Source organism: Marmota flaviventris, chromosome 9 (assembly GCF_047511675.1).
Source record: "Marmota flaviventris isolate mMarFla1 chromosome 9, mMarFla1.hap1, whole genome shotgun sequence".
Lineage (NCBI taxonomy): Eukaryota > Metazoa > Chordata > Mammalia > Rodentia > Sciuridae > Marmota > Marmota flaviventris.
Window position 1 is genome coordinate 12,850,136 of NC_092506.1, and position 71,134 is coordinate 12,921,269.

The following is a 71,134-nucleotide window of genomic DNA, read 5'->3' on the forward strand; positions in this document are numbered from 1 at the left end:
CCCCTGGGCCTTCACTCTGGGCCTATCTCCATTCTGTCCTTGGAAAACTCCTCCTCAGCCCCCAGATCACAGTTTAAAGAGACTGTCTTTTTAAAGAGACGGGTTACACATGTTATTCTATTCTTGGTTACCCTCCATTTTATGTATATATACATAAAATATATATGTATATATGTATGTAATTACTGAACATATTTTCTTCAAATACTGTGCATATTCATTCATGCTTCTATTTAATACCTGTCTCTAAAAGCCCTATCTTTTTTAATGGTGCTGGGCATCAAACCCTAGGACTCATGACTGAGCTACAATCCCAGCCCCTGACATTTATATATATATATATATTTTTTTTTTTGAGAGAGAGAATTTTTTAATATTTTTTAGTTTTCAGTGGTCACATCTTTTTATTTTTATGTGGTGCTGCGGATCAAACTCAGCGCCCTGCACATGCCAGGCGAGCACGCTACACTTGAGCCACATCCCCAGCCCTGGCATGTGTATTTGAACTGCATTTCTGGCATGCAAGTATGGTCACTGTTGTCAAGGTCCATTAATGTGTGTGTGGGGGGGAAACAATATTTGTTGATGGATATGTTAATCAGCTTTTCATCAATTTGACCAAAGTATCTGACAAGAACAACTTACAGGAGGAAAGATTTATTTTGGCTCATTTATTTCAGAGGCTTAAGTCCATGTTCAATGAGCTCCATTGCTCTGGGCCTGAGACAAGGCAGAATGTTATGGTGGAAGGGCATGGTGGAGGAAAGCTGCTCAGCTCATGGCAGCCAGGAAGCAGAGCAGAGTAGGGGAAGAGGAGGCCAGGGAGAAGATCCCTAAAATCCTTTTCTTATGAGGAAGCAAAGTCCATTAGTACATCTACTACTATGTTCCCAGCACGTGGCTTAGGCCTAAGAATGGTAATACACATGCAATAAATATTGTTAAATGTGTGAATATACCAGACTGTGTCCTAACTGTGGTGGGTGAACCAAACATGAAATGGATACAGATCACATGTTGGAGGAATTCACCCTCCAATAGAGGAGATCTGACTGAAACATAAACATTTAAGGCAATTAACATCACAGGAAACACTATCAGTCCTGAGGAAGGGACATGTCTTATAGCATGTGAATCACAAGAGACTCTGTTGACAGATAACATTGTACTGGGTGCTGAATGGAGGGAAAGCCTATACAAAGGCACTCTAAGGAAGCATAGGGCAGATGTGGACAAAGTGGGTGGATCGATTGAACTGGAACATGGAGTACATCAAGACTAAAACAAAAAGATTGGAAAGCAGAGGTAGCACTAGATTGCCAAAGAGTTCATTGGCCAGGCTAAGAATTCTGGACCCTGTTCTAGAGGCAGTGTTGGGTAATGACTAGCCTTTTAAAACCTTTTAAAAATATTTTCAAATACACAATAAAAGTTGAAATAATAGTACAATAAACATTCATATATTTGCCACCTAGATTTAACAACATTTTACCATGTTGGCACGTTTGTTATCTAGAGCAGCATATTTGTTAGCATTGATGAATCTACATGTTGCTTGATCCATAGATAGAGGGGTGTGTGTGTGTGTGTGTGTGTGTGTGTACATGTATATGCATTTTAAATATATGTATGTACTCATATACATATATATGTATATATACTTTTAAAATATATACATATTACTAGTTTTGGGTGACTTCCTTTTTCTTTTTTTTTGTTAAATCGTTTCAAAGGAAATTGCAGACAATATAATTCTTCACTCCTAAATATTTAGCAAATTTTTCCAAATTTTTGATGTTTGCTTTCCTATCTACTGTACCATTATGCTGAGCAAATGTAAGAACTGCCTAGCAACATCTATTACAAATATATTTTCAAATTTTCCCATGTCCCATCAGGATCAGAAAGGTAATTTTTTGCAGAACCAGAATCCAATGAAGCATTTGATGGTGTTCTTGTTTTGTAATTCAGAACAATGACCCCTGACTCTTTTGTTTGATATTGATTATCCATAGTCTTTATGTCTTATCTTCTATAAAACAGTTGTCTTATAGAATGCTTTACACTCTTGATTTAACTGATTGTCTCCTTGGGGGTATGTCTAACTGGTTTTTCAATCCCTGTAAATTGGAGGTTAGATCTAAAGGTCTGATTAGATTCAACTTCAACATTTCTGGCAAGGAAACTTCATTAATTTGTGATGTATATTTCATGCTGGAGCATACTAGGGACCTCCTAAAACTGTTGGTGTGTTAGTGATGCTAAATTGGATACCTGGTTTAAGGAGGGGACAGCCCAATCCACCTGATATAAAAGTATGTGTTTCTTCTTTGTGATCACTAAGTGACCTGAGGGATGCTTGGCAACATAACTCATATTTTTGTAGTTGTTTGCAATTTATCAACCCATTCAAGTGCATTTAATCACAATAGCATCCCTCTCAGGTTTCATTTCTTTTAGAAGTAAAAATTTAGCCTTGGAATGCTTAAATGATTCTTCCAAGGTCTTAGAGTTAATAAATAGCAAAGAAAGGACTCAAAAATAAATAAGTTAACTTTAGTTCACTTAAAAACTTAATCTCTGGGACTAGGGGTATAGCTCAATTGGTACAGTGCTTGCCTTGCATGCACCACAAAACCCCAGCACAACAAATCATCATCATCATCATCATCATCATCATCATCATCATCTCCAATAGTCTATGCTGAATATTTTTAGAGCATTATTTCTCCATACTTCAATAAGTATTTCTCTCCTTTTGAAGCCATTTTCTAAAAAAAGGGAGTTTTTCTTTACTTTCTTGAAATTTGTTTTTACAGGCTCTCAAAGCTATTTCTATTGCCCACTCAACTGGCAAAGTGTAACAGGTGCTGGATTCCCCAAAATATCACGCTTTTGACAACATTCGTAACAATAGTTCAGAATATTTAAATGATACACTAGTTGCTTAATTTGTATTTTTGTAACCTGTAAACAAAGTCAATTGATCAAAAGTAACGAATTTCTGTCTAAAGTTAAGCACATACATGCGTATTTGTGATGCTAACACCAAGGATCTTTAGGCCTGAAAGAGACATAAAGTTAGATCCTGCAAATCTATTTGCCCCCAAAGCTAGGTCAGCAACTCGTGGGGGCAGAGTTAATAGAGGCATGTGACAGTCTCGAATCAAATGATAAGGAGTGTGGTGCGATGCTAAGCGAACCAGGGAAGGAAATTAAAGGGATCGTGGATCCAGCAGGGGCCTGTGGAAATTATTTCTGCTCCCCCACCCCCACCCCGAAGCTGGGTTTCCAGCTCTGAGAGCGAAGCGGGCCCTTTAGGAGGACTCAGGAGGGGCCTGATCGCCAAGAGTCGCTATCTGTCGGATCACCTCTTCCTAAAAAGACATTATGGAGGACTTAATTCATAAAGAAGAAATTCGACATCGCGCCCACATCAAACAACAAGAGGAACCAACTAGCTGTCGTCTCCACCAACTTCCCTAAAGCTGGAAGCAGGCAGGCACGCCCCCAAATCACTCTTCACGGATTTTATTGGTTGTCCCAGTCTGCCCCTCTCTCATGAAAATCTCTTTCATTGGTCAGTATTCCCAAGCTCCTGCTGTCACAGACAATTCCCGGAACCAATCATCTCCACGAATCGCCCCGCCTCTCCGTCGACACGTGAGTGACATAGACGCTAACCAATAAGAAATGAAAAAAAAGAATGTGACGAAAGGCTCCTCCTCCCAGGCTCAAGCGATCAGTAAATGGTAGAAAGGGTTGAGCGGCTGATACCAACCACCAATCCGTAAGAGCGGAAGAGGACGATGAGAAGAGTGATGGGAGGTGGTGACGTGGCGGTGACAGAAGCATAAACTGAAATGAGCGGCGGAAACACTAGCCAATCGGCAACTAAACTGGCCGGCACTCTGCATTCCCCCGTCCTCCCAGAGCGCTAGAGACTTCAGAAAAGCGCCAATGAGGTTGTACATGCATCTGATTGGCCTTCATCTGAGCCAATCAAAGGCGGAGCGTGTGGACGCGTCCCACCCTGGGCTCTCACTGGGCGGAGTAGAATGACAGGCCCGAGAGAAATGCCAATGTCCGCGGGGTCTTCCACAAGTGACACTCCGCGGCACCAATCGACGTCCTCCACCCCGGTCACCGAGCCCTCCTTCCTCCGGCGGGCCTGGCGGGGCGGGGACGCTGCGCGGCGGCGGCTGATGCGCTAGCCGTGTGGGGCGCTCGGGGCGGCGGCGGCGGCGGCGGCGGCGGCAGCGGCGGCTCTCGTAGGAGGTTCCGGTCCTGTATCTCGGGGCGGCGGCGGCTCATGGCGGCGACCGAGCTGAGAGGAGTGGTGGGGCCGGGCCCGGCAGCCATTGCAGCTCCTGGCGGCGGCGGCGCAGGTCCCCCAGTGGTGGGAGGAGGCGGCGGCCGCGGAGACGCGGGGCCCGGCTCCGGGGTCGCGTCAGGGACGGTGGCCACGGCAGCTGCGGGCGGCCAGGGCCCGGGGGCCGGGGGAGTGGCGACGGCTGGCCCAACCCCTGCGCCGCCGGCTGGGGGCTCGGGCGGCTCGGGCGCTGGGGGTTCGGGCTCGGCTCGAGAGGGCTGGCTCTTCAAATGGACCAATTATATCAAAGGCTACCAGCGGCGGTGGTTCGTGCTGAGCAACGGGCTTTTGAGCTACTACAGGTAACTGCTTCCGGGGCGCCGACACTCACCTTGCCTCCCCCACCGTAGCCCACAGCCCTGGCGCCCGGCGCCCTCACCAGCAGGCACGGCAGCCAAGGTCGCCCCAGGCCCTTTTCTGTCACTTGCGCAAATTGACAGCCGGTGACAGAAGTCCACTTCCACGAAATTGAAAGCCCCAGGACTTGTACCCGCACCCGTCCCCTGTTACCCCCCGTTGATGCCATATCTCTCCTTCCCTGGCCTTTCCATCATTAATTGTTTGGAGAGCATCTGTTCTTCCATTGTGTTTCCACCACCACATGGGTGGGATTATTAATTGTCCCAGCAAGGCACTGTTGTAGGCGCTAAGGGACACATAGAAGAGCAAAGCCTAAGCACTGCTCTCAAAGAACTTAACAGTGAAAGTCCCAAAGTCTTAGTTATTTATGCTCAGTCTCTAAAATTCAAGGTTATTCGTAGCCCTTGATGTACCCGACCTTAATCTCTCCACAGTCAGGCACCAAGACACCATACACAAGGTGTCCTCAGGATTCTGCCCCTTGCCTTTCTTATCTCTCCAAGACTTATGCATACTTTCACCTTCTGGACAGCCCAGACTGGAGATGTGCCCTCTTGCTTTGCTCTTATTTTTGTTTGCCCCACCCCCTCCCGTGGAAATGTTTGTTGTATCCAACACTTCTGTGATCTTTTTGGTTAGTTAGAATTATGTTTTATTAAAATAAGAATCCATGTCTTTGGTATGATTATTTCTGTTCAACATTGTTTATTTTGGAGTAGTTAATATATACTTATCCTCAGTGACTCAGAACGTGGTCATAACATGCTATTGGGCTTCTCATATTACTATGTATAAAGGTGTTGATTTGGGGACAGGATACAAATATTCCCCAAAGGCTGGACATTGAGGCTGGGTGTTTTAGGTATAGTATTTGATTGACTCCCAGCAAAAACCTGTGGGAGTTATACGATATTCCCATCTTTCTAATGAGAAAACTGAGATTCAGCGTGGGCAACTTTCCCAAGGTCTTGGAGGAGTCAGGATTTGAAACTAATTCTGTTCGCACCAACATAACCTAAAACCCAGGTTAGTGTTACACAAATCAGTCAGATACAGAGGTAAATTACTTATCTAAAGCAAGTAAGTATGGATTATGGTTACTGTATATACTTTATACAAAAAGTGTGTTTTACAGGAGACTTTGCTCAATAAACTGGCATTTCTCAGTGAACATTTTCCTAAAGACCATTCTGTTTGGGACCCAAAACACTGCTGTTGAAGAGTGACTCACTTTGTGTTCCTTTTCCTTGACTGTAATCATTCTGCTACCAGGAGAGTTAGTTGAACAAATCTCTTTTCCATCAACTCCACTACATTGGCTTTTAGAGAATTTCTTTTTTTTTCTTTTCTTTCTTTCTTTCTTTTTTTTTTTTAACCATACAATTTATTTTTGAGAATTTCAAGAAGAGATTAAAGGTGGGAGCTGGAGGTTGTTGGTGAGAACACATCTTTTTTTCGTATCAGGATTGAACCCACAGGTGCTTAACCACTGAGCAACATCCCCAGCCCTTTTTATTTTTTAGTTAGAGACGGGGTCACACTAAGTTGCTTAGGGCCTCGCTAAGTTGCTGAGGCTGGCTTTGAACTCACAGCCCTCCTGCCTTAGTCTCCTGACTTGCTGGGATTATAGGTATGTGCCACCATGCCCAGCCAGAACACATTCTTATCTGTAAGATGCCTCGTATAACTCCTCCTCACTGCTTAAACATTAATTGTGAAGTTGTATATATCATCTACATTATTGTATTTAGAATTGATCTTAATATAACCATTGCTAACTTCTCATCTAGGATAATCAGTTTAGTCTAAAATTTTACTCTGCCCCAGTTTTTTCCCCTACTCAAGTTCATGTTTTCTGGTTACTGTGACTGTTACTCTAATGTTCAATGTTCCTGACTTGATTCATCAAACACTATTAATACTGTTTGCCCATTTAAAAAAATTGTACATCAGGTAAGGGCCTTAACATATGGTCTTTCCTTTCCTTTTCATCCAAGTTATGTTATCTGCTTTCCAGGTCACTGGATCCTTTGTTCAGTACCAGTCTTGATCAGTGTTGATCACTATCTTTTCAAGTATTTGTAACTACTTTTAACATTTCTCCTATGATAGCTAGTGGTACCTGCCTAATTGCAAATAAAACTTCTCTTAAGACATATTCATTCACTTATTGAGAAACATGTGATTGGCCTGTCCTTAACAGCTAGTATGTTCCCCACCCATAAACCAACGAAGCATCAGGATCTAGATTATCAAATCTCTTCAGTACCCTCAAACTTGCTGTGAAGTACTTCTTTCCAACTATTGGCTATTTATTCTTCACAACAGGGTACTTCTGGTCCCCGTCTCCCTTTGGATTATTTAGCCAAATTGTCGTTCCTCCTGTTTTCATGCCTCTTAAACCTGCAATTTCTTGTGTATCCTCTTTGCAAAATATTATTTCCCTTTTAAATGAAATTATGTCCTTCCTAGACCCATCACTTTTTACCTATCCTGTGCTTCCTTCCATACCTGGTTACATAGATGGTCCATTACTTAAAACCTTATATAGAATCCAGGCTCTCCCAGAAGCATCATGACAGGCTATACTGTTAATTTTCATGACTAGCTCTAAGAGATTAAATTACTATTTCAGCTGACCTTTTAAGGCAGAGGTTTCTAGCCAGAAAATACCACCCAGTACTTTAGTGTCTTAAAAACTTTTCTTTTTTTTTTTTAATATTTATTTTTTAGTTTTAGGTGGACACAATATCTTTATTTTTTTATTTTTATGTGGTGTTAAGGATCGAATCCAGCACCCCACACATGCCAGGCAAGCATGCTACCGCTTGAGCTACATCCCCAGCCTTAAAAACTTTTCTTGCAAGAGAAAAGAATCTTTCTAGATTCTCACTAGTCATTTATAACCATAGGTGTATCTACCTAAACTTCAAGAGCTTTGAGGTCAAGCTTGCCTTATTTCCAGGGTTCCTTGCAATCTCTTAAGTTGTTGTATACTTTATGCTGTTTGAGAAACTTCTTTAGTGTGTGAAGATGACCCATGCAGAAAGAGATTCCTAGGAAGTAGTTAGTGAAAAGTGCCAATAAGGAGGAATGTGATAGAAGGTCCAAGTGGCACCCTTGGAAGAGAAAGCAAGGGTGAGCCAGCCTGTCAGCTGTGTGTCTGTAATTCGGTCTGCATTATTCATAATGTAACTGAAGCTTGGGGGTGGGGAGGTAAGAATAGAAAACACAGGGATTCACATTACAGTGTGGCAGGTGCAGAGGATGGAAAATGGCCCAGTCCATTGAGACCCCCCTGGCGATCCCATACAGCTCAGTTGTGCATTGGAGGAGAAAAAAAAAAAAAAAAATGTTTCATGTGACAAACCAAATGACAGCAAATCTGTCTTCCTAAGCATAGTAAACACACTTTTTCCAACATACCAAATCTTAGTTTCTGGAGAATGGGGCGTATGCCACCTCTGGCATGCAGGAATTCTGGATGTGCCAGGTGTGTTTGGCCACTTGGCTTCACTGAAGAGGAAATGATTCTGCTTTGTACTGTGGCATTTGGCAAAGGACTTTGACCTCTTTATGTTCCCGGTTGGACAGGGAAAAAACTGCATGCAGTCTGAACATGCAGGTCCCTAGGCATAACCAGCATGGTGAAGAAATTAGCACAGTTTTCTCTGTATACACAATTGTGCTAGAAGCTTGTTATTTTATGTGAAGTGCCTTGTGGCTTGTTGTCACCAAGTAGTGCTGTAAAGTTCAAAAGTTAGCCTATTAATAGAACTGTCAGTCAGTAGAGACTGGGAAAATTTTTACACCCAGTCCTCAGTGCAGATCTGCTGAATCTTTCCTAGCTATTAATAGGATGGCTTAGGAGTTCCTACCAATAGAAGTCTGTGGACCTTAGAAAAGAACATATTCCAAAAAGATTAAAATGTCTTGTGATTCTTTAATAACTCTTTCTTTGCTCTCTCAGATGGGCAATTATTCTTATTTCATATCATTTGAGCTATAGCCAGCATTTAATCATTGAAACATTTAAAGATGCCTTTTTACACTTCTGCAGTATAATTCTAAGCATGGTGTGACAGTTCTGATTTGGGCTGATTTACAGTGAGGGGGATGGTTCAGTTTATAGAAGACAGAACTATTCTTAGGGAATGAGATTGTCATACAAAATTTTGTTGCAAGGGATATAAACCTTTATAACTTGCTAAGTAGAAAGTAACTCCTGACTGTGGAAGGGCAGGAGGGAATTTTTTGAGGTGAGGGAAGTGTTCTACATTTTGATTGTGATGGTCATACAGTTGTATACACTTGTCAAAACTCACTCAGTTGTACACTTGAGACTACTGAATTACTATTGCAAATAATTATACCTCAATAATATCTATTTTTAAAAGGTTAACAGCAAGAGGAACAGTGGAAGAATAAAATTTGTTTAAGAAACAATTCTTAAAGGCTCTGAAATAAATTCTCAATATATTGTTTCTTGAATTTTAGGGGGGTTGTTTGCAGGAACTATAATTAGATTTCTAAGATTACCATATTTTCAAGGACTCAGAATTATGTAAAGAAATGAAATGTGTTAAAGGATAATCCACCCATTACCTTTTTCTTGAGCTTGTTTTTGTCTCACTTTTGCAGGTCAAAGGCAGAAATGAGACATACCTGCCGTGGTACCATTAACCTCGCCACAGCCAACATCACTGTGGAGGACTCCTGCAACTTTATCATTTCCAATGGGGGCGCTCAGACCTACCATCTGAAGGCTAGCTCAGAAGTGGAGCGACAGCGCTGGGTGACAGCTCTAGAACTGGCCAAAGCCAAGGCTGTGAAGATGCTAGCAGAATCAGGTAGGAAGCAAAGAAGACCTTGCCTGGAAAGCTTTCCATATGTCCCCATTATCTTTTGTTCCTCATTGTGTTTTGTCCTTTGGTTATCACCTCTCTTAAATGTCCCTAGCTACTTTTCATCATACAGTATTTCTCCAGGAGTGGTGGTTCTCAATTGGGGTCAATTCTGTCTCCTCCAGGCAATTTCTGGAGATATTTTTAGTTGTCACAACTGAAGGAGATGCTACTGTCACCTAGAGAGAAGAGGCTAGGGATACTGCTAAACTCCCTACGATGCACATAACCGTCCTTCACAACAAAAAATTAATCTGGCCCAGATTGAAAAACTAGACATCATTCTTGTGTTTTTATTCTGTGTGGGGGAGAGGAGGGCACAGGGGCTGCTGGGAATTGATCCCAGGCCATGAATAATCTAGGCAAGTGCTCTACTACTGAGCTAAATCCCCAGTGCCCCACCCACACATTTAAAACTTTTTTTTCTTTTTGGTCCTAGGGATTAAACCCAGGGGCACTTTACCACTCAACTATACCCCCAGTTCTTTATTTTTATTTTTTATTTTGAGACAGAGTCTTAATTATGTTGCCAAAGCTGGCCTTCAACTTGTGATCCTTGTGCCTCAGCCTCCTAAGAAGAATGCCAGTTGACCACCTTAACTTTTTGAGACATAATAACTTTATTATGAGGTCAGTCTTAGGAGTATTACAATTTGTAATTTGGATTGACCCCTACTTTTTTCTCCTGAAGTCTTACTTGTTAAGTTGAAACAATTTTTATAGATGATGAAAAACCATATATTTTCTATAAAAAAGACTTCATTTTGCAACATTAAACTAAAAGGAATAACCTAGTTGTATTTTTTATTTTTCTTCAAGGAAAGTGGTAGAATTTGCCAATGAGATGTTGATAGCTTTTGGGGGGTGGGGTGGGGGATAGTACTGGAAGTTGAACCTAGGGGTGCTTAACCACTGAACCATATCCCCAGCCACCCTCCCCTCCTTTTTTCTATTTTATTTTGAGACAGAATCTCAAAACTGAGTTGCTTAGGGCCTTGCTAAGTTGCTGAGGCTGGCTTCTAACTCACAATCCTCCTGCCTCAGCCTTTCAAGGCGCTGGGATTACAGGCATGTGCCACTGCATCTGGCTGAAATGTTGATAGTTTAATGAGCTTGTTCACTGAGAGTTTTGTCTGTTATTTATCTTATTGTCTGTCATTTCCCCTACTGTATTTAATATCTATTAAGCAGTGAAAGGAAAATTCACTGTTTTCTAATTTTATTTATTTATTTATTTTGTATTTTTATCTTGGTTTTGCTTCTCTGTCTGACAGGCAAGTCTTATCTTATTTCTTTTAGTTTTAGTGATGATGTTAGTTTCCCCAAAGGAAGTGACACTGCTAGAAAGGCATTTTGCAGTTAAAAAGTGTTAAGTACAAAACTATAGTAAGAGGTACAACAGAGCTTCTTTCCTTGACTTATTATCAGAGAAGACTTTGCATTACTTTTATAGTAGTTTTAGTATCAAATGAGTTCATCATGAGATTCCAGAGCTCTCCTTCAGAAAAGATGAATTAATGAAACTTTTTTTTTTTGGTACCAGGGATTGAACTTAGGGGTACTTGGCCACTGAGCCACATTCCCAGCCCTATTTGTGTTTTATTCAGAGACAGAGTCTCACTGAGTTGCATGTGCTTCATTTTTTTTGCTGAGGGTGGCTTTGAACTTGCCATCCTCCCCCCTCAGCTTCCCAAGCCGCTGGGATTACAGGCATGCCCCACCGTGCCTGTATTTTATTCATTTATTTATATATGGTGCTGAGAATCAAACCCAGTGCCTCACCACATGGTAGGCAAGTGCTCTACCACTGATCCACACCCTTAGCCCCTTAATGAAATTCTTAATGACACTTTTAATGACATAGACTTTATCATAATGAATAACTTTTGTTCTCAACCCATTTCACCTCTCACCCAACAGATAATGGTGAATTTTTAATAATAATTGGTTAGGACTGGATTGGTACTCCAAGCTAAAATTTAAAGACTCAATAATACATTCCTGATTCCAAGAGCTATTCAGCTTCTGTATGGCTTCCTGTGTGTCAGCGGCTCTCCAACTTCAATGTATATCAGAAATACTTGGGTAGCTTATTAGAACTGCAGTTTCCTGGTCCATGTTTCACACCAGCTGAATCAAAGTTTCTGGGCATAAGGCCAGAGAGGTCTGGCACGGTGGTGCACACCTGTAATTCCAGTGGCTTGGGAGGCTGAGGCAGGAGGATCATGAGTTCAAAGCCAGACTCAGCAAAAATAAAGGTGTTAAGCAATTCAGTGAGACCCTGTCTCTAAATAAAATACAAAAAAGGGCTGGGGATGTGGCTCAGTAGTCAAGTGCCCCTGAGTTCAATCCTTGGTACCAAAAAAAAAGAGCCTCATGTGTTTCTGGCGCCGGTTGAGTGTATACTACACTGTAGAGAAATCATCTGCTAATTGGCAAACCTCCAGATAGAAAACGCAGCATGATGAGTGTTGGTTTGGTTGTGGGCAAAGTAGGTAGGGTTTCAACTCTTGGTTTGGTTCTGGAGTCATATAACTTACTTTTGCATCCCTACAGATGAATCAGGAGATGAAGAGTCTGTCTCACAAACTGACAAGACTGAACTGCAAAACACTCTCCGAACCCTCTCCAGCAAAGTGGAGGACCTGAGCACGTGCAATGACTTGATAGCCAAGCATGGCACAGCCCTGCAGCGTTCCCTCAGTGAGCTAGAGTCCCTAAAGTTGCCTGCTGAGAGCAATGAAAAGATCAAACAGGTCAACGAGCGAGCCACACTTTTTAGGATAACATCCAATGCCATGATCAATGTGAGTGCAGATGGTATCTCTGTTGCTTTTTGATTCTTTTCCTCTTTGAAACATTATGCTTCCCCACTGTCAGAAAATTGTAATTGGTAAAGCACAAAGCCTTAGACCCTGCTTCACTGCTCAAGGGCTTTAAGTTACATTGTTTCTTACATGAAATAGAACATGTTGCACCATATGGAGTGACTTTCATGCTCTGCTCAAGCCCTCAGGACATTGCTTCAGCCTGAGAATTAGTTAGGAGTCCAGAGTTGCAGTCTTGCTTTTGCAACTAGCAGGACATCTGATGGTGATTTTAGTTGAGTTCCTTAATCTCTCTGGATTGTAGTTTTATTTATATGTTTATTTTTATCTAATTTCATCTGTTGGATCTAAAAGATCTCCATGGGTTCTTTCCACAACATTTTCTTTAGCTTTAGGCTGGAGTCCTAGCCCTACTTGGCTAATGCATTCTGGCATACAGGATAGTAACAGGGGCTGGATCAAATACTAGTGAGGACCTTATAATACTGGTTAGTCCTTGATTTCAGGAGTAATTCTGTTGATGGGACAAAATCTGCAACCTTTCTTTTATAATGAAGGGGTAGCCCTTTTGCTTCCTTAGGACTCCTATTTTGGGTAGCTGTTAGTTTACGGGATATTTTAGCTGCTTGGGTTCAAGGCTGCAGGTGAACAGAACACCAGTGGCCTTACTGATGAATTGATAGTTATGAAATGAATACATGGCTTACAACAATGCTGTTTTTCCTCTACTGGTCCTGATTCTCACCTGGCAGGTTATTTTAGTTCCCTTCCACATAAAAACACGGGGAGACATTTTATACGTGAGAAGACTATTCTGTGAGAAAGGGTTTTTTGCTGGCTTTTTTTTTTTTTCACCCTAATTAAATGGGATGAAATTACCTCACTAGTGCCAGATTTTCTCTTATTTAGGTGAGGATAGTAAGACATTTGCTTAAAGCTAGTTTAGTTCACTGAAGACTCTTAAAAGATCAAAGTCCTTTTCCTATGACCAAGGGAAAATTTAGTTGGTGGAAAGTAACCACCAAGTTACTTTAGCATCATGCTCTGAATTGTTGAATGCTCTGAAGTGTTGAACACTCTTCAGTGTTTTGATTCACATAAGGTACAGAGAACCCAAATTCTTTTTTTTTTTTTTTCAGTTAGGGGTTGCAGGAAGATTACCCATCTCCTAGGACCACTCAGCAAGCTAGAACTGTTGCTTGTGCTTCTGATGTCTAGTTTGCTCTTTTTCCAAACTGTTGACTTCCTAGTTACTGTGTGTTTAGTCTTCTGGTCATGACACTGCAGAGAGTGAAAGCTACTTTTTATCAATGTCAGGTGACCACACTATTTTTTTGTATTAGGGTTTTTTCTTTTTCTTTTCTTTTTTTTTTTTTTTTTTCTATTTTGATATGTTGTTTTCTTTGTACCTTTCTGGTGCTAATATAATAGCAAGGTCTTAGGTGTAATAGGCACATTAAAAATTAACATGCTAATGCATGACAGCTCTAAATGAACAGTTATATTGAAGGAAGAGTACATTTTACTCAATTTCTTGACAGCTTAGGATATTGCCTTTCTTACCACCAAAGTGAATCTAACAGAAGACACTGTTAATATATCCATTTGCTAAATGAGTACCTGCTATGGTCCATACACTGTGCTAGGGGATATCCCTGGGACACATGTGGTCTCTACCCTCAAAGAGATTACTTTCTAGTGAGAGGACAGAGATTTGAGTGGATCATGATATGATAGAATGAGCATGTCTAGACTGCTATGGCGTTTAGCTCAGACCAGAGGATTAGAGAAGATAGCATCTCAGCTAAATTCTGAAGGAGCAATGACTGTCTTTCTGGGAAGAAGGGCAACATAGAGCTTGGCCTGGGTTTCAACCACCTCCTCTACCTTCTGTATAACCCTGGGCAACCTTATTCTCTGAGACTTCAATTCTTTATCCTTAAATGGCTTTGATGCTAGTAGACTCTTCACAGGGTTGTTGAAAGGCTTTTATTATGTAATTAATGTGAAATGCTCAGCAGAGTACTGAAATATGTCTCTGGTAAATTTTAATCATGATCAGTATTACTAAAAGGGAACAAAGAAGAGTTGATTGGGGTAGAGGTATGGCATGTGTGGAGCCCTCCTTCTCCACGGTCTGGGAACTGCTGGCAAGGAAGTAGCTGGAGGTGAGAGGGGAGAGGAGGTAAGAGGAGGTGCAGATCCTGCTAAGTGGGCTTGGTAGATTGGGTAAGAAGAGAATGAGAGGAGTTTTGATGTAGCCATAATTAATAGCTGGCACCTTTTTTGAGTGTTTACTGTGAGCCCCGTGTAGTTCTAAATGTTTTACATGTAAAGCACCAACTCTTTGAGGTAGTTAATATTTTAATATTTTTAATTCTTTAAGATAAGATAAGGGGCAGAGAAGTGTGCCTCAAATTACACAGCCAAATAGTAGGATGGAGCTGTGATTTGAGCCCCAACAGCCCAACTCCAAAAGTATACTCTTTACTGCTTCTGATATAGACAATAGAAAGAAGTATGGATTCAAAATATTGAAGAATAATCAATAATACTTGATAATTAGATATGAGGAAGGAAGCAAAACTAAAAGAGGTTCCCCTTAGGTTCCTGGCTTGGACAGCTGAGAGGGCCCTGGAATTGTTCTTGGGATGGAGAACACCAAAGGGAGAAACAGAGTCAGCAGAGGAGTGCAGTGAGTTCAGTTTGGGATCCACTGATTCTGAGGTTACTTTGAGGCATTGAATAGACACCTAGATTCTTCTCTAAAACTCAGTGAGTGTGGGATTTGGCTTCACTGACTTAGTAACCATTGACCTGCAGGCAATAGTTGAAACCATGGGAGTAGACATTCTATTTAAGTTTCTCTGACTCTTAAGCTTACTTTGCTTCCTCCTTCCTTTACTTATCTGTATTCTTTCATTGACTTATTAAGCAGACTTTATCAGGCTCTCACTGTGTACAAAACAACTAAGTTATGAACTTAAGATCTGTATATGAATAAGCTATAAAATGTGTCTTTAAGTTGCTCCTGATCCATCTGGAGAGGGAAAATCAGTCACGATTCTGCCATGAATGTGTAAAATAGAAGTATGTGCAAAGCACCAAGCAAATGTAAAAAAGAGACTGACTACCTTTGAGACTAGGGGGGAAGCTGTCACAGAATTAACATTTGTACCAGGTTTTGAGAAATCAGGATTTCTCCTATCTTAGAGAGGGGCTAGGAAAGAGCATTTTAGGCAGGGTGGATAGCATATGCTGAGGCAGGTAGGCCTGAAAGAACTCTGTCCAAGAAATGATAAGCAGCTCAGCATGGCTGTATTGTGGAGTGTAGCATATCTACCTGAGAGAAGGCGACAAGGCAGGTGGGGGCCGTCCTGTGAAGGATGCCTAGTATTTATAACCACTAATTGGTATCTGGTTTCACTCATAGTGGTCAGCCAGTGGAGGGACTGATATGAGCATATTTCTATTTTTTCTTTAGAATCCTTCTTTGATTCCTCAAGTAGGTCTATAATTTTTAATGTCAGTTGTTTCTCTCAGTGACCAAAATAAAAGCAAATTATGTTGCCTGGTATTTAGTCTAATTCAGTACAGATTTTCGGTTCTCAGTGTCTAACTTCCTCTGCTTTAGGTTACTTGAGTTTAGTCAATAATTTATTGAACTGGGCTGGGAATTGTGGTACATGCCTGTAATTCCAGCAACTCAGGAGGCCGAGGCAAGAGGATTGCAAGTTTGAGGCCAGCCTTAGCAACTTAGCAAGACCCTCTCTCAAAATAAAAAGTGCTAGGGATGTGGCTCACTAGTTAAGCACTACTGGGTTCAATCCAAGAACTGCCCCCCCCCCAAAAAAAAATTACTGAAAGTAGTTATTCTGTGTATTTTCTCTTCTTGCTCAGTCTATAATTCTCTTTTGGTGTAGTTCACATACCTGCCCTTTGTGATATTGCCACAAATACTTTGTCTAGGTTTACTGCTCACTTGGCATTTGTTTAGTCCTAATGACCAGGAAAATGTAAGAGAACCATGACAACCATTTTCACTCTTTTTTGACCTTGATTGTAGCATGAGCTAGCTGTCCCTGATACTGTGGAATACAGGGAAAGTCTTTCTCATTTTTCTGCTGAAGTTCCCAGAATGAGGTTTCTTAATGGGCCTACAGAGGCCAGAGGGGAACCTGACTAGTTGAGGTGACACAATCTAGTGCTTTCTCCGCACAGGCCTGCAGAGATTTCCTCATGTTAGCCCAGACCCACAGTAAAAAGTGGCAGAAGTCACTGCAGTATGAAAGAGACCAGCGTATCCGACTGGAAGAAACCCTTGAGCAGCTGGCAAAGCAGCACAACCACCTGGAGAGGGCCTTCCGGGGAGCCACAGTGCTGCCTGCAAACACTCCTGGCAGCGCAGGATCTGGTAAAGGTAAGACGCTTTGTTCTTGCATAGCCTGTTCAGATTTGAGCCAGGTGATTTTCTGCAATTGATAGAAGAGCTCCAAATTCTCCACAATTAATGACTTATCTGAAGTGGCTTTGGAGCTGTTCATTTCTTCTGGCTTTTCCACTACTTTACCATTTGTTGCTATGTTTGTGGTTGGTACTGAGAAGAACTGCGGTACCAGGCATTTGATAAATATAACCAGAGAAAACAAAGAAGGCCTTCTCCTCGTAGATCAGTGCTGCTCTGGGAAAGGAGACATGAGTGATGAAGATGATGAGAATGAATTTTTTGATGCACCAGAGATCATCACCATGCCTGAGAATTTGGGCCACAAGTAAGTTATCCTTTACTGTCATACCTGATCATCAAGAGGTTAGAAACATTGTTCAATGTGGGAATGTTATAGTTGTCGACATTTAGTAAAATCTGGGCTCTTTTCTTTAAGTAAGTGGAAAACTGTCAGCTTTTTACATGATGAGTTCTCCAGAGGCATTTACAGTCATATCTATTTACACCTTTTGATTAGCCATCAATAAGTTTGTGCAGCATACTTGACATTCTGCTTTGTAAAAAAAAAAAATTGAGGCCCAAACTCTAGTTGTGCTCTTTGTTCTAAATCTCCTGTGTTCCCCTCTATGCAGACGCACTGGCAGCAATATCAGTGGGGCCAGCAGTGACATTAGCCTTGATGAACAGGTAACTCCTATGTGGAGGGCATCAAAGGTGAAGGATTTGGGCTATGAGTCCCATGGATTTGTTTGTAAAGTGCTAAGAAAGAAAGAAAAATCCTGATTTTTTTTTTATTTTAAGTATGGGGGAAGGGAAGATTAGCAATAGCAGATTTTCTGTTCTTTGTGGATGATTGAATGGCTTTGTTCTTGCTCTCAGTACAAGCATCAGCTGGAAGAGACGAAGAAGGAAAAGAGAACTAGAATACCATACAAGCCAAACTATAGCCTCAACTTATGGAGCATCATGAAGAACTGCATTGGAAAAGAACTCTCCAAGATCCCCATGCCGGTGAGGTCCTTGCACATCCTAACTGCTGCCAGTAGGTCCTCTCAGCCTCAGGCAAAAGAATGCTGATGTGACAGCCCTCCCCTCCCAAACGTGTGGCAGTTTTGAGCATAGCCTTTGTTACCCTTATAGTCATAAACTGTTCCTTTAAATTAGCTGGCTGAGTTTTGGCTCTGAATCTGGTATGTTCCCAGATCACCTAGAACCAGATGCACACATTCAGTAACTTTTATGAGCAAATTCCTATGCTCTGTGCTTGGGGGCATGCAAAAATAAATACAGCCTTATTTCTGTTTTTAAGAACCACATAATTTAAAAGAGACATGAAAACAGGTTAAAAATGATATTATTTTATTTTTTATCATAGTGTAATGGGAAATACTATATATACAAAGGTTTAGGGAGCATAGAAGCAAAAACCATTCCAACCAGGAAGGTGAAAATTATTGGTGAAGATGGGGTTTTTAATGACCTCCCTGTCAGTGATCATTCATTTTTCCAGTCTGTCCACTATTGCCAAAGTGATTTTTTTTTAAACTGCAAGCATGGTTGTGTTAGTCTTCAATTTAAAATCCTGGATCTTTATTGCTCTGGACATAGTTCAGATTCTTTATTGGACTCACCACTTCTTCCCCAGGGGCAAGGTCATCATATATGTGTGATGGTATAGTCATCAGATTAGCCTCAGATACTCAGAGTTATCTTGTTTATTCCTCAGAGCATTTATACACACTGATCTTTCTGCCTGAACTTTGAATTTTCCACCAACCCTTGGTAGTTTTCTTTTGCTGTGGCTAAAACTCTTTCCTTTGGATTTCAGTATAATGACATCTCTTTCAGTAAACCTCCAGTGCATCCAGTCAGGAGAGATCTGTCTTCTCTCCTGTGTCCCAACAGGTTCCACCGATTGTGTCTGGGCCATGTGTTTCTCTTACTTATTCATTCAACAATCATTTACTAAGTGTCTTCTATTTGCCTGGTATTGTACTAGTATAACAGCTGGGAATAATCAATTTAAAGCAGTAAATCCAAATGTATTGGTTTAAATTAGGGGGTCAACAAGCTAGGGTCTGTGGGCCAAATCTGGCTGCTATCTATGTTGTCCACAAGCCAAACATAGCTTTTATATTTTTAAATGGTTGGAAAAAAATAAATAAAAAGGAGACTAATTGTCCATAGTGTTTGTGTCCATAAAGTTTTACTGGAACACAAAGATATTCATTTATGTCTTATCTGTGGCTGCTTTCATGCTGCAAAGCAGCATTGAGTAGTTGTGACAGAGACCACGTATCCCGGAAAGCCTAACTATTTACTATCTAGCTCTTTACAGAAAAAGCTGGCAACTCCTGTCTTAAACAAATATTGGCCTCACTCATTTGTGTTAAAGTCCAGAAGCAAATGGTCCAGTTCTAGTATCATACTCCATGGTGTCAGGACCAGACTGCTTTCTCTCCTGTTTCTCTGTGTCTGTGGTCTTAGTTCTTAGGTTCATAGTGGCCTCTCCAGTTTGAACCATCGGGATCACATTCCAGTCAACCCTTTTAAGGGTTGTTTCCTGGAAATTGCATAATCCATTAATCTCTTAAATCTCTGTGGCCAGGACTTAGCTATATGACCATAGTTAGCTATAGAAAAGGCTAGAAATGAAGACTTGGGGGTACAGAGGGCCAAAAACTTGGCAGACAGAATTACAGAAAGTATTCTCTCTACCTCTCTGGGTGCAGAGAACAGTGTATGATTTCTGTCTCTTCATATACTATGTTCCTATGGAGAGAAACTATGTCTAATTGGACTCTATATCTTTAATGCTTAGTCCAGAGCCTGGCATATACAGATCATTCAACAAATTGTTGAACTAATTAATCAACAAATCTTGAAAAGCAAATAGTTTATTTGTAAGTCTGTATGATTTAAAAATGTATTTATCAACTACAGTCGAGGATATATAACTCAGAGGTAGAGTGAAGCCCTGGTTTGATTCCCAGCATTGGGAAAAAAAGAAAAGGCTTAGAAAAGAAAAGAAAAGGCCCTGAGTAAGCAGGCACATTGGAGAAACTGAGATAATGGGTGTTTTGGGGACCTGAAGAGAAACCCCACTTGCCTGGAACATTAGGTGTCTAGAAGTAGTGGGCAGGTGGGCTGGAAAGACAGTTTGTCATGGTCTGAGAAGTGCACTTCTGCTTAAAAACAATTCTAGGTCTAGGTGACCTCTCTATTCACCTTTACCCTTAGTTCCTTATTGACTTTGCCACTAGGAATGTGCAGTTCTGTACCTGTTGGCCTGCAAATCAAGTGCTCACCCTTCCCCTGCCCTATACTGGGTCACAGGAAAGCTGATCATCTGAGGCTGTTTTTCAAGCTTCTGTGTCTTGTGTCTGCTGGAGTCTGGCTGGACTCTACTAGGGCAAAATACCAGGAGATGAGAGCTTGGAAGAGGGTATTTCTCTCCTTTTAGGCAGTTTTCTGGCAGCATCTGGACAGGTCTCCTCAGCCCCCCTCAAGGTTTTAGCCACTGCCAGTTCCCCTTGGCCTCTGGCTTTAGTAATAACACTGCTTTTTTCTGTTCCTTCATTATGGCTTCCTGGTGTTGCTCATCTCAGGATTGTCTTCTCTAGCTGCCTGCTGGCTATATAATCAACTCCCTTCTTTCTTTCATTTCAAACTCTCAGATTCATTAGTTTTCCTATTTGACCTCAGAGTGATAAAATGATCATTATAAACAATTTAGCACTTTTAGAGCAACTGTGGTTCCTGGAACAGTTGTTGGAAAGCAGGGTCATGTGTGCATGGAAAGCAGTGATAGACTTAGGATGAACTGATTCTAGTCCCGGGCACAGTGGATGTGTCTAGTAGCCACCAGAGGAGTACACTCTTTTCCCCCAAAATATGGAAATGTTGCTTCATGTTGCCTGAAATTTTGCCACTGAGAGATTTTGTTGGCATGGTTATTAATCTATGGAATTTTTCTGAAAGATTGCTGAGGATTAGGTCTTTATCAGTCATCTTTATCAGGCACCATCATAAGCACTTTACATCTAAAAATACAGCTGTCTGGCCTCAGAAGTAGTCTGTCCTGGCCTGATGTAGAATTGAACTGAGACTTAGCAATTGTCTAGTCCAGGGTAGAAGCTAACTTTTGTAATGCGATCTTTTCAATAGTCTGGAAGTGCCTGTATTTGAATACCTTTTCTTTTCTCCCTCAAGAACTTTAAATATCTGACTTCCTCTTTGGTTATATTTGTGCTACAACTTAGTATATTTTAAAATTCATTCATTCAGGGGCTAGGCTGTGGCTCAGTGGTAGCACACTTGCCTGGCATGTGTGAGGCACTGGGTTTGATTCTCAGTACCACGTATAAATAAAGGTCTATCAACAACTAAAAAAAAAATATTAAAAAAAATTCATTCATTCAAAACTTAAATTTGTTATTGGTCTCCTATGTCCATGTACTGATGGCTTTTGGTTAGGTAGTAATGGACAGAAGAGGCAAGGTTTCCATCTCCAAAAGCTTACTGTTAGTGAAATGGATGAAAATGATGATTTCTGCTGCTCTCTGACATGAGCAGATACCAAGGAAAATGGGTTGCCTTTGGGTTAAGTCTTTTTTCTTTTCATTATTTGTCTTATCACCTCAACATCTCAGGATCAGTTTATCCCCTGCAAAAAAATGTAACTCTCTTAAAAATGTCTGGACAAGGTTTTTATATGTGTTCTTTTCCTTACAGGTGAACTTTAATGAGCCCTTGTCCATGCTTCAGCGCCTTACTGAAGATCTGGAATACCATGAGCTGTTAGACCGAGCTGCAAAATGTGAGAACTCTCTAGAACAGCTCTGTTATGTTGCAGCTTTTACCGTGTCCTCCTACTCCACTACTGTCTTCCGTACCAGCAAGCCATTCAACCCACTCCTTGGGGAGACCTTTGAGCTGGACCGACTAGAGGAAAATGGGTACCGATCCCTCTGTGAACAGGTCAGGAGCCTCAGCACCTTGACACATTTCCTTCTGAAGAAAAGGATGATTCTTTGAACCCCTGCGTGCTGTTTGTAGAAATGTCAGTCCCTGTCATCTTACCCTTCTTTTCCTTCAAAATTAAACACTGAAGCCCTGGTATTCACTTACTATTGTGGGTATAAAAATATCAAGGATGAATTTTGTGTGTTTATCACCAATTACTAAGCCATATCTTTTCCTTCTTTCTGCCTTGCTAATTTGAACCTCATTTCTTTAAGGTGAGTCATCATCCCCCAGCTGCTGCACACCATGCGGAGTCCAAAAATGGCTGGACACTGCGTCAGGAAATCAAAATCACCAGCAAGTTTCGAGGCAAATACCTCTCCATTATGCCCCTCGGTAAGGCCGCATCTTTATAAGAATTAATGCTTTAGGAATAAAAGTTTTTCTGGCATGATGAAGGAGGTCATCAGCAGACAGAAGAATCTCTGATTCAGACACCAAATTTCACTAACTAGCTTTAGTCAGGTTATTTACCTTCTTTGCTCTTTGCTATCAAATAAGTGAGAAGGCCAGAATCTCTTTAAGGACCCAGCTCTACATAAATTCTTTGTCTTCTTAACCATATTGAACGCATCTTTAGCACAATTTTAGAACATAAATTCTAACATGACTTTAAAAAAAAAAATTCTATCGCTTAACTGTGTTGTTTCCCTGATTACTCTAGCAATCCAGTTCTCTCTAAAAATCAGGACCCTTATGATCACAAGGTTAGGTTTCTTGGCTAGCCTCTCCCCTTTCTTCTCTCCTTCCACCCCCTCTCTTTCTCTACCTGATGAATTAGGTATCAGTTATGTAATCACTAAATTCCAAGTAAGGTGAAACTTTATTTTTAAAAAAAATCTTACTGAATGACAAGTTAATTTTGTGTCAAGATCCGAAAGTTCAGGTCAGGCCTGGTGGCACACAGTTGTAATCCCAGCTACTCAGGAGGCTGAGAAAGGAGGATCACAAGTTCTGGGCCAAACTTACTGAGACTTTGTCTTAAAATAAAATTTTTAAAGTGTTAGAGATGTACCTCAGTAGTAGAGTGCCCTGAGTTCAATCCCTAGTACCCCCATCCCTCATCCCTCCCCCAATCAAAAAAAAGAAAAGAAAAAGTCCTAGGAATAGGAATCCTAGTATATATACACTGTTAGAATGATATGCAAAATCTTTTCACCTATAGAGATCCATTACCTTTCCTTAACTTTGTGCTCTTATTTTCATACAGATAATAATTTTTATACATTTTAATCTTATCAGTGTAGTTTTATAATAGTTTTATGTTTCTTTATGCCTTTAAATCTCATAGGAGAAAGAAAAAAGCAGTTGCAAGTAAAAACTACCCTTATACTATCTTTTATATAGTTTAACTGTAGTTACCTTTACTGGTCTTTTATTTCTTTTTCTCAGTTGTAGATGGATACAATATCTTTATTTTATTTATTTATTTTTATGTGGTGCTGAGGATCAATCCAGTGTCTCACCCATGCAAAGAAAATGCTGTACCACTGAGCTACAACCCCAGCCCTGGTCTTTCATTTCTTAATGTAGATTTAAGTTAGTATCCTTTCATTTTAGTGTAAAGGACTTCTTGTAGTATTTCTTGTAAGACAGATCTGCTAGTTATGAACTCCTGCAGGTTTTGTTGATCTGGGAACTTCTTAAGTTCTCTTCTGTCTATGTAGGATAGTTTTACTAGACATAGAATTAATTCCTTTTCAGCTTTCAATATTTCATTCCACTGCCTTGTGGTCTCTGTAGTTTCTCCTCCCACCCCTACCACTCCTCAGTTTTTTTTCTTGCAGGGTAATACACATTAAATAAAATTTGGTATCTTAACCATTTTAACTGTACAGTTCGGTGTCATTAAATATATTCTTAATGTTGTCTATCCATCACTACCATCCAACTCCAGGACTCTTTATTTTGTAAAACTAAGACTGTATACCCATTAAATAGTAAGACTGTATACCCATTAGACAGTAACTACCCATTCTTCCTCCCCCTAGACCCTGGAAAACACTATTATATTTTCCATTTCTATGATTTTGACCATTCTCATATAAATGGAATTATATAGTATTTGTCTTTTTGTGACTTATTTATTCGCATAATATCTTCAGGGTACAACTGTAATATAGCAAATGGCAGAATTTCTTTCCTTTTTAAAGCTTAATATTCAATTGTACATATAGATCACATTTTTTTAATACTTGAATCTGTTGGGGAACACTTACTTGGGTTTTGGCTATTATAAATAATGCTGCTGGGCTGGGGATGTGGCTCAAGTGGTAGCGCGCTCGCCTAGCATGTGTGCGGCACTGGGTTCGATTCTCAGAACCACGTAAAAATAAAATAAGATATTGTGTCCACCTAAAACTAAAAAATAAAAAATATTTTTAAAAAAAGAATTATAAATAAATAATGCTGCTATGAACATAGGTACATAAATATCACTTTGAGATCCTGCTTTCAATCTTTGGATTACATTCTTAAAAGTAGAATTGCTGGATCAAATGTCAATTCTATTTTTATAGTTACAATACCATTTTAAATTCCCATCAATAGTGTACACTCATGCCAATTACTCCATAACCTTGCCACCAGTTATTTATTTCATATTAGTCATCCTAATGGGTGTAAGGTGGTATCTCACTGTGGTTTAGTTTTTTCTTTTTCTTCACTCTATAGATTTCAGGTTGTTTTTATTCTTGTTAGCCTGGCAAATATGTAAATGCTTTTGATACAAATTTAAAAGAGAAACACTAAGTAATAAAACAGTATCTCCAGCATGCCTATATATTGCATATGTTCATAGTAAAAGATATATAGAAATATTAAACTTTATGTAAACTGCAGTTCATTTTTTTTTTAATTTTAATTGGTATATATGACATCATAATGTATTTTGATTCATTGTACACAATTGCAGCACAACTTTTCATTTCTCTGGTTGTATTGTGGTTTGGTTTAATAGAGATGTTGAGTACCTTTTCATGTGCTGACTAACCATTTGTGTGTTTTGGAGAAATGTCTATTTAAGTCTTTTGCCCATTTTTAAAAAAAATTGTTTTCTTTGCCCATTTTTTAATTGAGTTGTTAATTTTTTTGGGGGGGGTTTAGAAGTTCTCTCTATTCTGAATACAAATTCTGTATCAGAAGTATGATTTGTAAATATTTTTTTGCATACTGTGGCTTCTCTTTAGTTGATATCCTCTGATGCACAACATTTTTTATTTATATTTTTTAGTTGTAGTTGTACAAAATACCTTTATTTCACTTATTTATTTTTATGTGGTGCTGAGGATTGAACCCAGGGTCTTGCACGTGCGAGGCGAGTGCTCTACCGCTGAGCCACAACCCCAGCCCCGGCACACATTGTTTGAAAAAATTTAGCAAGTTCATTTTTGTCTGTGTGTTTTATTGTTGCTTGTGTCTTTAGTGTCATTCAAGAAATTATTGCCTATCCAATGCCATGAAGCTTTTGCCCTCTGTTTTATTCTGAGTTTTATAGTTTGAGGTCTTACATGTAGGCTTTTGATCCATTTCAAGTATGTGTGTGTGTGCATGTGTGTATAAAATATATATTTATCTATATATTTAAAGTATTTATTTATTATTAAGAAAAAGTTCAACTTCATTCTTTAGCACATTGGATATCTAGATTTTTCCCAGGACTATTTGTTAAAAAGATTATTCTTTCCCCCTTTCAATGATATTGATATCCTAGTCAAAAATTATTTGAGTGAATACACAAAGGTTTATTTCTGGGCTTTCTTTAATTCTGTTCCACAGGTTTATTTGTCTCTCTTTATGCCAGTACTACACAGTTTTGATTATGGTAGCTTTGCAATAAGTTCAAAGACAGGAAATATGAGTTTTCCAGCTTTTTTCTTTTTTTTTTTTTTCCTCTTTGTTAAGATTAGTTTAGCTATTCAGGATCCCTTGAGATTCCATTTGAAGTTTAGGATATGTTTTTAGAGCCAGGCATGGTGGTGCATTCCTGTCCCAGTGACTCAGGATACTGTTCTAGACCAGCCATGGCAATTTAGAAAGATCCTGTCTCAAAATAAAAAATAAAAATGTTTGGGGTTGTAACCAGTAGTAAAGTGCCACTGAATTCAATCCCCAGGATGGGGACACACACACACACACACACACACACACATATATATTATATATTATATATATAAATGTATATATATTATATATTTTTATAGGGATTGTATTGAATCTGTAGATTACATTGAATAGTGTTGACATCTTAACAATATTAAGTCTTCCAAGCTATGATTATGGAATGTGCTTCCATTTGTTTGTCGTCTTTAATTTTTTTGAGCAATGTTTTGTAGTTTTTACTTCATTGATTAATTCCTAAGTATTTTATTTTTTGATGCTATTATAATTGAGTCCATAAGAGTCTTTGATATTATTCATTGTTAGTATATAGAAATGCAATTGATGGGCCAGGGTTGTGGCTCTGTGGTAAGAGTGCTCACCTAGCATGTGTGAGGCCCTGGGTTTGTTCCTCAGCACCACATAAATATAAATAAATAAAGTTATTGTGTCCATCTATAACATATATATATATATATATATATATATATATATATATATATATAAACAAAAAATAAATACAATTGATTTGCATGTGTTTACTGTGTAACCTTTTTCTTTGCTAAATTATTTACTATTTCAAACAGTTATTTTGTGTGCGTTTGTGGAATCTTAGTAACTATTTCTATATATGAGATCATATCATTTGTTAAAGGAGATAATTTACCTCTTCCTCTCCACTTTGCCTTTTATTTCTTTTTCCTATGTAAGTGCTTTGGCTAGAACAACTGGTATGTTGAGTAGAAGTGGTGAAAGCAGATGTCTTTGCTTTGTTCCTAATCAAAGGAAAATCTTTCAGTGTTTTTCCATTGGATATGCTATTTTTCCTGGGGGTTTCGTATTTGGCTTTTGTTATATTGAGGTACTTTTGTTTCATTCCTAGTTTTTTGAATGTTTTTAATCATAGAAAGTGTTGGAAGTTTGTCAAATGCTTTTTCTGCATCAATTGAGATTACCATCTAGATTCTTTTCCTTTCATTCTGTTAATGTGATGCTATTATATTGACTGATTTTCATGTGTTGAGCCATCCTTGCGTTCCAGGAATAAATTCCCCTTGGTCATGGCATGTAATCATTTTAATATGCTGCTAAATTTGGTTTCCTAGTATTTTGTTGAGGATTTTGCATCATTTTTCATAAGGGACATTGTTTTTCTTTTCTTGTGATATCTTTGTCTGACTTTGGTATCAGGATAATAGGGGCATCATAGAGTGAGGGAATGATCTAGAGATTTTGGATATATATAAGTAGAGCCAATATGGTGGAGGCTAAATGAGATAATGTATGAGGAGAGTATAGCACAGAGTGGCTATGCTGTCAGCAGGGTTGCTGCTGTTTCATTCTCATGATGCTGTTGTCATCCTCACTGGCCAACTACCAAGGCTACTTGAATCTTTTGTACAAAAAAAGGGCTTGCCTAAACCACAATTAACATGTTGTTTTCATTAGTGGTTACAGGGGGAGGTCAGGAAGTTGGGTTGATAACAGATGACTTAAGACCCCAACTCCCTAATCACTTGGTTGATCTTCCTGGCCTGGCTTGCCCTCATCAGAGTTATCTCATTAGCATTAGCTGTGTGGGGGCCAGCATGAATCACCTCATTAGCATAAACTATCATGTTTACATAAACTATCATGTTCACTCCCATCCTTTAAGAAGTTACAGGGGTTGAAAGATTCCTTCCCAGGAATAATGAGTAGTAGAGCCAGGACTGAATTCAGTTCTAATTCCAAAGTCCTGCTGTATCTACTCCTCCACTTTTAATATTCAGGCCCTTAGATAAATGGTTCATTTAAGGTCCACAGCCAGACTTGAATCAGAGCCTGGCCCCCAATACTGACAACCAATGCAATTTTCCCATAGTAAAATCCTCTTTTTTTTTTTTTTTCTTTCTTTTTTTTTTTTTTTGGTCACATTATGGCGTATTTGACTTGTTCCTGTAAATTTTGCAGTTGGTACTGCAAAATGTAGCTCCCTAGCTAAGATGTATTTGTTGTCAGTGTTTGTCATCACTTACATTTTATCATATATTTAAAAATCAAGTGAAAAAGTTCATTTCAATCAATGCTTCCAACATTTAAGAAGGTTACAAGTCCTTTTTTGATTAATTGTTCTCTTTTTAAAGTAAACCATATCAATAGAAAGACGTCCATCTATTATTATTTCTAGTCTACATGGTGTTGTTTTTCTAATATTTGGCTTAATTTATGTACTTCTTTCCTGTAGGTACCATCCACTGTATTTTCCATGCAACTGGGCATCACTACACTTGGAAAAAAGTTACTACAACAGTGCACAACATTATTGTGGGCAAGCTGTGGATAGATCAGGTGAGCAAAGGTACCCAGAATACTTCTGAAGTATAGAACAACACTTATTTAGGTTTATCTCTGCAGTGTTTAGTTATTGTTGTTTCTTTTTCTCTCCTGGTACTGGGGATTGAATCAAGGGGTGCTTAACCTCTGCACCACATCCCCAGCCCTTTTTGTTTTTTATTTTGAGATAGGGATTCGGTAAGTTGTTTAGGGCCTTGCTAAGTTGCTGAGACTAGCCTCAAACATTGAATCCTCCTGCCTTAGCCTTCAAGCGACTGAGATTACATGTGTTTTAATACTCATTAATGATGACTAGAACTATGTTGGGGACTATGAAGGATACAAGAAAATAATAAACATAATAAACACTTTTAGTCCTTCCTTTATTTATGAAATATTTATTGCCAAGCAGTATGCTAGGTACTGGGGTTACAAAGTCAGATGAGATGATCCTCTAGGAGTTACTGCATCACTGAAGATATGTGACAAAGTATAGATTGAAAAATATGCAACAGAATAACACAAGTACAAGTCGGATTCTGGGGTACATGCCTGCAATCCCAGCTACTCAGGAGGCTAAGGCGGGAGGATTGTAAGTTTGAGGCTGACCTTGGCAAATTAGTGAGGAGCAGTCTCAAAATAAGATATAAAAGGGTGAAGGGGATGTACTCGGGTAGAATGCTTCTCGGCACTGTAAAAACAAAACAAAACAAAACACTAGTACAAGAGGCGTACTAAGATAATATTTAATTAATTGTTAGTTTGTTCTTAGAACAGTGGTTGTAGTAAATCAGAAAAGAAGAAATACTATCTTCTGAGCAGTCAAGAAGGGCTTCACTTTCTGAGTGTGGTAGTGCACACCTGTAAACCCAGTTACTTGGGAGTCTGAAGCAGGAAGATTACAAGTTCAAAGCCATCCTCAGCAACTTAGTGAGGCTCTAAGTGACTTAGCAACACCTGTCTAAAAATAAAAAGTAATAAAATAGGCTGGGGATGTGGCTCAATGTTTAAATGCCCTTAGTTCAATCCCTAGTAGCAAAAAAAAAAAAAACAGGGTGCAGGGGCTTCATTGTACATATAAGAATTAAGATGACTCTTTCTAAAAGATAGAAAGAAGGGAAAAATTAAATAAAGTGTAGAAAAGCCTGCCATATATATAACCTTAAAACTAAGTAGAAAAAAAAAAAAAGTAGAGCGCTTGCTTTTTTTTTTTTTTTTTTTTTTAGAGAGAGAGAGGAGAGAGAATTTTTAATATTTATTTTTTAGTTTTTGGCAGACACAACATCTTTGTTTGTATGTGGTGCTGAGGATCGAACCTGGCCCCTGCCAGGCGAGCGCGCTACTGCTTGAGCCACATCCCCAGCCCCTAGAGCTCTTTGATTTAAGCTGAAAAGCTTGCAAAGTGAAGGAAGTGAAGGAAGAATTGGTTTGGAAAGATAAATTTTATGTGAATTTCAGTGTGTGTGCAGAAGGTCAAATTATGATACCTAACATGTAACACACAAAACAAAACAAATCGTCACTTGGTCTTGATCCCAATCTGGAATTACCAAGGCTACAAAGGGATTCCATAACATCACCAAGTTTGGCTTAGAACTGAATTTTAAGCAAAGAAGTGTTAGAATTTAAGACTGAAGAATAGAGAGATCTGGAGTTGTGGCTTAATGGTAGAGTGCTTGCCTGGCAGACATGAGGCCCTGGGTTTGATCCCTGGCACTGCAAAAATAATTAGCTGATGAACTAATTATGGGTAGGGATATAGCTCAGTGGTGGAGAACTCGTCTAGCATGTCTGAGGCCCTGGGTTTAATCTTAACCCAGTACCACAAAAGAAAGAATAAAGAATTATGAGATAAGGGGTTTGGCAGATATTCAAGTTATCCAGTCGTTATTTAACTAATTCATGATTCTTTTCATTTTACAGTCTGGTGAAATTGACATTATAAATCACAAGACGGGAGACAAGTGTAATCTTAAATTTGTTCCTTATAGCTACTTCTCTCGGGATGTAGCAAGAAAGGTAAGGGAAAGTGGAATTCAATTTTTTTTTTACTTAGAGAGCCTATTCCTGTGGAGCTGGTGTGGTGTCTGTGTGTGTGTGTGTGTGTGTGTGTGTGTGTGTGTGTGTTAAAAATGGTGATTCAAAAAAAGTAGAGGGCTGGGGCTATAGCTCAGTGGCCAAGCACTTGCCTAGCTAATGTGTGAGGCACTGGGTTCAAACCTTAGCACCAAATAAAAATAAATAAAATAAAGGCATACTGTCCATCTACAACTACAAAAATAAATGAATGAATGAATGAATAAATAAATAACTAGAGATAAAGGATAAAGCAGGAAAAGGGACTATGTTTCATTGATGAACCAATTTCTTCTCAGACCGGTGAGGAAGTAAAAGTCAAGATCAAAGAGAGACTCAGAATGGAAACACAAAGGAGGGACTAATAAAAGAATTATAGGAAGAGAGTGTGGACAGTTTGACCCTTGAGAGTTTTAGGGGGAATTTTGTGTTAACACCATGGAGAGATTGTGCTGTGAGTTTTTGTGAGAGAATGAACAGTAGCTGGGGATTTATTTGTGATTGTCTCTATTTTCTCCAAAATATAATTCTGACCACTAGTCAGATACTTTTTCTACTTATGATTGCATCAGAAATCCCTCTATAAAGTGATAATGAAACCCTAAGCCATGGCTCAGTTATTTCAAAAATAATATAACAAAGTAATCTGGATGACTCCATCATGTTTGTTATACCAGGACTTAACCAGTATTTCCCTCTGACTTTGGTTTCTGGATTAGTCAGTTAAGCTATCTCACAGTGAATACTCTATTCCAAAGCCCTGCTCTCCACCCTTGCAGGTGACAGGGGAAGTGACAGATCCATCGGGAAAAGTTCATTTTGCCCTTGTGGGGACTTGGGATGAGAAAATGGATTGTTTCAAAATACAGCCGGCTGTTGGGGAAAATGGGGGTGATGCTCGCCAGAGAGTCCATGAAGCAGAGGAAAGCAGGGTCATGCTGTGGAAAAGGAATCCTTTACCGTGAGTATTAGTGTGCAAGCTGCCCAAGTACCACTTTAGCCTTGACTGTGAAGCAGTACTGAAGGTATTTCTGCCTGCCTTCACTATGTGATTTGAGTTACAGCATGCCTTGTCCCAAGAAAGTTCTAACTAACCAAATCACATCTGTGAAAAAATGTTTGGCCTTCCCAAAGAGCCATTGGAATGCAATTCACAAGGATATTTTCTACAATTTAGAGCAGACTATGTAGGAGCAGCTAGAGGAGAAAGGTGCTTACTACCTATTAACAATTTAGCCTAAAATGCAGGAGCAATATAAAAATCCCTAAGACAGTGCACAGGACTTTGGAACAAGGTGGAGGCCATTTGTCTCCTATCACCATCTAATCCATTCAGTCTATAGTAACAGCCAAGATTATCCCAGAAAGAGGTTAAAAGGGAAACAAAGGAATGGAAATGAGGACTTTCATTAAGTAGAATATTTCATTCTTCCTAACAAATGTAGATCATTTTAACTGAGAGCAGTGTAATCCCAGATGACTATTGAATTGAGTGATGCTGGGGGTGGGGGGTGAGGACAGGAATGATCCAGTTTGGCTCTCTTCATTAGGGGTTCCTGACATGGTGCTAGATTTTTTCCATTTGTGGATCAGCCTTTCTGCTCCTTCACTAAGTTCTGGGCTCTGGCGTTACCCTTCCTTTCTCTCATTCTTTACCCTTAGGAAGAATGCAGAAAATATGTACTACTTTTCAGAGCTGGCTCTGACTCTCAATGCCTGGGAAGGTGGCACTGCACCCACAGACAGCCGGTTACGGCCTGACCAGAGACTGATGGAAAATGGGCGCTGGGATGAAGCCAATGCTGAAAAGCAGCGCCTGGAGGAAAAACAAAGACTTTCCCGAAAAAAGAGAGAAGCAGAAGCTATGAAAGCCACAGAAGATGGTAATGAACTTGCCTTCTACTTACATTTCTTGATGCATAGAGAGTGTCAGCTCAATTTGTGCTTTTCTTTCTTTTAGGCACGCCATATGATCCTTATAAGGCACTGTGGTTTGAGCGGAAGAAGGACCCTGTGACCAAGGAGTTAACCCATATTTATAGGGGTGAATATTGGGAGTGCAAAGAAAAGCAGGACTGGAACTCATGCCCAGACATTTTTTGAAGCACCAGTAACACAAAGGAAGCGGATCAAATAGAGAAGAGGACAGAGGATGTGCAGGAAAGCTGGCAGTTGTGACTCTTACCAAGTGCTTTCCTCAAGTTTGTCTGTCTTAACCAATCATTTTTTCCAAATCAATCACCAGAAGCAGACACCAGTGGTGGTGATTGGCTGGTTGCCTTAGCTGATTGATGCTGAAATCGATGTACTAGATACCTTGTAAGGGAGAGGTTTAGTGGCTGAAAGTTAGTGTTATTCCACTTCTACAAAGTCAAGTATTCTTGGCTCTTCTTCCTCCCTCTGCCCCATTTAAGGTGATGTCATTCACCCTCCCCATGTAGTATCCTGCTCAGCCAAGATCTGCGTAAAATTGTGATTCATGAGCATTTTGGTGCTGTTCAGGCAAGAACTGATTTTAAAGTTCCTTTAAAAAGAAACACATATAAGACTTAACCAGCAGAGACATCGAGAGTGATTGCAGTGGAGCTTAGGTCTAACATTGTGAAAGGTGTTCATACAGCGTTGGTTTAATGGGGCATCGTGCATAGATAACTGAGGTATTAAAACACCTGCAAGAGTGATTGTTCTGTAGGGCTGGAATATTCAGTTACATTCTTGGAAGTTTCTATCTTCACTCACGTGAAACACCTGTCTGCTGTTCTCCATCTTCTTTGGCAGCAACTGGAGGCCATGTGGTGGTTGTTAAAAGAGTCGCATTATCCTCACAAAGGGGTTTTACGGACTTCCTCAGGCAGAGAACTTCTGAGAACACAGGCAGGATGGAAAAAGACTGCTAGCCACTTCTACCTTCCCGGTTCCTCCTCGCCCCCATCCTTCATGCCTTTCTAGCTTCTCTCTCCTGGCATAATACCAATTTGGGCCTGTGCCCCAGTCTGGAGCAAAACATTGCCTGTCCCCTTCTGATAAACTTCAGAATTTGAGAGAAGTTAATCTGGAACAAAAGTTTTCACCATCTCTCAAGCCCCATGGACTGGAGCCACCTCTGGAATAATGTGTTAAATATCTGTATATTATATATATGTAGAGAAAAATCTAATTTTTTGTTTGACTTTCCTCCTTCCCATTAAGAATCTTGGTTTTTAATATCACTTGTCTCCCTGGGACTCTCTTGGACATGAGCTGGTGTGTATTAGCACTCCTTTACTTCCATCTTCTAGAGGCAGATTTGAAACCTGAGCAGGAAGGATCACGTCTAGCAGTTACAGAACAGGGACTCTGTCCATGGTTTGTATCTTGGCGTGCCCACTGCAGTCTGAACTCTGCTCTCCTAATTACCCGACTCTTGAAAATGAAATCCTAATCTCTTTCCTGCCTCTTTTCTGTCTTTTGTTAGGAAGAGTATGGGTAGAAAATCAGGAGGGTAATTTCCTATTTACTCCTGCCTCTGTCCAGCACGTAGGCTAAATCCCAAAAGAACTTTCTTCCTAGGGATGTGGGCTAAAAGCACTGTCAAAATGGGGTGGATCAGAGAACTGAGCCTGTTGGGACCTGGCTTCCTTCTTATTGTATGTTCTATATTTGTTTCAGTTGTCTTGTTCAGAAATCTCCCCTGGGGAACCCACCCTTGGTTGAGGATCACAAATTGAGGTGCCTTCCTTGTATGCTTTTTGTTAGTGTTTTTTGTTTTTGTTCCTTAACTGCTGAGCCTCAGCCAGTGTGGGTCCTGGGGGGAAATATCATTCCAGAGGAAGCCATCCCTCCGGGAAATTGGATTTTATGGGTAAATTAATTAGTACTTTAATCCTTCCCCACCATCCCTCCTTGCTGTGATAGACATGAGAGAGGAGTGACTGACCGCTGGAGGAGTGTCCTCCTTTCTAAGAATGCTTTTCCCAGCACAAGCCAGAGGTTATGCCGGGGTTTCTTCCAAGGAGGCCCATGGAAGCAGGAACTTCATCTGGGGCTTTGGATAGAGTGTGAATTCCCCAGCTAAATTGAACTTCCTGCTTTATCCCCCTTTTCCTCCTTTACCATCTGCACTACATTTCTGAATTGATCCCTAGATTTCTGCTAATGGAAGCAGCTTAGAGTCCTTCAGGTGGAATAAAGTCACATGAAAATGAAACAAAACTATATATATTTTCAGTTTTTTTGCCTTATTGCTTTTTTTCCAAAAAAAAGTACTAAATTAAATAATTTTTTTAAAAGCCATATTGTTTGTCTGATTTGCTTCTGCTCCTATGAGTCAGGAATTGGAGGTGGACAGTGGGAGAACTGGTTGATGGTGATTTGTCCTGCTTGGGAACCTGGGAACCCTGGAGCCCTGGAGCCCTGGTCTTCGTTTAAAAACAAAAAAACATTTCAACTATTAAGCACCACTTTGGAGGGTCCATGGGCAGAAAAGCAGTTTTAATAGCCCTCCAATGTGATATATTTAGGAGCGTCCTGACTTGGTGAAGGGATTCATTGCTAGTGTTTTTTATTCTGGACCTACTTTGCCTCAAAAAATAAAAAATTTCCTGATGAATTTAATTTCTCTTCCCCAGTTAGATTCTCAGATTCTTAGCCATTTCATATAGGGATTCAAATTCTGCTTTGTGAGTTTTGATTTGAAGACCTCAGAAAAGTGATGACATTCACATTCTCTCTAAAGTTCATGTTCAGATGGGGAGATGGGCAAAGTAACCTAGGGGCCTAGAGAACTACCTTGAAAGGAGACCTCATGCTCACTGAGCATCTGCCTATATGGGGACCTGAATATTCCCAGGATTACAGTTTTTGTCTTTTTTGGGGGGGGAGGGGGCAGGGATTGAACCCAGAGGCACTTAACCACTGAACTATATCCCCAGCCCTTTCTATATTTTATTTTGAGGCAGGGTCTTGCCAAGTTGCTTAGGTCCTCGCTTGCTGAATTGCTGAGGCTGGTTTTGAACTCATGATACTCCTGCTTCAGCCTTCCAAACTGTTGGGATTATAGGCATACACCGCTATGCCTGGCCACAAATAGTTTTAAGATGTAGAAAGGCACTAATTTAAGCAAATTTCTTCAAGCCATATAGCTGATTGGTTAGTTGCAGTGTTAAAATTCAAAGGAGGGTGTGCTTAGTGCAGGTTTGTGACCTGTACAACCCTGTGCTCTTGAGAGAAACTGGATTGGAAGGCTGTTGAGAGCCACAGCCGAAGGGGCCCCAGCAAACTTCCAGCTGCCAGCTGATGATTGGCTCACAGCGGCCCCAGCAAACTTCTAGCTGCCAACTGATTGGCTCTACTGCAGTGATGCTCATTGGGCTGTTTCCCCGCCCTTTCAGACCATGGAGCTGCTCATTGGGGGACTTTTTTTGGCTCTGCCCATGCAACCCAGCCAATGGGCCTCAAGAGCAGGAGTGGGGGGAGGTGGAGAGGCTTGTGGGAAGCCGGTAGTGGCAGTTGGGCTCTGAGGGAATTCCTGAAGAGCTGTGTGGTTTGGTGTGTGTGTTCTAAAAATAAAGTTCGTTTCTTTTGACAAGTGGCTCCTGAATTGTACCCAGCCAGACTGTGGCAGAAGGCAGCTCAAATTAAGAGCTTTCTTCCCAGATTATAGACATCACATCATGATGAAATGCACATGTCTCTTTTCAGAAACTTATTAATGAAGATAGTACGGTTTCTTTTAAGACTCCATCTGAAGAAAAGAGCATCCTTGGAATTTAGCCTTCAGGACCCTGGGTTTTTCAATGCTCTCCTGTCCACAAAATTAGCTATGTTGTTAGGGAATATTTTTTCTTGCCTGGTTCTTGGAAAGGCTACCTGCCTTCTCAATTTGCCTAACTTTTATTGCAGGATTGGATGTTAAATTTCAGTAAAGGTTTCTCATAAGCTAAAAACCACTGCAGTAGATGCTTAACCTTGTGAGAACTACATCCTGCAAACTTGAATATCACTGTGAGATACAATTTTCCACACGAGGCAAACAAAATATTTAATGATCCCTCCTTGAGAACTTAAATGTGATTATGTGTTGTGATGTGAACCCTGGGGTCTTCCTTTCTTGGTTACGATTCAAAATTATGAGTCATGAAAATTATAAATTATTACACTGATCAGGTACTTGTGAAACCCTACAAAAAATGTTAAATCTGTATATTTCAAGGATATGCTCTACATTCAGCAACATAATTTAGAAACAACCTACATACAGTACAGTCCTAAAAGGTGTAGAAAACTCTTTGGACTGTGTTTGCTATAGATTATATATTTTGTGAAATTCTTAAGATTGTTATCAAAATATAGAACTTGCTTCTAAAAGCTTAAAAATTTTATAAAGCTTTTGCCCCATACTCTACCCTAACCAGTGGGAAGAATTCCAAGTTTTACACAGTTTTCCCTTACAAAGCTCATAAATTGAACTGTAGTTAAATTCTCAGGCTTTCTTCCTGTATTAGGGTTCTCTAGAGGAACAGAATGAACAGGAAGTATAATCATAAAAAGGGGCTTAGTAGGTTGGCTTACACGACCAGGAACTGGGTAATCCACAATGGCTGTCTGCAGGCTGGAGAGCTGGGAGAACCAGTAGCTGCACAGTCCAAGAGGCTGAAGCCCAAGAAAAAGAGGGATCAACCATGCTACCACTGGTCTGAGACCTAAGCCTTCTGGAGAATCACTATCAGAGTCCGCTTTGGAAGAGTGAAGAAGTGAGAATTCCATATCCTCAGACCACCACAGCAGTATTCAAGAACCCATTCAAGAAGAATCTAGCTTGCATCTGCTGCTGCTGCTTTGTTCTGATTTTTATTCCATCCAAGCCATCATCCTATTGGTCAGTGCTGCCCATGTTTAGGGAGAGTCTCCATTTCAGTTGGCTATCCCACATGCCAATCATATTTAGACACACCCCATTGGCACACCGATAATCCTCTTAATCATTGTAATCTCTTAATCCAATCAAGTTGGCAATTCAAGTTGACTTTTACACCTCCCAATTGTCTTTGCAAGTACCCTTTCTTTGCTTGGTATTGATACTTCAGGGGAAGAAAGCAGGATAACCAGATGTGTTATCTTTATTTTTTTATTGATTTTTTAAAATAAATGATAGAGAAATGCATTACAATTCTTATTACACATATACAGTACAATTTTTCATATCTCTGGTTGTATGTAAAGTATGTTGACACCAATTCGTGTCTTCATACATGTATTTTGGATATGTCTATCACATTCCACCATCCTTGCTAACCCTCTGCCCCCTCCTTTTCCCTCCCACCCCTCTGCCCTATCTAGAATTCATCTATTCCTCCCATCTCCCCCTCCCCCCCATTATGAGTCGGCCTCTTTATATTAGAGAAAACATTCCGTATTTGGTTTTTTGGGATTGGCTAACTTCACTTAACATTATCTTCTCCAACACCATGCATTTACCTGCAAATGCCATGATTTTATTCTCTTTTATTGCTGAGTAAAATTCCATTGTGTATATATGCCACACTTTTTTTTATCCATTCATCCACTGAAGGGCATCTAGGTTGGCTCCACAGTTTAGCTATTGTGAATTGTGCTGCTGTAAACATTGATGTGGCTGTGTTCCTGTAGTATGCTGTTTTTAAGTCTTTGAGGTATAGACCAAGGAGAGGGATAGCTGGGTCAAATGGTGGTTCCATTCCCAGTTTTCCAAGGAATCTCCATACTGCTTTCCATATTGGCTGCACCAATTTGCAGTCCCACCAGCAATGTATGAATGTATCTTTTCCCCCACCTTCTCGCCAATATTTATTGTTGTTTGTCTTCATAATAGCAGCCATTCTGACTGGAGTGAGATGACATCTTAGAGTAGTTTTGATTTGCAAAAGAAACTAAAGAGCTAAGAATCTACAAATAACTTTACAGAGGTTGACCAGGTGATTTTTGAAGTCACCCAGTTGGTCCTGGGATCTGACTAGAATTTTTTTCATTCACTCATTCATTCCACATTTACTCCAGCCTGTTCTATAACATAGACTGGGGATATAAATGGCAAGAAAAAACTTAGGTAACCTAACAGGCAGTTGCAATCTGTTTTTGGTAAGTGGTATAAAAAGTCCTACAGAGGGGCAACTAGCCTGGAGGGAGGGGAGGGACTGACCAGAGCTTTTTTTTTTTTTTTTTTTTTTTTAATCTTTGTTTTTTAATTTATTTTATGTGTTGCTGAGCATCGAACTCAATGCCTCACTCCTGCGAGGCAAGTGCTCAACCACTAAGCTACAACCCTAGCCCAAAGGGTCAGAGCTTTTGAAAATAGAAAATGTGAGCTAAGGGTTGTGGGTTAAACGGGCTTGGGGAAAGACAAGGTGGAAAATCTTGCATGACTAAAACTGAAGAGTAAGGTCACAAAAAGCATCACGACAGCCAGAACAGCTATAATTTAGAGTCAAGAAGATATGATACCAAAGAAGGTGAGGACAGCTGTTGAAGAACTTACATAACCTAAGTTTTTGGTTTTAACCAGAGAGACAGTGAAGGGTTTTTCCTCTTATCCTTTTCCTGCAGTGCTAGGAATTAAACCCAGGGCCCATCTCACATGCTAGACAGGTTCCCTACCACCTAAGCTATACTCCAGCCCAGTAAGGGAGAATTTTTAAGCAGGATGTTGGGTTCCAGTGTAGAAAATGAGTTATAGGTAGGAAAAACAATTTAGAGGTGGAGAGGATAGGAAGAGAAAAAGAAGTAGATTCCAGAAATAGTGAGATGGAATAAATAACACTTGGGTGTGATTATGAATGGAAAGTAGAAGAAGGAGAAGGGAATTTGTAATTTTCTAACTTAGGAAACTTAGATGGAAGTTGATAGTAAGATAAATAAGTTGAAGGGGTGCCAGCAAAATAACCGGGGGATGACGAATAACTTGCGTAGATTGATACAGCAAGAGTGGGAGCCGTTTATTGTAGGACAACAGAGGTATTTATACATTCCACACAGCTTATCTTAATTAGCATAAACCAGATACATCAGTCAACCAATAAGAAATCTCCACACTTAATGGCTCGCTGGTGTTACTTCACAAACCACTCCCTCTGGCAATATGCCAGGCGCCATCCAGACTTGTTTACAAACTCTAACAAAGGGGGAATGTAGGTTCATTTTCGGATATGCTTTGTTGGAGGTGCCTGTATAGATGTCAAATAATAACAAAAAATATTGGATATTACAAGTGGTAGCTATATTTGTGAGCACTGAGAGACTGGGAGAAAGTGCAGATTAAAAGTCACTTGCCCAAGTTAAAATGTAAATATAATACCTGGACCTCATTTGCAAAGATTGTGAGTAAATTAGGGCTAGGGTTGCCGCAGTCTGGCTGGGCACAAAATCACGAGCCACCACACACCTTGTAGATTCAAACAGCAACTCTTTATTCTCAAACTGTCACCGGCACTCTACACGGACGTTCTGGGGAAAATTCACACTCTCCACCAGGCTCTGAATCCCAAATACTCTCTGAATCCCCCGAGAACTCAATGGGAACTCAAGGCGCCTGAGGCAGCAGGATAAGCCCTATTCCCAGCAGGAATCACCTTAAACCTGGAACCGCCCTAAACCCCCATCCGCCCTAAACCCTGATCCACCCTAAACCCGAATCCGCCCTGGTCCTTGAGCAAGGTCACCTTTCATGCAAAGTCACTGCAAATGACCTGGGTCCACAATGGAGAGTCCTTCCTCTAAGCAACATGGGGTAGGCTGACAAGGAAATTGCCATGTGTCGTACCTACTTAGCTATGGCTCTCAGCATAGGGTTAGTATAATTATACACGTATGCTAATTGAACTATGTGGTTATTAACACAACTATATCTATAATATGAACACAAAGGAACCGACTTGCCCAAAATCATAGACAAGTAAGTGATCAGATTAGGTTTTAAATGTACTATTTGGGCCAGGTGTGGTGGTGCACATCTGTAATCCCAGTGGTTTGGGAGGCTGAGGCAGGAGGATTGCAAATTCAAACCCAGCCTCAGAAATTTAGAAGGGCCTAAGCAATTTAGTAAGACCCTGTCTCAAAAAATAAAAAGGGCTGAGGATGTGGCTCAGTGGTTAAGGGTCCCTGAAATCAACCCCTGGTACAAAAAATAAAAATAAATAAAAAAAAGTACACTTGGGAAACCAAGCCTAGGGCATCTATACTGCTATATTAGTTTTCTATTACTGCATACCTAATTAAGATGAACTTAGTGACTGTGTATTAGCTCATGATTCTGAGGGTGAGAAGTCCCACGTGATACGGACTGGGTTCTCAGAGTATCACAAGGCTGAAATCAGTGTCAACCAGGTTGAGTTCTCATCTGCAGGCACTGGGGGAAAATGTATTTCCAAGCTCACTCTTGGCAGACTTCAGTTTCTTGCAGAGGTAGAACTGAGGGCGAGTTTTCTTTCTGGCTGTCAGCTGGCATTTGCTCTCAGCAACCAGAGCCTGCCCATATGCCTCGCCTTGCAGTCTCCATCTTCAAACCAGCACGGCAGCATTGAATTCCCCCTTGCATTTTCAATCTTTGAGTCCCTCTGTGACCATCTGGGGGAAAAATAAATCTGCTTTTAAAGGCTCATGTGATTAGTTCAGGTGCACCTAGATAATCACATATTTTAGAGTTCAGCCTTGGTATAAAATCTAACATAATCACAGGGGTGAAATCCATATTAACAGTCCCAAGGATTAACCAGGGCACTTGATTGGCTGGGAGGGTGTCTCGGGGAGACATTTTAGGATTTTTTTTTCCTAGTAGAATTATGAGTGAAAGCAAAAAGGTAACATTTAAGCTAAACAAATGATAGACTCCTAGAGTCTGAAAAAACTTTGATGCTATCTAGTTTAGGCTCCATACTTCTCACCTCAGAAACATTCTCTCCTTACTGTCTTGAGAAGGGCAATCTGGAATCAACCTCCACTTTAAGTCTTTTTTTTTATATATATATATATATAAATTCTAAACTAAGGTCAGTTTCATTTCAAGCTATAATAAGCCTGTGTTCTTTCCCCAGTTATGAAACAAGTGAATATGAAGCACTGAATTAACAGTCTTATGGAGTTTATTTAAAACACATTTTAAGTGAATGAATGCAAGAGATGCAAACTTTTGAAACAGGAGGTGGAGGTGGAACAGAATCAGCATATGAGGGATATTATTAAACCACAGCTTGTTTCATAGAGCTTGAAAGAGGTTTGGTCCAATTCTATTTCTCAACAATATGTATTTAAAACTTTTAAAAAAAGAAAAGTCAAGACGGGATTACAAAAATGGAAGTGTATTTTTAATACTAAGCTTAGCAAACCAATCCTTTTAACAAATACAGTGACTATATATAACAGTAGAAATCTACTTGTGAAGCCTTTACACATGGCCTTCCTGTGGCGCGTGTATGTTGCCCTGAGGATCAATCAAATCCAGTGCCTTGCAAATGCTAGGCCTTCTTGTACTCTTCTAAACATTTCTGAAGTCCAAATTGATGATATCTGTAAAAAAAAAAAAAAAAAAAAAAAAAAAAATTAAAATATATCTTTTGTCCTTGCAAGATCTGCCTTCACACAGAACAAATATGTAACACCCCCCCCCCCCCAAGGCAGTATTTTAAATAATTATATCTGGGAGAAAATAATGAAACCTAGGGGGGAAAGTCTGATTGAATAGTTTGTGTTATATCCATATAATCCAATGTTTTGCATGGATTAAACAGCATGAAATAGGCCCCTATACTGCCATGAAAAAAAGTTCATGATCCCGACCCACCACGCCCCTTTCACTCTGTGCCCTAAGTACTGGCAACTGAACCCAAGCGGAGTTTTACCACTGAGCTACACCCCCAGATCCTTAACCAACATCTCTCAAATTTTGAGACAGGGTCGCGAGGTTCATCGTGAATTATTTTAAAATTAGAAAACAAATTGCAGAGCCATTAGAGAAAATTAAAAAAAAAAACTTGAGAAAAATAGTTTTTATTTCTAGCTTGTGAACAAGGTCCTTTCATTATCATCTCCAACATTTGTAACACGCCCATTCCTAACCAAACTTGCAAAATGACCACTTTCGTTACCAGGAAAGAAGCATTATTTCATAATAATTACAGAAAGAAAAAAAAAGTCCAACCAAAGGCAGCCGAAATAGCTCAGTTGGGAGAGCGTTAGACTGAAGATCTAAAGGTCCCTGGTTCGATCCCGGGTTTCGGCAGTTTTGCAATTGTCATATTGTCACCACTAGCTAGTTTCTCAGCCATTGACCTGTATTAATCCCACCCCCTTTAAAGGGATCGAAATTCGCACTTGCGCTTGAAAAGACTCACCTACTTGTTCCCCTTAAACTCTTGTAAAAGGCTCCTGGTCAAGTTACCAAGTCAGTGTCCCCTGATTTGACTACGCAGTCCCCACCGCAGACCGCAGCTCACTTCGAAGTACTCCAGCCCTCGTCCTTTCTTGTTTTCCATGACCGTCCTGCATCTGCAGCCTCCTGAGCCTTTCTCAAAGGGCAGCGGCTCTGGCTGGGCAGCGGTTCCGCGGCCAGATGTGGGCGGCTGGGTCCCGGGACCTGCAGGACTCCGCGAACCGCTGCGGCTCGCGCACCTTGTTGGCCAAAGAAATCTTGGAGAGCGTCAGGCGCCCAGACTTTGTTCAGCTAGTGTAACAAGGACCCCAAGCCAGCTCTTGGATGGGGCATCGGAAGACCCTTCTGGTTTAACCAGACAAAAATCTAGGACGCCCACTCAAATCCGAATTGCAGAGAAACAACACATACCCTTTAGTGTAAGCGTTGTCTCAAATATTGCATGGGACATAACGAAGTGCATATTCCTTGTTTCTGTAAAATTCGGATTTCAGTGGGCACCCTGTATTTTTACTTGGTGAATCACAAGCCACTAGTGTACATCATATCCTCTGGCCTCTCTGCCCTCTATGTAGCACCCATCTTAAGACCCAGCAAAAATTCTCAGACACTCTACTTAGGAGGAACTGAATTTCAAAGCAGACCTGTGCTATTTCTGGTCCTCCATATTTCAAAGTTTACAAGTGCATTTGCACCCATCAACCAGTGGCAGAAATCACCAAGAAAGACCCCAGGAACAAGCCACTTCACCTGACCCCAGGTCTCCAGAGTTGTTCACATTCCTTTAGGATTGGGTTAAAGGACAAAAGAATCTAGAGGCTCAGGACTGAATCCTAAAAACAAAAGCAACAAAACCCCTCAAAACCCCAAACCAAAAATCCTTGTTAGGGAACCACTCCACTCAAGTGAAAGCAATTGAACAAACACACACTTTTTTTTTTTTTTTAAATATATGACAGCAGAATGCATTACAATTCTTATTACACATATAGAGCACCATTTTTCATATCTTTGGTTGTATACAAAGTATATTCAAACCAATTCGTGTCTTTATACATGTACTTTGGATAATAATGATCATTACATTCCACTATCATTTCTAACCCCATACCCCCTCCCTTCCCCTTCAACCCCTCTGCCCTATCTAGAATTCATCTATTCCTCCCATGCTCCCTCTCCCTATCCCTCTATGAGTCAGCCTCCTTATATCAGAGAAAACATTTGGCATTTGTTTTATTGGGATTGGCTAACTTCGCTTAGCATTATCTTCTCCAGCGCCATCCATTTACCTGCAAAGGCCATGATTTTGTTCTCTTTTATTGCTGAGTAATATTCCATTGTGTACATATGCCATATTTTTAAATCCATTCATCTATTGAAGGGCATCTAGGTTGGCTCCACAGTTTAACTATTGAAACACACACTTTTTTTTTTTAAAGGTAGGAGTCAGGCTGAACCTTGTGGAGAGAGGGTCAAGGTCTAGTTCTCACATTCTAAGAACTCACTGGCAAAAGGCAAAATGGAGACAAACACTCTGCAGGCCTATTTACGTACAGCTTTCCCTTTCTGTTAATCTGCCAAGATGTCAGCTAGGCTTCCTCTTCCAAATGGCTGGGTTTTTCAAGTAAGAGACCCTTGAAAATCCAACAATGACCAAAAGGAAGGAAACAAAAACAGTGGTCTAATAAATTGGGCAGTTCAAACTTTGCATGATGCCTGTTAGAGTGCGTGATGGGTCTGTTTCTCAATTATGTAGTCGAATGGGAGAAATAAAGAATGTCTATGCACTTCTGCCTTTGTCAATGCTTTATTCGCTCAAATCACTCAATGTTTTATTTATTTATTTATTTATTTTTGGTGGTGGTACTATGGATTAAACCCAGAATTTTGTGCATTTGAGGCAATCACGCTACCAACCGAGCTGTATCTCCAGCCTGCTCTATAGGTTCTTAATCAAGAAAATGACAATCCTGGATGCTAGGCACTGCAATAGACATAATTAATTCACAGCAAACAATTCTAGATTAATTCTAAGCACTGCAAACACACTTAATCATGACAGGCTCATGACAGACATTCCCTCTGCATGCAAAGTTCTACTGCCAGATCAAAAGTCTCAAGCCTTAGGCTTTAAGTCCAGCAGATGCACATTCACTCAGACCATAGTGATCAGATCAGGAACCAAGGCAGGCTTCTCCTGGGTCGTAGGGAGAAGTTGCGGATCTCACCAGGGTCAAGATGTGGTTGTAGAGTTTGAGAGAGGTGAGGAAAATGCAGAGGATCAGGCAAAGGATGAGAAGAGTTGGGATGTCAGTCCAGGTCCTCATCAGGCTCTCCAGCGTGAGAGTGAGTGCTCTCCGGCATTAGTGTCGGCTGGCTGAATGTCTGTTCATTTGCTCCATTATTTATACCAAATTTTGGGGCTTTTGACACTGCTTTCAATCTCTATCAGCGGCCATCGGGTCTCTCAGTTATGTCATTTATCTGATGTTAAAACATCTGGTCTGGTGGTCCCCAAACTGATTTTCTCGCTGTTCCCCCTCGGGGCGAGGACAACATGCCAGAGACTTCACTGAGTTTGTCAGGGTGGGGAGAAGTGATTTGTTTGTGCCTGAGGGCCATACTGGAGGGCTCCATAGGCCTGCCTCGTGAGATTGCAGGTTTCAAACTGGAGCTTTAAAATGGAGTTGCTTAGGCTCACGCCTAAGGCCATCCTGGTTAGGCCAGGATGTCCAATTGTTTGGTCTAGGACCAGTCTAGATGTTATTGTGAATGTATTTATTTTAAAGATGTGATCATGGAGCTGGTGGTAGCACAATCCTGTAATCCCAGTGCCTACGGAGGCTGAGGTAGGAGGATGGCAAGTCTGTGGCCAGCCTCAGCAATTTAGCAAGACCCTGTCTCAAAATAAAAAATAAAAGGGTTGGGGACGTGGCTCAGTAGTAAAGCTCTGGGTTCAATTCCTAGTATTTAAAAAAAAAAAAAAGTATGATCATGGGACAGACCTGAGTGAAGGCTACAGACTCGAGTTCTAACCAATAGCCTAACAGTCTTTCAATAGCTGTTTAGCATAATTTTGACCAACAGTACTGGTACTTTTCCAATACCTAATTAGCATAGATAATGATCAATGCCCCACCCAGTAGCTATATAAACACCTAGACTAGTACATTTAAGTGGCAATCCCTATTCCAGCCCCCTCAACCTACAGGAGTTTGTCTTTTCTCACTTGAATAAACCCTACTCTTTTATGCTAAATAAGTAAACATTTCCATCAGTAGGCTTTGCCTGCAAATGCGTGATTTTATTCTCTTTTATTTTATTTACTTATTTATAGTGGTGCTGAGAATGGAACCCAGTGCCTCACACATGCTAGACAAGCGCTCTACCACTGAGTCACAACCCCAGCACCTATTCTCTTTTATTGCTGAGTAATATTCCATTGTAAAGTCAATTACCCTCCCTAATGTGATTGTACCTCATCCAGTCATCAGACACCCTCAAGAGCAAAAAAGGATTTTTTTTTTTCTGATGAAGACATACTTCTCAAATTTTGATACAAAAAACCTGCTGGAGTCTCCAGCTTACGACCTGCTGAATTTGAATTCAAGACCCCAATGTCAACTCTTATGTGAATTTTCTGTAAATCTGCCCTAAAGGATTTGAACTTGCCAACCCCAGTGTTTGAACCAAGTTCTTAAAAAAACTCTCTCCTTGTCTGTGTGTTTCCTATTGGTTTTCTGGAGAATCCTGACAGCACATTTTAAAGTGTTACATCATGCACAGGAAATGGAGAGTGGAAGCCTGTTTCTACAGCTCTGAGCCTAGGACAGCTACCTCGGGGATGTAGAGGTGGGAGTCACACTCCTAGGAAGTGTTGGGCCTGTAACCCTGTCCAGCTTTCTGACTGAAGAGAAAAGGAGAATCCCTGAATCCTCTTGCGATCTGAGCAAGAAGCTCAGAGAAGACTGTGGAGTTCTGACTGGGTCACCTTCCTGCAGGTGTGCAAACTCCAACTCACTTTCCAAGGTGTAGTCCTAAGGTTTTCTGGTTTTCCCTGCCACATGCTACTCTGCCAGCTGCTCATGTCATAGGGAGCTTCCTAGAGAGGATGGCATTTAAACAATGTTCTCAAATCTGGAAAAGATAACTGAAATATGCTACCCCGAAATATGCCATTTTAGCATAAGAATTATTTTGAGTTGAAAGCATTTAAGGAGCAGGTACCCCAAGAAGTTCTCTACCTTTCCCTCAATTGTCTAAAAATAGGACATAATTTACAAAGATGTTCCTATTCTCTTATCTACCAAGAAGGACAAAGGTTGCTCACTGAATGTAGTCTTATTCCCTTATCAGTGTGGAGATGGCACTGGAGGAATCTCTCTGTATGACTTTGCTAACTATCTTTATCTACCAATACTTTGCCATCTATCTATCTCCTGTAATTTATTGTCCCTGGAGAGGTAGGGTCCTATATTTCTTGTCACTTCTCCAAAAATTTAACGTTCTTTGTTGAAGATGCTATTATATAAACTGGAATTCTAGAGCATCCCTTTAAGAATCACACATTCCCTGGCTCTCTCCCATGTATACGTGAAATGCACATGTTAATACATTTCGCATTGCTTTTCTCATTATTCTGTCTTTTGTCACAAGGGTCTCAGCTGAGAATTCCAAAAGGTAGAAAGTAAAATTATTCTTCTTTCTCGACAGGTGCTTGGGAGCCACGAGGGGACAGACGTTGAAAGGGAGGTGACATTCCAACTAGCGACAGAACAGAGGCTCAGAGAACTGAAGGTTGTGACCGGATCTGCGCTGTGAAAATAGCGCGGCTTACAGGTGAGCAGCAGGGGGCCCGCGGTGGATTCCGCCAGCGAACCGCTCTGAGCTGCGCGTGCGCAGGGACCTGCCCGCCGGGACCCGGGGGCGTGGAGCAGGGGCCGCCCGGGCTGCAGCCGCTTCGGTTCGCTTCCCAGGTTTCTGCCTTTTGAAGTGGGCATGTCGGCGGGGGGCAAGGAATTGGAAGTGGCGTCTTGATGCCTTTAACCTCCGAACTGTGGTCTCTGAGCCTGTGCGCTTTGGGTTTAGGACGGAGCACCGCGCAGGGGTGGGGACGGTTAGGAGGAGGATTTCCTTTCCGAGCAATTTTGCAGAACTCGGGGTGCACGTGTGCCAGGTGCAGGTGCCTCCAAATAAATGAGGAGCGTGTTTTATTTTATTTTAAAAAGAGTCTGTATCCAGCTGCCAAGGCATACATGAGCCACGTGCTCTCCAGATTTCCTCACTTCGTCCTCTCCTCGCTTCCATGGGGTCCGTACTTGGGGATTAGATTGAATCACGCACTAACGAGGAACCCAGAAACTCGCCAATGACATGGTTATTACTGTGCAGCAAAAATGATTACAGTTTTCTCTCAATAAAGTGGCCACTGTGCTGTGGGCCCGGATAGCTCAGTCGGTAGAGCATCAGACTTTTAATCTGAGGGTCCAGGGTTCAAGTCCCTGTTCGGGCGCAGGTTTTTTTTTTTTTTTTAATCAAATGAGAACTAGTTTTCAGATCCTGCGTATGTTACACCCTAGCACCTTTAGAGAGAGGAATGCTGAATTCCTGCAGTGCCTACTCCAATGACCCCAAACAGTTCTTGCAAAGAAGCAAGGGCATTAAGGAGGATGAATACTTGTAGGTCCTTGTGCCAAGGCATCCAGAGACTTCTAATCTATCATCGTGGCGCATGCAGACACCTTTATCCTGCAGCCTATCTCCCTTCTGCTGAATCCCAACTACTGCTGTTGCATTCCAGGATGGGAAACAAGCTCCTCTGCGACCTCGCTTCGTTCCCTTGCTGGCTATCTTGGGTTTTGCTCCTGCTAGGTGCCTGCGAATATGGCACGGACCCTGCACCTTTCAACCCGTCCCTTAGAGTTTTTTTTTTTTTTTTTTTTTCTGAAAAGGAAGAGATCATCTGAAGTCTCAAACAGAGCAACTCCCCTCTCTAAACTAGACCAAATCACACCCACCCCGGCTGGTCCCAAAGTGTGACCCAGAGTACAGAGTGAAGTTGAGGTTGACATACCAGCTTCTGTTAGTGGGGGAAGGAGGGCGCACGCTGGGAGAGAATGCATAAAAGGCGCTGGAATGGGACAAAATGATAAAAAGCACCCACCCAAATATGGGGAAATTTCACCTACAGCAAGCCTTTAGGAAGTTGGCTTGTTAACATAAAAAGCTCAGGCACAAGGTCACCCAGGTGAACTAATTTTCCCTAGGCAGTTGAGAGTCCAGGTGCGGCTCTTGACTAACCAGAGATTGAGCCTTCCTTGGTTCAGCCAGGCCACAGAAAGAAGCCCAGCTTAATTTCATTGACAGTATGGGAAGGTGGCCTGAAGGAGTCAGCTGCCCTCTTAGCAGGTGATGGACTTTGGTCCCCAGCCAGTGATGATTAGAGGGAAAGGTCAAGGTGAAGGTGGAACTTGAATTTGAGGCAGGGTCTTCATCCTTCACTCAGGATCCACACAGATTCCACAATTACCATCTCTTCCTCTCTAAAACTCAGCTTCCTTGGGAATAATAATTTGTAATAATAATAAAAATAGCTTCCATCACATAAAGTTTTTGTGTTAATTAAATGAGATAGGAAACCCTGTGCAGTGCTTAACAGGGGCTTTGCCTGAAAGCAGGCAGTGGATAGATGGTAATTATTATTATTACTAAAGAGTTTTCAATTTAGAACTGAATCAAAAGATACATATTGGAACAGGTAAGGAGCCATTTCAAAGAAATATTTGCCAAAGATTATAAACCCATATTCATGTAACTTGCTCGATAGGTATGTGCTAAAGGAACCAGTGGTCACGGATCCAAGAAAGAGTGGAATGGTTGGGTGAGACTGTCAGAAAGCATTCCAGGGAGAAAAACAGATAAGGAGCTGTGGCAAACACCCCAATTTTCCTCCTTCTCCCTGAGGGAGTCCTTTGGAACCTGATCAAATCCACTTTTGGCAGCTTTTAAAAGTAGAGTCTCTGCTCCAATCTTTTTGACTCAATTAGGACAGTCCAGGCTGGGCAAGACAGGGCAGGTGATGGAGAGTGTTGGTTCTTTCTGGTCTTTCCTCTTCCAGTTCATCTCCTTTCCCTTTGGTGAAAAATGACAGACTAAAAACTAAAGTCTCAACCATGCCCTTTCAGTCTTCAGAACAGTCAGACGGATCTGGTTCAGTTCTGGATGGCTGGGGGCAAATGATTTATTTCAAGAATTATTGTATCATCATATCAACATTATGACACATGTGGTGTGTAGAGACTGAATGCAACCAAATAGATCAAGTGTTGGGCACAGAGAGGGTTTTCAGTGGCTGTTGTTATTCTCATTAGAGGTAGAGAAAGAATTAGGAAGACAATGAAAGGTAATCTGGGACGATGCAGAACACAAAAGTGTCCCCATATGACAGGAATTAATATTCTATGTCACTGTTCTCAAAATTTTATGGCTAAAAATAATACACTTTTTTTTTTTTTTTAAAAGAATACACTTTTGAACATGAAATTAGGGACTAAAAAATTTGGAGGTGAAAGGAAATGAACATTTTTTTCTTTGTCTTTTAAATTTCCCTCCAGCACCGTAGCAGCGACTCTTGTCCTTGCCGAAATAGCTCAGTTGGGAGAGCGTTAGACTGAAGATCTAAAGGTCCCTGGTTCGATCCCGGGTTTCGGCAGGTCTTTTTGTTGAATGAAGTGCACCAAGTGTACTTCCTCAACCCCATTTGCACAAGTACACCTACACTGCAAGCCCACACCCTACGCGTACACACAGAGCTTTATGTGTGTCCCTGCAAGGGGTACAGAATGAGTTAATTTTATTTAGTTTAGCATTATGAGGACCCCAAAGAGTTTAAGCCTCTTAAATCTCAGGATAATCTGTTTCCAGGTCCATAGTCGCTCCATGTACTACTTGGAGCAATATATGGGGCAAAGCATTATTTTGTGGAGGCTGGCATGTCTACCACACAGGTGGAAGGTGTTGGGTTGTTTGTCCTTAGTGTACTTACCTTACTAGGGATGCAAATTTTCTTAACAGTGACAGATATAAAGATGACCCTAAAAACATTTATTTCCACTGCAAGACTCACAAAGTAAGGAGCCCATGAATCTGGTGAAGGACAGTGCCTCGTTGGGGACTTGTAAATGATGCATTACCTGAAATATTTCTTCAAATCTCAGTTTCCTCACTGAGCTTTTAATAAAAAAGTGCCCGAACACATTCCTCGGTGCCCAAAGCTGCAGAATTCCTGCCCAAAGTATTACTCTTGTGATTCTGACAGGTGTGCAACTTTATTTATTTTTATTGGTTGTGCAACTGTATTACTTATGTATTTATTGATGTTTTGAATATAAAAGTAGTACTTATCAGACTTAAGGGGAAAAATGTCCACGTTGGACACTTTCACTTTTTCTGTAAATTCCAGGTATGGCGCAGCAAACAACCTTTAGGGTTGTGTCTTCTCTGCTGCTTGCTCAGCTACAGACTCAAGCAAGTTTGTTTTGAGGCTTAAAACAACACACACGCCCGAACAGGGACTTGAACCCTGGACCCTCAGATTAAAAGTCTGATGCTCTACCGACTGAGCTATCCGGGCTCTGTAAGGATAGTCTTCCCTTAGTCTATCCGCAGTAAAACAGGCCACGTGCCAGCATTCTTTCCCTCCTGGATTAAAATCCCGGGTCTTTCGGATGACAAAATCGAGAAGAGCTGGCGTCTGGACAAATGCTGCCCTTCTCTCATCACATGTAGAATATAAAGTTTAACAGCACAGCTTCCTGTCTGACCAGCCGCAAGCCCCAATCTCAGGCGCCCTATGGGGCACTTCCATGTCAAATTCCCCAGATTCAGAACCTCTGGACCGGTTTCTAATCCCGGTCTTGGTAGGAGAGGAGCCCTGGAACGTCTAGGGAGGAAGATGCATGCTCAGGTGTCCAATAGTTGGGCTACCATCCGACAGACCCCCACTGAATGCCCTCTGCACTCCAGGACCTCAGCAAACTCGTGGCGCTGCAAAGCCTCGCTGTCCGTCCTCGGTGGGGCCGGATCACAGCAAACCCGAGGTCCTCAGGCGAGCGCTGAGGTGCTGGAGCCAGCCTTGGCGCACCTGGGAGGATGGGGCCAGGACCATCCGGCCACGCTCTCTAGGGTTAGGCCTAAACCGAGCCATGAATGGTGACTGGGATCGGCCCCTGAAGACTTGGAAAAAGAATTCTGATCAGAGGGAATGGCAAACGGGCAATGACATTATTTACTTCGCTGGGAGTCTGCTTCGGTGGAGAAAGATGCTGAACATGCAAATTAAGGGCTACTTTTTAATCTTTTTAAAGGGAGACCTGTTATCTTGGCAGCTGTTTCCTGAATGCATGTCATTAGTCATTTTTTTTAAAGACTTGTCCTGCTTCTTCATAACTTCTTTGCCATATCATTCTGAAAGGCATTGGAAAAGATTGCCGGAAGGGGAGCATTTGGAATCATATAAGGTTGGAGCCTCGCACACATTTTAACTCTTGGAGTTAAGAGGCAACCCACCATATTAGGAAGCAATGAGGAAATTATGTATGAAGGGATCAGGGGAGGGCTGGGGTTGTAGCTCAGTGGTAAAGGACTGGGATGTAGTGGAAAAGTGTCCTTGGGTTCAATCCCCAGTGCTAAATAATATACAAACAAAAAAACAAATAATAAAAATAGCCAGTTATGGAAAGATACAAGATATTCAGGTTATGCTGGATATAAAGGATGCAATGTGCCATACGATGTGTATATATTTATTGGTGAAAAATGAAAGAATATGTGCACATATGAATTATACTTAGTTATATATGCCATATATGTATATATATGTATATATATGTATATAAATATATATCAAAAAATCTAATAAAGATGTCTTTTTTTTAAGGATGACAATGAATCTCTCACTGTTTCCTTTATCACACATATCTGTTTTATTGGAATTAAAAAAACAAGTATGTGTTATGTTTGTAGTAAAATAAGTGAAAAATCTGTGATCTGTTACATTATTACAAGCTTTTAGGATCTCCTAGTTGGCTTCTCAGATCTAAACTTCTTTGAGCTGTTTTTTTTTTTTTGTGTGTATGTGTGTGTATGTGATTTTCTTTCTTTTTTTTTTAAATTGATTTTATTTTTTAAAATACATGACAGTGGAATGTATTACAATTCTTATTACACATATAGAGCATAATCTTTCATATCTTTGTATAAAGTATTTTCACATCAATTCATGTCTTTATACATGTACTTGTGTTTTTTTTTTTTTGCATTACAATTCTTATTACACATATATACCAAAATTTTTCATATCTCTGTTTGAATATAAAGTAGGTTGACACCCAATTCGTGTCTTCATATATGTACTTTGGATAATGATGTCCATCACATTCCACCATTCTTGTTAATCCCCTGCCTCCTCCCTTTCCCTCCCTCCCCTCTTCTCTATCTAGAGTTCGTCTATTCCTCCCATGTTCCCCCTCCCTACCCCACTATGAATCAGCTCCTTATATCAGAGACAACATTCAGCATTTGTTTTTTTGGGATTGGCTAACTTCACTTAGCATTATCTTTTCCAGCATCATCCATTTACGTGCAAATGCCATGATTTTATTCTTTTTTATTGCTGAGTAAAATTCCATTGTGTATCTTTAAGCTGTTTTCTAAGGATTCCACAGAGAAAGATTAAAAACACAAACTTCCTCCTCAATGCCTCATAGTTTTGGAGGGGATTGTTGGTATTGGAAAATCACACACGTGTTAGATTCAGTTTTCACAAGAGAAAGATGCCAATCTCTAAACATGGGATAGCAAATCTAGGTTCAAAGGAGAACACTAAAACTAGACCCCCTCCCCCAAGCAGCCCTCTTGCCAAGCCTCACAGCCCCAGGCAAGTTATGAGCCTTTGCCAAGTTCCTCTGTCTACCTCTGAAGCTTGGCTTCTTTCAAGGCACCAAGTTCACAGTGGCTGCTGAGGATGGATCCTAATGAACAAGAGCATGAAGACCTGTTCAGGTCAAACATAGGCCTCAAACTGCCTTCTCATCCAGTGTCCATAGTGTGGGACAGTCCTGCTCAGCGTCCAGTAGTAACTGGAGCTGCCTGCATTTCATTCAGTACTTCCTAAGTGCTCTTTTCCCCTCCATGCCCAACTTGAAAGATTAGCACATCCCACACTCTAACACCTTTTGGATTGGGGAATTCTGGCCTATCTTAGAGTGCAAGAGGTGTCCAGAGGTCCCTGCTTGATCTTTTCCAGATGGGCTGGGAACCGGGGCCTCTGAGCCTTCCCACATGGCTGTGTTTTTTCCTTTTAGGATATTTCTACGTTCCCCCATGCGTGGCTCAGTGCCTCCTGCAAGGCAAATTCTCAGAGACTCCTTGAATGAGGGGCTAGCTGAATGAAGGCCATTGGTCAGGGAAGGCTTAGAGTGGAGGAGGAGGGACAGAATTGATCCTTGGGAGTTCTTATTTAGTTGGGAGGGTGGAATAGTAATGTCAAGTAAAGGACAACTCTATGCCACTACACTGTGCCACCTTGCTTCATCTTTTCTCTCTCTCTCTCTCTCTGTGGTGACACTGGGGAATTGGACCCAGGGGCGCTCTACCACTGAACTGCATCCTCAGCCCTTTTTATTTATTTATTTATTTATTTATTTTTATTCTGAGATAGGGCCTTGTCAACTTGCCCAGGCTGGCCTCTAACTTGCAATTTGCAGTTCTCCTGCCTCAGCCTCCCGAGTCACTGGGATCATTTAGAACAGTACTTGGAGCTTACAGGATCTAAAAGAAAAAAAAAAAAAAAAAGAAAGAAAAACAAAACAACAAAACCCCTGCTACCAGTGAACGTGTTTACAGCACAATGTCCTTGTTCTGTACCTTTAAACTCAAAGAATTATAAATTTCAACCAGAAGTTTTCTTTCCACTTGGCAAAGCATCAGCTCCAAAGGTGTCCTTCAAGTTTTATTTACTGGCGAAAAACAGGTATCTTTTTTCACGTTAACACGTGATCTCTCCCTCCTTTGAGGACTTGCGTTTAAGGTCTATTTGGAAACAAACTCAGGATTTAGAAAATACAACCAGTCTTTACCAGAAGTGGGGTTCGAACCCACGCGGATATAAATCCATTGGATCTTAAGTCCAACGCCTTAACCACTCGGCCATTCTGGTAACTGAAGACCCCTTTATTTGGTTTTTGATTACTTCGGCAATTTTGGGCTTTTTTTTTTTTTTTTTAAAGTTCTAAAATTAAAAAAATTCTTGGAATTAAAAAATAACCCGGAGTGATGGTGATGGTGATGGTGATGGTGATGGTGATGGTGATGGTGATGGCGGGGACTCCTCAGTAACTTTTGCTCGTATCTCGCTAACCTCTTCATTTGGTGACCAGGAATTGGAGCCTCGTGACAGTGATTGGAAAAAGTAGCGGGATCATTTCGGGTGGCAGGAACCCCAGCACGCCCAAGCAAGGGTTTTTCCTTTGTTTGATTCTTGCTTTTATTTGGTAAGGGGACATATTAAGGGACTGAAATCTCTTGAGTCCTTCCAGTTCGTGACCCCCCTGGGTGGTTGCAGTTTTGATCCTCGATTTTCGTTCCTACTTGCTGTCCCGTTTATTTAAAAAAAACGACTCTGGTGGGACTCGAACCCACAACCTTTGAATTCCTCCATCTATCTAGAAGTCCAATGCGCTATCCATTGCGCCACAGAGCCAGATAGCCGATTTTCTTTCGCGCTTTATACATCAGGGCAGGAGCCGCGCGCAGCCGGGAGCCGAGCGCTGCCTTCCCCAGAGTAACCACGCAGCCGTGTGGCCGAGGAAAGCCTTGCCTGGGATCCGCGCCAGAAAATCTGAAAAGCTTTGGAAAATTTCTTTCCGAGCACGTTTGCCAAGCGCCCAACCTGATCTCGTTTACAGTTACATTGTCTTTGTGCGCAGTTATGATATCCCGGCCCGCCTGGTGCCCACGGGGTTCCATAGTGTAGCGGTTATCACGTCTGCTTTACACGCAGAAGGTCCTGGGTTCGAGCCCCAGTGGAACCACGGAGGTGCTTTTCTTTTTTTCCCGGCCCCCGGCCCCCAGCCCCCCTTCACCTTAACCATTTTTAAACCTTGGATTTTGGTTTTGTTTCCGGAAGCTGCAGTAGCGGTCGTTTCCACGGTGTCCGCAGCGTGCTCAGTCTTAAATCAACAGCCTTTTTCCTTTGAGCGTTGGAACGTTTGTATTTCTTTTGGAGCTTTTTCCTCCATCCGCAGTCCCTGAACATCCAGTTTCGGTTTCTTTGCACCTTATTAAAATTTATTATCTTGAATTAAGTAACCTTGGTGCCTTTTCCTTGCACGTGGTTCCATAGTGTAGCGGTTATCACGTCTGCTTTACACGCAGAAGGTCCTGGGTTCGAGCCCCAGTGGAACCAGCTCGTGCTACAAGGTGTTCTTTTTGAGTTCTGTGTTGCCTTTCGAGCCACATTTTGCTTGAGGAAGCTGGAGAGGAGCGTTCTAGCCAAAGTCCCGTTGGCGTTTCCAGCCCTGCAGCCCTGTCCCCGCTTTCCTGAGCGTTCAGTCGAATGGGCTGCTGAGGCTGCCCCCATGTGGCATGTCCTGGGAAGTGCAAGTGGCTCTTCACAGCAGCCTGCGCCTGCGCCCTTGGTGGAGCTGCCTGCAGCTCAGGACTCTTGAGCTGACTCCGCGGAGTCCCCAGCGTCGCCCTGCTGCTCAGTACGTGCCATCGTCTAAGCTCCTCCCGTACTACCTTTAAAAGCCGCTACCCGCGCCACGGAGTTGAGCATTCCGAAGTCCACCTCCTGCCTTGTTGATTAACATCTGGTCCACAGACTTATATTTTATTTACTGAAATTAAAAATACTTTTTGAAAAATTAATGTGCGCAGGGTAAATAATTCAAAATCCTTCTCATGTCCCTTCTTTTAAACTCTTTACCTCTTGTCAGGTTTTCTGTTATATCGTTAATGTTTTCTTTCTGGTTCCTAGTTGTTCTTTGTATTTTCTTCAGATTCAGGACATTTAAAATATATATATTTAACGCTGGGGATTGAACAGGGCCCTGCGCATGCGCACCCTTCCTCTGACCTGCAAAGGGCCACCGCCTCCTCGCCACCCCCACCACCGCGTGTGCCCTGCGGGGGACTAATTTTGCAAATGTATTCCCCAGACTTGCCATTTGTCTTTTTATTATGATACTTACTCTATGCTATGCAGAAATTACCTATTTTTTATATGGTCTAATTCATCATCCCCTTATTTGGGGGAGGGAGGAACTCTTACAATTTCTTGGTTAGAAAGTACTTCCTTATTTTGAGAATGTATCTCAAAAATAATGCTATATTTTCTCTCAATGATTATATAATTAAAAGTTTTGTAATGGGTAAGAGAGGGAAGATGGGCTTTTACAAAGGGATTTTATGAAGACTTTTGGGGACTGAAGGTCACGGGTGTAAACCGGTCTGCTTGGTAAAATTACACTGACTCCAGAAATTAAAATGCTCCTGCCTTTGCATGTTGCTTAACCCCCTTAGAACTTTCCAGAAGCTCTGCTAAAGTAGGTATGGTTTTTTGTACTCCCTGGGCTCATCAAACCCATTCCTTGTGCTTTCCTGTGTGCCCCTGTCACAAAGGCCATAGTCCAGAGGTTCAACCTGGAGACTCCAGAACTAAACTGAGGTTCAGTTTCTAGTCATCTCTTCCTGGTTGTGTATCCTGGGCACAGTAGGTAACCAGTCTGTGCTGCACGGCCTTGGACTAGCTGCTTAACTGCTGGGTGAACTTCTTTCTTTGTATAATGGGGATAATATCTCCCACGATTCTTGAGAGGATATGGTGAAATAGTACATCTGTATATATCAGATTATCTGCACTTAGTAGACAGGGAGTAAATGTCATTAATTCTGTTTTGACAGGTAGGTGTGGTACAGTTTGAGCAGAACAATATCACTCCCTTAGGGACATTTTTAGGAAATGCTGCAGTTAGAATATGTGATCTTAATTTGCAAGGTCTCTCTCCTCGGCTTGTCTTCTCTCTCTGTCTCTTCGCACTGTCTTTGGTTTATGTGTATCTCTGTGCCCAAACTCCCCCCTTTTTTCTTCAAGGAAACCAGTTACTTGGATCTGGCCACACCCTAATGACCACATTTTAATTTTCTTACCTTTCTGAAGACCCTATCTGTAAATAAGGTCATAATCTGAGGCACTGGGGGTTGAGGCTTCAAGATATGATTTTTAGGTGGTGTTTTAGTCAGTTTTTTCACTGCTGTGACAAAAGACCTGATGAACAATTTTAGAGGAGGAAAAGTTTTTGGGGGGTTCATGGTTTCAGAGGTGTCAGTCCATAGATGGCTGGCTCCATTCCTTGAGGTTCGAGGTGAGGCAGAACATCATGGCGGACAAGTGTGATGGAGGAAAGTGGCTCAGTGCCCTCCACCAGGAAGCAGAGAGAGACTCCCCTTACCACAGATAAAGTCATGCCCCCAATGACCCACCTCCTCCTTACCTGCCACAGTTACCACCAAATCAATCCCTACCAGGGGATTAACACACTGAGTAGGTTAAGGCTCTCATAACCCCGTCATCTCCCCTCTACACTTCCTTGGCATTGTCTCACAGGTGAGCTTTTGGGAGACACTAATATTTAAACCCTAACAATTCAACCCAGACCACAAATTATCCAAACACAACAAGCGGTTTTGCCCCCAAACATACACCCTTCTGAATTTCTCTTCTTGGGGGATTGCATCACCACACCCCACCCCAGTCAGACACCACGCAGGTACTCTGACTACCCCTCATTCTGCTCTCCTACCATGTAGTCAGTCACCAGGTCCTGTAGATTGTGTCATCTGCACCCCCCTCTCCCCCACTCTGCTGCTCAGTGGGTTTCTGTCATCTCTTCTCCGACCTCCCAACAGCATCCCCATCTTTGCTCTAACACTACTCCAGTCAAAGCTTCACAGAGCAATCAGAATGACTCCTCTAAAGTGTAATTCACGTCTCCTGTTTCCTTTACCCCGGAGCCCTCTGAGCCGTGGTCTTCCTCTCCAGCCTCTTTCTTGCCACATTTCCTTGCTGTGTTGCCGTGTGTTCACTAAGTCCTTGTATGGCACACTTGCTCCCCAGTGCAGCAGTGTTGGGAGGTGAGAGCCAATGGGAGCTGTTTGGCTCACTGGGGATCCCCCCTCGTGACTGTATTGGTGCTAATTATGAAAGGACTGGAAGCTGCAAGTCCAACCTCTTGCTCTGTTTCACTGTGTGATGCCCTTTGGCCTGTTATGACGCGGTAGGAAAGCCTGTACCAGTGGCACCCCTTGTTCTTGGACTTGCCAGCCTCCAGAACCAGGAGCCAAATGTGCTGAATATAAGTATAGTATCCAGAATTGTTTCTGTTCATTGTAAATTAGTCTGGAGCATTCTATTACAGCAGCCTAAAATGAACTAGGACACCTGCTGCCTAGTCCTTGAGTCTTCTGCTCCTTCATCATTAAAGACCCACGGCTCCCCATTCATGACAATTCGGATCCAACTTCCTCTTCTTCATTCTTGACTTCAACCCCAGCATCAGAGGAACTGGTTACTCCTTCCTTCTGGCCCTTATTTAATTTTGTGGTATCGAGATCCATGAGCTCAAGACATTTTGCTTTTTATTTTTTATTTTTCTTCCCCGACCCCCAACTACTGTTAAGTTAAAAAAAAAAATTCTGACGCTAGATAAAATGGTAAGGAAAACTTCATTCAGGACTGTTGCAATAGGTGTCAAGATTGTTGACTCAACTACAAGTACAGTAAGGCGGGATTTATAACCACAAAGAAGAGTCAGAGGAGGGTGCTGGTGGATAGAAAATTGCTAAGAGGAGACCTCAGGCTGAGGGAATCTTGGAGAGCCGACTTAGCTGGATTCTTGCTGAAGCAGGATGATTAGATATCAAGGGTGTGTGGATTCTTCATAAACTGAGCTTGCATGATTCTTGCTGAAACTGGGCTTTGTGCAGGGCAAGGATGGGGGGTGGCTGGGGTCTGTGCATAGTTGGGAGGGGGTTCAGAGAAGTCTGGTTGAAGTTTGGTCAAGGAGACAGGTTTCCTCAGTACCCTGCTGGGTTCCCCGTCTGCAGTAGGCCGTGACTCATACATGGGGAATTGAAGGTGATTCTGAGAAACAAAACAAAACTTTTTTTGACAGAGGTATTTAAAAATTTTGATCTTGTGAAAGTAAATTTAATTCAAGATCTTTTGTAATCAAAATTTTTATCCATCAAAGAAACTTTATTCCCTCTTTTTGGGAGATCGTCTTTGAAGGTTTTCAAACACAGCACACACGTTCCAGGGCAAGGTCTCATTGGAAATCACTCCACTGAAAGTTTTGAAAAGGCAGGGCTTATCACGGAGCAAGATGTGAAACCTGAAGCTATCGGGGATTTCTTCTAGAAGAAGAGAGAGGAGGGAAAACTTTGTGATCATTGGTTAGGCAACATTTCTTAAATAAGACACATACAGTATGATCCAGAAACTAAAAAAAATGAATAAATTTAATTTCATCAACATAAAAAAGTTTGTTTCTCTAAAGACACTATTTTTAAAAATATATCAGTTTATTGTAAAGGATATTTTAAAGGATACAAACAACTAGCCAGATGAAGAGATACATAAGGCAAGATATGGATAGGTCCTCAGTGCAGGGAAGACATTGTTAAAGGAAAAGTGAAGTCACTAACTGGGAGAAAAAAAATTGTAAAAGGTTTACCTGATAAAATTCTTGTATTCAGAATTTGTTTAAAAATTCTTTTAATTCACTGGGCACAGTGACGCATGCCTGTAATCCCAGCAGCTCAGGAGGCTGAGGCAGGAGGATCTGAAGTTTGAGGCCAGCTTCAGCAATTTAGTGAGACCCTAGGTAACTCAGTGAGACCCTGTCTCGAAATGAAAAATAAATAGGGCTGGGGATGTGACTCAGTGGTAAAGTGCCCTAGATTAAATCCCTGGGTGTGGTGAGGGGAACCTCAAAAAACAAAAACCGAAAATTCTTATAATTCAATAATAAGAAAACAAACAACCCAACTAAATAAATGGGCACAGATCCAAGAACAGATGTTTCACCAAAGAGAATACATAGAGGTGGTAAATAAAAACATAAAAAGATTCTCAATATTATTAGCTATTAGGAAAATGCACACTAAATCTCAATAAAATATCACTACATACCTCGTAGAAAAACTAAAACACAAAATAAAATCATACAACTGACAATACCCAGTACTGGTAAGGGTGAGGAGCAGCTGAGAGTGTCCTATGTTGTTCATTGGAATGCGGAATCATCCAGCCACTTAGGAAGAATTTTGAAATTTCATTCTTTTTTCATTCATTCATTTTTTTTTTATACTGGGGATTGAGCCCAGAGGTGCTTTTACACTGAGCAACACCCCAAGTCCTTTTTAAATTTTTCTTTGAGGTAGGGTTTAAGTTTCCCAGGCTGGCCTCCAACTTGTAATCCTCCTGCCTCAGCCTCCGGAAGAGACAAAATTACAGGTATGCACTACCACTCTGGGCTAGAAGTTTATTTCAAAGGTAAAAGCACTCACGAGATGACTAGGCAGTTCCACTTCTAGGCATTTATTGGAGAGAAATGAAAGCACATGTTTACACAGAGACCTATATGTGAATGTTTATAGTGATTCTATTAATCTCAAAAACTGGAAACAAACTGTATGTTCTTAACTGAATAGATAAGCCAATGGTGGTACTAGCCATACCACAGTGAGAAAAAAAAAACCCAAAAAACACAAATTTCTGACATATGCAATGATGTGAATTAATTTCAGCAGCATTATGCTAAGGGAAATAAATCATCCCAAAGTGTTATGTGCTCTATGGTGGTATTCATGTGACTTTCTGGAAAGGGGGAAACTACAGGGACAGAAGATACATCAAGGGTTCCCTCCGGAAAGTCCAAATAGGATTCGACATGATGTGTGCTTGGACCTGGGTTCTCCGGAGAAACAGAACCAATAGATCACAGATGGATACAGAACGAGGTTTATGGTGAGAGATGGGCCTGTGGGGGTATCTTAGTCCATTTGGGCAGCTACACAAACACACAAACAACAACCACCACAAAAACCACCCCGGGCTTTATAAGATACACAACAGGAATTCGTGTTTCACAGTTCTGGTGGCTGGGAGATCCAGACGTGAGGCCCTGGCAGTTTCAGTGTCTGGCAAAGGCTTGCATCCTGTCAGAGATAGTGGAAGGGCAGAGGAGCTCTCTGGGGCCTCTTTTAGGAGGGCACTAATGCAGTCTATGAGGACTGTGCCCTTGAGACTTAGTCACTTCCCAAAGGCTCTACTTCCAAACACCATCACCCTGGGGAGTATGCTTCAACATGGGAATTTGGGGTGGTGGGGACAAAGATACTCAATCTATTGCAATAGTGGTATGATTGCAGTCCAAATCCCCAAGCCTGGGACCCAGACAGCCAATGGTTATTAGTCCTGCTCTGAGTCTCAAGGCCCCAAACCCAGTGGCATTGATGTCTGGGTTCAGGAGCTGACGGGAGGCCCGGCTCAGGCAGAGAGCAAGTTCACCCTTCTTCTACTTTTTTTTTTTCTATTTGGGCCCTTGATGGACTGGATGATGCCCACCCTCATTATAAAGACGATCTGTTTTACTAGGTCCACAGATTCAAATACTAAGCTCTCCAGACAGAACCACCCAGAAATAATGTTTTACCAGCAATCCAGGTATCTCTTAACCAGTCAAGTGACATGGGAAATGAACCATCACAAAGAGCCAATTTCCCACATAATGCATCTTGTCTGCAGGTGAAGAGGGTGGTGTGGGGGAAAAGTATTCACTCCACAGTGGCATGGGGGAAATCTGGGGGTGGTGGAAGCATTCTGTATTTTGATTACAGTCATGGCTACTTAATTTATATATTTGTCAAATTTCATGGAACTCTACACATTAAAAGGGTAGACTGTCCTGTAAATAACTTGCAATAAACCAATTTTATAGCACATTATAGGCTTTCAATTATAAAAACATAATAAGTAAGTGTGTAAGAAAATAAGGACTTACTGAATGATGAAATGAAATGGGAAATGGGGCTGGGGTTGTAGATCAGTGGTAAAGCACTTGCCTAGCACATGTGAGGCACTGGGTTTGATTCTCAGAGCTACAATAAATAAATAAAAAAAAGGTCCATTGACAAAAAAAAAAAAAAAAAAAAGAAAGAAATGGATTCCAGACTGAGATTAATATCAGTTTCATATGAACAAAATTTTGTGTTCATATAATTTTTTGTAGGCTTTTGCATTTCTTGGGGGATTACAGAACTTAATCTGGGCAATATATCATGCTAGGTCACAGAACTATTGGACCTTGAGATGCCCTCCTCATAGACAAGAGGTCTCTTTTTCATTATTCTTAAAGGTGAAGAAAAAACTCTTTAACCAGGTTCAGTGGTGTGTCCCTGTAATCCCAGAGACTCAGGAGGTTAAGGAAGGAAGATTGCAAATTTGAGGCCAGCCTCAGCAATTCAGCAAGGTCCTAAGTAATTTAGTGAGATCCTGAATTAAAAAAAAAAAAGACTGGGAATGTAGCCCAGCAGTTAAGCACCCCTGGCTCAAATTCCCAGCACACACAAAAAATTATTTTATAATTTTTAGGAATTAAAAACAATGACTTTGAGGGGCAAGGAGAGAAGAAATGCATTCAAACCATCAGAAACCTTGCATCATTCTCCAAAATATCTATACTAAATAGATCTAAAGCAGACTAACCCCTCAGAGTTATAAGGCGGCTTAGCAGGTGCCCAGTTTCAACTTCAATTGGTGTGCATTTCGGAAATGGCTCCTATCTCCTTTTTTCTTTTATAGTTTTAGTTGAAAATGGACACAATACTTTTATCTTTTTATTTTTGTGTGGTGCTGAGGATTGAACTTGCACACTAGGCAAGCACTCTACCACTGAGACCTCTGAGCTACAACCCAGCCCAGCTCTTAATTTCTTATTCATGTTGAGGGGTGATGGTGAGTCAGGGTGACAACAGGTAGGACAGACAGTATAATAAACATCAGAGACACAAAAAAGAGGGGGAATAAGGGAAGAGAGAGAAAGAGTAAGAAGTATAGAGAGGAGAGGAGGAGGAGAGGAGACAAGAGAAGCCAAGGAGTCACCTGCAGTTGCTGCAGGGGTCAATCACAGGTGCTGTCAGTAATAAAACTCATGGCTTTATTAACCTGTGTCTGAGCCTCTGATCTTCAGGTGTGACTTCCTTTTTTGACAAGTTGCATATTGAAAAGTACATGAAAAATTTAATTAAATTTTAATAAATAAACATTATATATGTTTGTAGCATATGACATGAAGTTTATATTGTGGAATGGCCAGATACCTATTTGCATTAACTCACCTAGAATTTTTTTGTGATGAGAATACTTCAAATCTGCATTGTTAGAAATTTTCAAGCATATGACATATAGTTGACTATGGTTATCATATGCACAGTAGATCTTTTGAATTTATTTCCGGTCAAGCTGAAACTGTGCATCCTTAGACATCTCTACTCTTCAGCTTTGGGCAACCACCATTCTCTGCTTCTATGGGTTTGATTTGTTTTTAGATTTCACAATAAGTGAGATCACACATATGTGTCTTCCTGTGCCTGCATTATTTCACTTAACATGATGCTTCTGTGTTCACCGATGGTTGATGTAAATGACAGTATCTCCTCCGTTTTGATGGCCAAATAGTATTCCATTGTATTTATATACCACATTTTCTTAATCTAGTCATCTGCTGATGGACATTTATGTTGATTCCTTATCTTGGCTATTATGAGTAATGCTGTAATAAGCATGGGCCCACAGATTAACTCTGTGATATACTGATTTTGTTTCTTTTGGATATAAACCCAGTAGTGGGATTGCTGGACCACTTGGTATTCTGTATCTAAGTTTTTGAGGAATCTCCATACTACTTTTCCATAATGCCTGTCCTAGTCTGCATTCCTACCAAGAAGACACAGGGTTCCTTTTTCTCCTCATCCTGGCCAACACTTGTCATCTTTTGTCCTGTTATAATAGCTCTTGTAGCAAGTATGAGGTGATATCACATGGTGGTTTTAATTTGTATTTCTCTGAACATGAGCAATGTTGAACATTGTTCATTTGAATGTCTTCTTTTGAGAAATGACTATTCAGATCCTTTGCCCATTTTAAAATCTGGTTATTTTTTTTCTGTTTCGTTTTCTGCTATTGAATGGTTAGAGTTCCTCTTATATTTTGGATATTAACCCTGAGTCAGATACACAGTTTTGAAATATTCATTCAGTGACTTTTCTATTCTACCCTAGACTGTTCTTTCCTTTTAAAAATGCATTTTCAGACCTACTAAAATGACATAACGCTTTTTTAGAGTCTCAGGATCTTTGATCTGAAAAACACGTACCCAGAGCCGTGTCTTTCAACGTGTGATTCACAGACCATATGCATCATAGTCACAGGGGATGCCCCAAAGAGGGGTGTGTTGGATTAAATGTAGATTCCAGTTTCCACAAGAGAACTATTGAAGCCCTTGATACAGTGGCTTGAATTTTACGTTTTTATGAAATTACTAGCTGATTCTTATGCCCACTGAAGAATGGGAACCCCTGGCCCAGAGAGTACAGGATGCCCTACAAATAATTCCCTGCCGTGATCTCCGAGGCCCAGGAGGACTGCAGCAGAAGCACCTGAGGGAAATATCCACAGAGCTGCTCCTCTCTATCTGGAGTGTTAAGTAGTTTCCACTCCTAAGAAGCAGCTTTGAAATTTTAGGGCGAGAAAATGGAGGTGACAGTCGTTTTGAAGCTTTATCTCCAAAAATAAAAATGTGTTAAGGTTCTTAAATGTCTGGCCAAGGGAGAAACATTGGAAAAGGAACGGCTCCTCCTAGCGGTAAGAGAAAGTATTACAAAGCACGCTTTCCCATTCAAGAGGAAGAGATTCTTCAGAATTTCAGCTTCTCAGTGTGGGAGATGTGGAACAACTTAGCAGAACTTTACATAGTCCCGTGTTAGAGTATGTAAGTTAAAATCTGTTCTCAAGGAACACGTTCTTGTGACCTTGAAGGAGAAAGAGCACATTTTTATGGGGAATGGATTTTTGGTAGTCTTAGGAAACTGTGGGTATCCTGAGATAGTCTCAATATAGAGAGTGTGTGTATGTATGCATTTTAAAATTAAATATATGCCATAGATAAAAAGGAACTTACGGCATTTGCGGGAAAATGGATGAAACTTGGGACCACTATGTTAAGCCAAACAAGCCAAACTCAGTAGGTCAGGGGCCCTATGTTTTCTCTCTTATGTGGAAGCCAAAGAGGAAAAGGAAAAGAAAGTGTGTGTGTGTGTGTGTGTGTGTGTGTGTGTGTGTGTGATAGCTCATGAAAATCAAAGGGAGATCATAGAGGAAAGGGACCAGGAAGGGAGGAGACAAGGAAGGGGGCAAGTGCTGGGGAGGGATATTGGCCAAATTATATTGTTACACTGTGTGCATGTGTGAATATGTAACCACAAATCCCATCATTAACGTAAAACTATAATGCACCAATAAAATATGTGGAGAAAAAATTAAATATATGCTGAAAGTAAACACATGTATATAGATAGAAAACACACACACACCATATATATATATATATATTTGTACTTATATGAAATAAATATCTTTTGTTACTTCTCAATTTGTTTTTTTTCCTCTGGAAAGTGAAGACTGAATGTAGAATAAGCTTAGCAAAAAAGTATAAAGAAGGAAGCTTAATTTTTATGAAAAGTATGCTTTTAAAAAATAAAATGATTTATAAGAAAGAAAATATCTACTATTGTGATAGACAAAGGCACATCCTGGGCATGGCAGATGTGATTCTGTACTCTAGTTCAAAGAGAAGTTGGATTTGTTCTTGGAGTTTTTGTTCATGGGCAAGTGGATACAAAATTCAAGGACAGAGTCAGAAATAGGGTGAACAATTTTAGCTCTAGACAGGAATTGGCAGCTGCTGGAAAGCAGCAAACACAGATTAAAAAAATAAATCCTTTGGGCTGAAGTTGTGGCTCATTGTTAGAATGCTTGCCTAGCATGTTCAAGGCCCTGGGTTCAATTCTCAGCACCACATAAAAATAAATAAGTAAAATAAAGGTATTGTGTCCAACTACAACTAAAAAATAAAAAAAAATATTAAAAAAGTCTTTCAACTTTAGTAAATCATCCACATGTCCAGGATCAAATATAAGAAAATGTGGATTTTGTTGATCGTGCCTGCCTGGCTTTGCCTAGGCCACCATGCTGAAGTGGTCTGTTTTTCTGTGCTTGGGTCCCTCAGGCTACCTTTGACGTCCTGGGCTTGGATTGATCCCCTTTGGGTCCCTCCACTGAAGCATTCCTGTGCTACTTCTCCTCCACTCTGGAAGGATACCTGGGCCTTCCATAAGTTCACCTAAAATGAATCGTCCCATAAGATAACCAAAACCAATCCCCCGAGAGGTCCTGCTGAGAGTGGATTTAGAAATACATCCCCTCCCATGCCCTGCTGTGACCATCAACACTATAATTGGAAGCTGAGGTTGCTGTGCCCTGGAGCTGTATATAATTTTTAAAGTTGTGGCACGTTCTCTGTGAACCGTGTCTAATATTTGAAATATCTCAAGAGCAGAAATTTGAGGTCAGAACAAGGGAGAGACAGTAGGCAGTGACACAGATGGTTGGGAAGGGCTTTGTTTAGAGCAGATTCCCTTTGCCTGTGTTTCCTCCTAGATCACACCATACAAATGTTTCTTTACTTCCCTTCCATTATACTAGACACCTGGCAGATTAAACTGAGTTGTTGCAGGCCAATCAACATATCCAGTCCAAATTTTAATTCATTTCCAATTTCAGCCTAACAAATAGGTTTCTCGGACACTGACTAGAATCAAATGATATTTCTTCCTTCTATTAAAGAGGTGCTAAAGAGAATCCTATAAAGAATGAAGAGAATGGGCAGATTTGTAATCTTTAGCTGATCAGTCCCTGAATGATGGAAAGTCGGTTTTCTTCTTTAGGTTTTATTTCTTGGGCATGTGCGAGCCAGGCATGTTCTAGAGATGCGGGTGGGATAGGATTCCTTTCTTCCTGGAGGTCTGCTCAGGAATGAATGACTGTAAAATGACATTGAAATTCTTACAGGAGTCTGAAGTCTTGCAATATGTCCTCTTTTGTGAAGTAAGGACCAACAAGTGCCTCTCACGATACTACAACAGAGGAGACATTAATATAGGTGAGGTAGTTTCAGATTCTGACAAATCCTATCAGAGGCAGCAGGGACAGTAGAGTGTGCACTCAGCTGAGGGTTTGAGAGTCTTGCCTCTGCCATTCATTAACTAGGAAATCTTTGTTAGAACATGAAACTTCCCTCATCTTATGCAAAGGAAAAACTGAAACCAAATTCTCCAAGGTTAGTGATGGAAGACCAACTTCTACATAAGGAGAAGTAGTTGGGTTTTATAGACTTTACTTCTGTCCCTGGAAGTCATTTTACTAATTATCTCCTAGGCAACACATGATGCTACCACAACTCCAAAGTCAAGAGATAATTTCTGTTTAGACTCTATTCCCTCACCTGTAAGATGAGGTATTTGGATGGTATAAGCATTTGAGTTCCTTTAAGAGCTGACAGTTTATAGACGTGAAGCTCTAATTTGCCATCAGTCTCACCCAGAGAAAAACTTACAGAGGTGATTGTCTCAGGGAAGACTTAGTAGAGGACTCCGCTGTGGAGCAAGGATAAAATTTGGTCTCAAGATGGTATATTGAAGGGAACTTTCTATTGTGTCATAAGGAAATATTTTTTTCAGTTCTTATTTTCCAATCTGGAATTCATAGCATCTATTGCTTTTCAGAAGGTCCAAGTCTTTTCTTTAGTCTCCTCATGGCTGACTTCATCTCATGGTTCCTCAGGGTGTAGATCATGGGGTTCAGAACAGGGATGATGACAGTGAAGGTGATGGAGACAGCTCTGTCCATGGGGAGGGCAGTGAAGGGTCGGGCGTAGACATAGATGCAGGGCACAAAATGCAGGGTCACCACAGTGATGTGGGAGGTGCAGGTGGAGATGGCTTTCCTCTTGCCCTCTCCGGTGTGTGACCTCAGCATGGTCAGGATGACTGTGTAGGACACAAGGAGGAAAACAAACCACAGGGTGGAGATCAAGCCATTGTTGGAAATCATTAAGACCTCAAGAGCGAACGTGTCAGTGCAGGCGAGTTTGAGGACCTGGGGGACGTCACAGTAGAAGCCATCAACAACATTGGGTCCACAGAAGGGCAGCGGGAGCAAGAGGGAGATCTGCACGATGGAATGGATGAAGCCCCCCACCCAGGAGGCCACGATGAGGGCAGTGCATCTCCCCCTACTCATGATGGTCACGTAGTGCAGGGGCTTGGAGATGGCCATGTAGCGGTCAAACGCCATGACAGAGAGGGAGAAAATGTCTGCCCCACCAAGGAGATGGAAGAAGAACATCTGGGTGATGCACCCATTGAAGGAGATGGCCTTTTTCCTTGACAGAAGGTCCACCAAGACCTTAGGAGCCGTGATGGAGGAGAAGCAGATGTCCAAGACAGAGAGATTGCGGAGCAGGAAGTACATGGGGGTATGAAGGCGGGACTCCCAGGTCACAGCGACCATGATGAGGAGGTTCCCCATCACAGTTGCTGTGTACACACAAAATAAGAAAATAAATAAGAGCAAGCTCAGCTCTCGGGATTGGGTCAATCCTTGAAGAATAAATTCTTTCACCCTGGTGTAATTTCCCTGCTCCATTGGATCATGTTTCTTCTACTTCTTCAACCACTTGGGGAGAAAATACTCTTGTTATAGAAGGTACATCACTGAAAACAAAAAGAAGTCAAGTTTGTGTACTTGGGATGTTATTTTTTTAGGGCCATTTTCTGTTTGGGCAAGGATGTCTAAGGTAAGCTGTCATTGGTAGATAATTGGTGTTTTAGTCAGCTTTTTCGCTGCTGTGACTAAAGGACTGGACCAGAACAACTGTAGAGGAGGAAAAATATGTAGGGACTCACAATTTCAGAGCTATCCATCCATAGATAGCAAGCTCCATCCCTCAGGGCTCAAGGTGAGGCATCATGGCGGAAGAGTGTGGCAGAGGGAAGTAGCTCACATGGTGATTAGGAAGGAGAGGGAGAGAGAGAGAGAGAGAGAGAGAGAGAGAGAGAGAGACTCCCCTGGCCAGATACAAAGTATATACCCCATAGGCATGCCCCCAATGAACCACTTTCCCCAGCCACACCCACCTGTCTTCAGGTACTACTAAGTTTATCCCATCAGGGATTAATTTACTGATTAGGTCAAGGCTATAACCATTTCTCTTTCAAACTTTCTTACATTGTCTCACATGTGAGCTTTTGGGGGACATCACATCCAAATCATAACAATTGGTGTTTCTTCAGTTCTCTCAGAGTGGAATAAAGAGTGGATTTCTAATGATGTCGTTGATTGAAAGTCATCTATTGGTATGTTCATAAAATTCTACTTAACAAATTTCATGGTTGGAAAATTTTATATAGTCTATATTCCTCTTGAAAATTTAGTAAATTCTCTGAGAAGTAAAGATGCTAGTTTAAATTTATTCAACCCAAGTTTACCTCAGACCACTCTCTCCCTCTTATTTACATTGATCAAATCTAGTCTTCCAAATGACATTATTTGAGTCATACTGACTAAAACGCACTATTGTAGATTTCCTGCAAAATATAATTCTTTGAAATAATTGCAGGTATGTTCAAATCTGGCATTTAAAAGATATGTGGTTCTAGGGCTGGGGATGTGGCTGAAGTGGTAGCGTGCTTGCCTGGCATGTGTGCGGCCTGGGTTCGATCCTCAGCACTACATACAAACCAAGATGTTGTGTTGGCCAAAAACTAAAAGAAAAAATAAATATTAAAATTCTCTCTCTCTCTAAAAAAAAAAAAAGATATGTGGTTCTAAACCATGGAATATCATTCACTGATAAAAAGAAAAAAGCTCTCAAGGCCTGGGTGGGCCTGGAGGAAACTTAAATGTTATTGCTTAGTGAAAGGAGCCAATCTGAAAAGGTACAAGCTGTATGATTCCAAGTATGTGACATGCTTGGAAAGACACAAAACTGTAGGGACAATAAAGTGGTAAGTGCTCACCAGGGGCTGGGATAGGAAGGGTGAATAGGTGGAGCATAGGAGGTTTTTAGGGTAGAGAAACTGTCTTGTATG

General features: G+C 41.1%; 2 protein-coding genes and 8 non-coding genes across 10 annotated transcripts; 6 read left to right on the forward strand and 4 right to left on the reverse strand.

Annotated features, from left to right (window-relative positions):
• The first annotated feature begins 4,223 nt into the window (after positions 1-4,223).
• Osbp (oxysterol binding protein) lies at positions 4,224-34,698 on the forward strand. The gene is made up of 14 exons (XM_027944378.3): positions 4,224-4,674; positions 9,374-9,582; positions 12,193-12,443; positions 16,686-16,884; positions 17,134-17,236; positions 17,544-17,598; positions 17,791-17,922; positions 21,646-21,891; positions 22,152-22,272; positions 28,262-28,365; positions 30,274-30,369; positions 31,206-31,387; positions 32,089-32,309; positions 32,387-34,698. The coding sequence occupies exons 1-14, from the start codon at positions 4,313-4,315 to the stop codon at positions 32,527-32,529; spliced, it is 2,424 nt and encodes an 807-aa protein (XP_027800179.1). The 5' UTR covers positions 4,224-4,312; the 3' UTR covers positions 32,530-34,698.
• Positions 34,699-42,579: 7,881 nt separating this feature from the next.
• Positions 42,580-42,652, forward strand: Trnaf-gaa (transfer RNA phenylalanine (anticodon GAA)). Its single transcript has one exon. It is a non-coding gene; the product is annotated as a tRNA-Phe (tRNA).
• A 5,589-nt stretch (positions 42,653-48,241) lies between these two features.
• Trnak-uuu (transfer RNA lysine (anticodon UUU)) lies at positions 48,242-48,314 on the forward strand. The gene has a single exon. It is a non-coding gene; the product is annotated as a tRNA-Lys (tRNA).
• Positions 48,315-50,440: 2,126 nt separating this feature from the next.
• Trnaf-gaa (transfer RNA phenylalanine (anticodon GAA)) lies at positions 50,441-50,513 on the forward strand. The gene has a single exon. It is a non-coding gene; the product is annotated as a tRNA-Phe (tRNA).
• Positions 50,514-51,361: 848 nt separating this feature from the next.
• Trnak-uuu (transfer RNA lysine (anticodon UUU)) lies at positions 51,362-51,434 on the reverse strand. The gene has a single exon. It is a non-coding gene; the product is annotated as a tRNA-Lys (tRNA).
• Positions 51,435-54,936: 3,502 nt separating this feature from the next.
• On the reverse strand, positions 54,937-55,019 carry Trnal-uaa (transfer RNA leucine (anticodon UAA)). Its single transcript has one exon. It is a non-coding gene; the product is annotated as a tRNA-Leu (tRNA).
• A 457-nt stretch (positions 55,020-55,476) lies between these two features.
• Trnar-ucu (transfer RNA arginine (anticodon UCU)) lies at positions 55,477-55,562 on the reverse strand. The gene is given in 2 exon segments: positions 55,477-55,512; positions 55,526-55,562. It is a non-coding gene; the product is annotated as a tRNA-Arg (tRNA).
• Positions 55,563-55,820: 258 nt separating this feature from the next.
• Trnav-uac (transfer RNA valine (anticodon UAC)) lies at positions 55,821-55,893 on the forward strand. The gene has a single exon. It is a non-coding gene; the product is annotated as a tRNA-Val (tRNA).
• Positions 55,894-56,194: 301 nt separating this feature from the next.
• On the forward strand, positions 56,195-56,267 carry Trnav-uac (transfer RNA valine (anticodon UAC)). Its single transcript has one exon. It is a non-coding gene; the product is annotated as a tRNA-Val (tRNA).
• A 12,486-nt stretch (positions 56,268-68,753) lies between these two features.
• LOC114100078 (olfactory receptor 4D9-like) lies at positions 68,754-69,689 on the reverse strand. Its single transcript, XM_027944691.2, has one exon. The coding sequence runs from the start codon at positions 69,687-69,689 to the stop codon at positions 68,754-68,756; it is 936 nt and encodes a 311-aa protein (XP_027800492.1).
• Between the last annotated feature and the right edge of the window lie 1,445 nt (positions 69,690-71,134).

Excerpts from the sequence above, each read along its gene's own strand:
- Osbp (XM_027944378.3), top strand. The coding sequence starts at position 4,313 with ATGGCGGCGACCGAGCTGAGAGGAGTGGTGGGGCCGGGCCCGGCAGCC. Across the intron at positions 21,892-22,151 it reads ACCGATCCCTCTGTGAACAG|GTGAGTCATCATCCCCCAGC; the intron begins GTCAGGAGCCTC and ends CATTTCTTTAAG. Across the intron at positions 22,273-28,261 it reads CCTCTCCATTATGCCCCTCG|GTACCATCCACTGTATTTTC; the intron begins GTAAGGCCGCAT and ends TCTTTCCTGTAG.
- LOC114100078 (XM_027944691.2), bottom strand. The coding sequence starts at position 69,689 with ATGGAGCAGGGAAATTACACCAGGGTGAAAGAATTTATTCTTCAAGGA.